Genomic DNA, 63,788 nt, shown 5'->3' with positions numbered 1-63,788 from the left:
GCTCACTTGATTCAAATTTTCATTTCCCTCCATTTTATTTCCTACCATTTCCCAATTCACACTCTTAGACTTTAAAGCCCAATGCTTAAAGTCCAACAATCCCCCACATGAATGGGAATGGCTGTATCAAGAAAGATCATAGATGAAAGCTATGTGATTTTGCAAGTAAGGATTAATTGCATCTGGATAAGTAGGTTTCCCTTTGAACTTTCCGTAGTGAACATATGTCGGATATACTCGGTCAATCGGTAGATTTGATATCTTTGAACCGTCGAACTTTAGTGTATACCTAGACAACCATATGTCACACAATCAACCCTTAACCGTCTTTTGGTTCTCATTGTTGTGTTCGTTTCAGCCATGAACACCGCCTGGTTTCATAAGTGCGTAGAGAATTGGCCTTACAGAATTCTCATTGAAGCGACTTCCACTTTACACTTACATAGGTGATTCCTAAACATGTAATCCTTTAGATTGACTCTATTTGATAAATACCACATCAAACTTAGGTAATCATTAAAGAACGTGTAAGTTCTATCCTTGTTACTGAACATTGTCTTCATCACAAGAAGGGACCATAGATTTTACTTTGACAATGTTGAACCGGTCAATCACAACTTTGTTTGAGCTCCTTGAACCTAGATCTTGGAATATCCAAAATTCTAGGTAGAGTTACCGCCATTGACTTGTCCTTGGCCATAGTCCCATTCCCTTAGATGATTTCTCAACTCCCTCTCTAGTTAAGCCTTTTGTAAGCGGATCCGCCACATTTTCCTTTGATCTTACATAATCAATAGTGATAATTCCACTAGAAAGTAGTTGTCTAATGGTGTTATGTCTTCGTCATATATGACATGACTTTCTGTTATACATAACGTTCCCTGCCCGTCCTATTGCAGCCTCACTATCGCAATGTATGCATATAGGAGCCAAAGGTTTTGGCCAGAACGGAATGTCTTCTAAGAAATTTCGAAGCCATTCAGCTTCTTCGCCGGCCTTATCCAAAGCTATAAACTCTTATTCCATTGTAGAGCGAGCGATGCACGTCTGTTTGGAAGACTTCCAAGATACTGCTCCTCCACCAATAGTAAAAACATATCCACTTGCGAACTTTGTTTCTGTTGAGCCGGTTATCCAATTCACATCACTATATCCTTCGATAACCGTAGGATATTTATTGTAATGTAAAGCGTAGTCTTGGGTATATTCCAAATATCCCAAAACTCGTTTCATTGCCACCCAATGATGTTTGTTGGGATTACTTGTGAATCGACTAAGTTTACTTATTGCACAAGCTATATCAGGATGTGTACAGTTCAAGATATATATTAGGCTTCCCAATACACGAGCATACTCCAATTGAGACGTGCTTTCACCTTTATTCTTTATAAGATGATGGTTTAAGTCAATTGGAGTTCTTGCACTTCTAAATTCCAAGTGTTTGAATTTTTCAAGTACCATTTTCACGTAATGTGATTGAGACAAAGCTAGACCCTGAGGAGTCCTCTGGATTTTAATTCCTAGAATTATATCGGCAACTCCTAAGTCTTTCATATCAAACTTACTAGCAAGCACGCTTAGTAGCTTGAATGTCGGCAATGTTTTTGCTCATTATTAGCATATCATCAACATATAAGCAAACAATTACTATATGATTTGGAACGTTCTTAATGTAAACACACTTATCACATTCATTAATCTTAAAGACATTTGACAACATTGTTTGGTCAAATTTCGCATGCCATTTCTTAGGTGCTTGTTTTAGTGCATAAAGGGACTTAACAAGTCGACACACCTTCTTTTCTTTTTCCGGAATCATAAACCCTTCAGGTTGGTTCATGTAAATTTCTTCCTCTAGATCACCATTTAAGAAGGCTGTTTTTACATCCATTTGATGGATTTGAAGACCATACAGGCGGCTAATGCTATTAGCATCCGAATGGATGTAATTCTTGTTACCGGTGAGTATGTGTCAAAATAGTCAAAACCTTCTCACTGTCTAAATCCTTTGACAACAAGTCTTGCCTTGTATTTGTCAATAGTACCATCGTCTTTCATTTTCTTCTCGAAACTCCATTTAGAACCCAATGTTTTGTTACCTGGAGGAAGATCAACCAATTCCCAGGTATGGTTGCTCAATATGGATTCTATTTCACTATTGACAACTTCTTTCCAATATTGTGCTTCTGAGGAAGAGATTGTTTCCTTGAAGGTACGAGGCTCATTTTCTAGCAGGAAAGTCAGAAAATCTGGACCGAATGAAGTAGATGTCCGTTGACGTTTACTTCTTCTCGGATTTTCCTCATTAGGCATACCATTTATTATTTCCTCCCGAGGTCGTTTTGACTTTTGGTAGGTCAATTCACTTTCCTTTTTATACGGATAAATAGTTTCAAAGAATTCAACATTATCTGATTCTATTATCGTATTAACGTGAATCTCAGGATTTTCTGATTTATGAACCAGAAAACGATATGCCTTGCTATTGGTTACATATCCAATAAATACACAATCAACCGTTTTTGGACCTATCTTAACCTTTTTAGGTTTAGGAACTTGTACCTTAGCTAAACACCCCCACACTTTGAAGTATTTCAAGTTGGGCTTCCTTCCTTTCCATTTTTCATAAGGAATGGACTGTGTTTTACTATGAGGTACACGGTTGATTATTCGGTTAGCTATAAGTATTGCTTCCCCCCACAAGTTCTGTGGTAAACCAGAGCTTATCAACAATGCATTCATCATCTCTTTCAACGTTCGATTCTTTCTCTCCGCAATTCCATTAGATTGTGGAGAGTAAGGGGCAGTTGTTTGGTGAATAATGCCATTTTTCAAACATATTTCTTCAAAAGGAGATTCATATTCGCTACCCCGATCACTTCTTATCATTTTGATCTTTTTGTTTAGTTGTGTTTCAACTTCACTCTTGTATTGCTTGAAAGCATCAATTGCCTCATCTTTACTATTAAGTAAATAAATATAGCAATATCTCGTGCTACCGTCAATAAAAGTAATAAAATACTTTTTCCCACCGCGAGATGGTGTTGACTTCATGTCGCAAATATCTGTATGAATTAAGTCTAAAGGACTTGAATTCCTTTCAACGGACTTATAAAAATGCTTAGCATACTTTGATTCCACACATATTTGACATTTAGAAGTAATGCAATCAAATTTTGGCAATACTTCTAAATTTATCATTTTTCGCAATGTTTTGAAGTTGACGTGACCTAAGCGTGCATGCCATAAAGTGTTTGACTCAAGTAAGTAAGAAGAAGCATTAACTTTATTGATAGGAACTGCTATTACATTTAGCTTAAAAAGGCCCTCATTCAAGTAACCTTTTCCTACATACACATCATTCTTACTTAGTACAACATTATTAGAAACAAAAATATATTTGAATCCATTCTTGACAAGAAGTGAGGTAGACACAAGATTCTTGTGAATTTCTGGAACATGGAGAACTTGGTTTAGAGTCAATTTTTCCCGACGTCATCTTCAACGCAATCTTGCCAACTCCTTCAATTTTGGCTGTAGACGAATTTCCCATGAAAATTGTCTCGTCGGGGTCCTGCGGGGGCATAGGAAGAAAATAACTCCTTGTTAGCACAAACATGGCGGGTGGCTCCAGAATCAATCCATCATTCTTTAGGATTTCCTACCAAGTTGCATTCAGACAACATTGCACACAAGTCCTCCATTTATTCATCATTTTCAATCATGTTAGCTTGATTCTTCTTCTTCTTCTTATCATTCTTTGGTGCACGACAATCCACGGCCTTATGCCCAGATTTTCCACAGTTGTGGCAATTACCCTTGAACATTTTTCTTGCTTGGGTAATTCTTTGGTCCAGAAGCCTTCTTTCTTTTCTTATTTTGTGGCGTCTCCTCAACAATGTTAGCCCTTATTATTGTCGAGTTTCCACGTGACTTCTTTTCAGCATTTTGTTGTCTTCTTCTGTCCTCAAACGAACAATCAAGTCTTCAAGTGCCATCTCCTTCTGCTTATGTTTTAGATAGTTTTTAAAGTCCTTCCACAACGGAGGTAACTTCTCAATGAAAGCGGCGACTTGAAAGGCCTCATTTATGACCATACCTTCAATAATAAATTCATAATTAATAACACAATAAATCTTATTGATAGAATTATTGATTCGGGTCATACCTTCAGCAAGGAGATCATGCACAATGACTTGTAATTCTTGGACTTGAGTTATGACCGACCTAGTATCAAGCATCTTGAAATCCAAAAACCTTGCAGCCACGCAATTCTTAAGTCCGGCATCCTCAATCTTGTACTTCTTCTCAAGCGCATTCCATAATGCTTTTGAAGTTTCCATGACACTATAGAAATTGTACAAGCTATCTTCCAAACAACTCAAAATGTAGTTTTTGCACAAGAAATCAGAATGTTTCCATGCTTCAGTTACCACAAATCGTTCGTCATCCGGAGTGCCTTCAGCCAGGACTGGAGGATCCTCCTTGATGAATCGCTGCAAACTCAACGTAGTCAGATAGAAGAGCATCTTCATTTGCCAATGTTTGAAGTCAATATCGGAAAACTTTTCGGGTTTTTCTGCTGGTGCCATAGCATGAGCAGGAGTTGAACGGCTTGACGAGGCAGCAACACTCGTAACAGTAGCACCCATTCCTGCAACAATTCCATTAGTTTGGTTTTCATTCGACATGTTTCTGTAGAGTTGGAAACAAAACAGAACTTTGTCAAATCAGTGAAGCTTTGATATCTTCAAACATAATACCAAACCAAACACACAACACGTAACAATGGTGAAGTTTTTATATACTTCAAACCCGTACATTTCTTATTCCGGTAAAGTTTTGTTATACTTTAAACCGGACAAAACAATTATTGGAGTACAAAGCACGAAGGCTTTAGTCTCCAAACCAGTATACAAAATATAGATAACAGTTTAATATATATTTCAACACAGAAACGTTAGATTATTTAAAATTCCTTAAGCTTGTGAACGCTATTGTATGAAAACACAAAATTAGAAAAACTGTTAAAAGGAAAAAAAACTGTAAAAACAGAAAACTATAAGAAATATTCCGAGTCCACAATTTGCTTGTGCGTCCTTAAGGAATTTTAACCCCCTCACACGTTGCCAAGGTAATGGATTAAATTCTTCCAGGATGAAATGGAATAAACCTTCCTGCAACAGTGGCAATACAAACTGCAGGATACCAACGAACTCAAAGAACGGAGCAAAATCACACTTACAAATTTTAGAAGAGATTCTGCGAAGTAAAATGCAGGATTTTCAGAAGGAAGGAAGTTCTATATCTGTTTTAGTGTATCGAAAAAGAAGCCATGCCTCAGAATTTATAGGCAATTATCGAAAAAAGGTGTGATGTCTGTTCAGGAAAAATTGTCTGTTCATGAGGGAAAGCAATGTTCAGCAAAGGCTTTTGGATTCTAGTTAATTCCGTTAATGAACTGTGGCATTTATTTAATTATTAAATAATTAATTAAATAAATTTTGTCCAAAAATAATCTTATCGATCGTTTTCCAAATCCAAAGCCGAAGCCGAAGCCGAGCCGAGCGAGCGACGACGACGGCGCGAGGGTTCATTCTCTTCAACTCCTTTTAAGAGCTCTAAGAAGTGATCCTATATTTATACACACAAGTGTAGTTGTCTTTCACCAATGTGGTACAAAGTTCATGAAAAAAGCTCACTTGATTCAAATTTTCATTTCCCTCTATTTTATTTCCCACCATTTCCCAATTCACACTCTTAGATTTTAAAGCCCAATGCTTAAAGTCTTTAAAGCCCAATGCTTAAAGTCCAACAGTAATTTCAATGGAAAGCTAAATGTTAACATGTTAAGACTGTCTTTGCTATGTTAGTTCACTGATTTCACTTCCTTGTTGAGTGTTGGTATTAACTCAATTGATAAAAATTTGCTCTAAAGTTCAAACATATAACTCTAACATTCAAGCATATAACCTATAATTTTTCGACCCCACTTGTGCCACATGTCTTTATATTACTGGTTCTTCTTTAATTACTTGATCCTACATTTCTTTTTGTTGCGGCAACCAAATGTATATAGTGTGAATAAGTCACAACTACTATAACAAAAATTATGACAGCCACCAAATAATAAATAAGACAATAAATCAACAATAAAAGGAATACCAGAATTTACGAGGTTCGGCAAATTTTGCCTACTCCTCGGACACAACCAATATTTTATTCCACTCCAAAAATACAAGTAAAATAATACTAAAGAGAGAAGATACAAATTCCTTAAGAAGATAAAAAGACAAATGAGAGGTGTGTTTAAATCCTAAACATTAAGCCTCCTTTTATAGGGAAAAATCCCAACCAAAAATTGTCACCCACCGATGTGGGACTTTTGACAATTTCAACAAATCTCCACCTTGGCAAAATTCCACATCTTCAATTTTCTCTCAATAACAAATTTTGGTTGTGTCTTCATCTTCATCTTCAATCTTCAGTGTTCAACAATGTTGATCAAATCCAAACAATATTGAAACTTGACCGCAGTCACCACCTTTGTCAGCATATCAGCAGGATTCTCTATTGTATAAATTTTCTTCACCGTGACTCCACCTTCTTCTATGATTTCTCGTACAAAATGATACCGAACATCAATGTGATTCTTCCTTGCATGATAAACTTGATTCTTTGCTAATTGAATAGCACTTTGACTATCACAAAAAATTGTGATACTTTTTTGTTCAACACCAAGCTCCTTTAGCAACCCCTGAAGCCAAATTACCTCCTTCACAGCCTCTATAATAGCCATATACTCTGCCTCTGTTGTAGACAAAGCAACTGTTGATTGCAAAGTAAACTTTCAACTAACTGGTGCCTTTGCAAAAGTAAACACATAACCAGTAGTTGATCTTCGTTTATCCAGATCACCCGCAAAATCTGAGTCACAATATCCAACTAGAGACTGATTGTCTTCCTGCTCAAAAACTAACCCGACATCTATAGTATTATGAATATACCATAGAATTCACTTCACAGCTTGCCAATGCTCCTTTCCTGGATTATGCATATATCTGCTAATAACTCCAACAGCTTGTGAAATGTCAGGTCTCGTACAGATCATTGAATACATCAAGTTACCAACAACATTTGCGTATGGTAAATTTGACACATACTCTCGTTCAGCTTCATCCTTTGGCGACATAGTAGTACTTAGATTAAATTGGGGAGCAAGTGGAGTACTAACTGGCTTAGTCTTTTCATCTATGCCAACACGTTGTAATACTCTTTTTAAATATTCCTTTTAAGATAAACATAGTTTCTTTGAACGTCTATCTCTTATTATCTCCATGCCAAGAATCTTCTTTGCCTCACCCAGATCCTTCATCTCGAACTCCTTCTTCAGTTGAATCTTCAACTTATCAATTTCTTCCGAATTCTTGGAAGCTATCAACATATCATCAATACATAGGAGAATATATACAAAGGGACCATCTTTAAGCTTGTGCAAATACACACAATGATCGTATTTTCTTCTCTTGTACCCTTGCCGCAACATAAACTCGTCAAATCGCTTGTACCATTGTCTAGAGGATTGTTTCAATCCGTACAATGATTTTTCAAGTTTTCATACCATATTTTCTTTTCCAGCAACTTTGAATCCTTCTGGCTGAGTCATGTATATTTCCTCCTCCAAATTTCCATCTGAACTAGTTCCAAATCCAACTGTGCTACCAAAGCCAACATAATTCTAATGGAAGAATGTTTTACAACTGGAGAAAACACTTCATTGTAATCAATTCCCTCCTTTTGAGCATATCCTTTGGCCACCAATCTTGATTTGTACCAAACATCTTCTTGGTTAGGAAATCCTTCTTTCTTTGCAAATACCCATTTGCACCCAATTGCTTTCTTTCCCTTCGGGAGATTGGCCAATCTCCATGTATGACTCTGATGAAGGGACTGTATTTCATCATTCATGGAAATCCTCCACTTATCTTCTTCTGAACTTTGGAGTGCGTCTTTATAAGTGGTAGGAACATCATCAGCTACAATCGTATCTATTAGATGAACAGGTTTCGTTATTTTTCTTTTTGGCCTGCTGGTTGCTATTGATTCAAGTTGTTGTTGAGGTTCCTGAGTTGGAATCTCCTCTACTGGCTCTCCTTCCAGAGGGTAATCTTCATTTGTTTCCTCCTCTGATTCTTGTGTAGGAAAATAAATTTTCCCTCAAACTCCACCTACTTAGAAGCACCTTCATTTTGTTTGGTATCTTCTGTTACTTTATTTACCATAGCAGATTCATCAAAGGTAATATCCCTACTGAATATTACTTTCTTTGTCATAGGACACCATAAGAGATATCCTTTGACTCCAGAAGTAATTCCTATAAAAATAGCCTTTTTTGCCCTTGGATCCAATTTTGACTCTGTCACATGATAATATGCAGTTGAGCCAAACACGTGCAAAGAGTCATAATCTACAACAGGCTTTCCATACCATTTTTCAAATGGTGTCTTGCCATCAACAGCAGCAGATAGTAAGTGATTAATGAGGTGGCATGCATATGTAACTGCCTCAGCCCAAAATTCTTTGCCCAAGCCAGCATTGGATAACTTACACCGTACTTTCTCCAACAAGGTCCGGTTCATACGTTCTGCCACTCCATTCTGTTGTGGTGTATGTTTGATAGTGAAGCGTCGGACAATGGCATCATTTTCACATACCTTATTGAAATGAACATTTTTGTATTCACCTCCATTGTCTGTGCGAATACACTTGATCTTCTTGCCTGTTTGATTCTCCACCATCGTCTTCCATTTGAGAAAAATTCCCAACACTTCATCTTTGCTCTTCATTGTATACACCCACACTCTTCGGGAAAAATCATCAACAAAGGTTACAAAATAGTGCTTCCCACCCAATGAAGGTGTTTTGGAAGGACCCCAAACATCAGAGTGTACATAATCCAAAATGCCTTTAGTATTATGGATCGTTGTACCAAATTTAACCCTTGTCTGTTTCCCTTTAACACAATGCTCACAAAACTCCAAGTTGCAAGCCTTTACTCCTTTTAACAATCCTTGATCTGATAGAGTTTTCAAGGATTTTCCTCCAGCATGTCCCAAGCGCATGTGCCATAGCTTGGTTGCTTCTGCCTCTTTGTCGTCACTGGATGTCACTGTCGCTGTCCCAATAACTGTACTGCCACGATAGCGGTACATATTATTATTCTTCCGATTAGCCTTCATTACCACTAGTGCACCAGAGCATACTCTCATCACTCCATTTTCTGCAATGATTTTGAACCCTTTTGATTCTAGGGCTCCCACAGAGATGAGATTCTTCTTCAAATCCGGTACATATCGAACATCTATCAATGTTCTGATCATTCCATCATGGTTCCTTAATCGTATTGAACCAATGCCATATGAGGTAAGAGGGCTGTTATCCGCTGTGTGGATGACTCCATATTCTCCTTCTTGAAATTCCACGAACCAGTCCCTGTTGGGACACATATGATAGCTACAAGCCGAGTCCATCAACCATATGTCTGATGATGTTGATGACTCTGTTGTAACTAATGAGAAGTCTGAATCATCACAATCAGCTACATTTGAATCCATAATGGCCTTTCCATTATTATATTTGGCCTTATTCTTCAACTTCGGACAGTCTTTCTTCCAGTGCCCTTTTTCTCGACAAAAGGCACATTCATCTTTGCTGGGTCTGGATCTTGACTTGGATCTTCCCTTCTTTGTCCTCGTTTGATTTTGAGGACGACCCCTCACAAATAGTGCTTCTCCTTCTCCGCCCTTCTGTTTTTCTCGCTTTCTTTGTTCATAGCTGTACAAAGCCGAACAAACTTCTCTGAGAGAAACTTCGTCATTTCCATGGAGTAGAGTAGTTTCAAGGTGCTCGTACTCATCAGGAAGTGACGCCAACAACATCAAGGCCAAGTCACCATCATCATAAGTTGTATCCATATTTTGCAAATCTGTGACCAACTTATTGAAACTGGTGATATGTTCATTCATCGTGGTACCAGGAACATAGGTGAAGTGAAACAGTCTCTTCTTCATGTACAATTTATTTTGACTGTTTTTCTTCAAAAATTTATCCTCCAGTGCTTTCCATAATTTACTTGCAGAAGTTTCCTTTGTGTATGGATATTTCTGCTCTCTAGCAAGGTAGGATCGAATGGTACCGCAAGCAACACGGTTGATAATTCTCCAATCTTCTTCTCCAATAACATCTGGTCTCTTTTCTTCAATGGCAAGATCTAGCCCTAGTTGAAAAAGGACATCTAGAACCTCGCCTTGCCACATCCCAAAATGTCCTGACCCGTCAAAAATTTCTACCACAAATTTCGCATTTGACACAATTCTTGTCATAAGCGAAGATGCCAATGATGACGTATTGTTGACACTTGATGTAAATTCTTCTTGTTTATTGTCTCCCATCTTTGACACAAATATTATTTTATAGCTGACGACACAAATCAAGATTATTTCCTTTCTGGTGTGGAAGATTAGACTAAGCTGCAACCATAGAGCATACTTAGACAGAACCTTGACTCAGTTACCAAGATAAATCTTTTCTGATGTGGAAGATCAGACTATGCTGCAACCACAAAGCATACTTAGATAGTACCTTGGCTCTGATACCAATTATTACAGAAATCAAATGTATATAGTGTGAATAAGTCACAACTACTATACCAAAAATTATGACAGCCACCAAATAATAAATAAGACAATAAAGCAACAATAAAAGGAACACCAGAATTTACGAGGTTCGGCCAATTTTGCCTACTCCTCGGACACAACCAATATTTTATTCCACTCCAAAAATACAAGTGAAATAATACTAAAGAGAGAAGACACAAATGTCTTAAGAAGATAAGAAGGCAAATGAGAGGTGTGTTTAAATCCTAAACATTAAGCCTCCTTTTATAGGGAAAAATCCCAACCAAAAATTGTCACCCACCGATGTGGAACTTTTGACAATTTCAACACTTTTAACCTTGATTATGGATAATTAACCATGCCCAACCCGATAAAATCCAACCATCTTTTAACGGGGCATTTGCATCTATACCCATTTTTTGTGTCACTTTTTAATTTGTGTCCGTTTTGCAAAAAAAATTGCAAGCGTACCCTCTTTTTCGCATAACTTCAGCATACGGGGCTGAAGTAGCAAAGACAATCACGCAAAACTTCAGCATTCTAGTAGCCGGGCCTGAAGTTCAGCTCAAGAGCTGAAGTTTTTGTTTTGTAACTGGCGAAGTTTTTGTTTTGTAACTCGCGAACTTCAACTCTAGATCTGAAGTTTTTGTTTTTGTGTTTTTGTTTTGTAACTGGCGAACTTCAGCTCTAGAGCTGAAGTATTTGTTTGTAACTGGCGAACTTCAGCTCTAGAGTCTTAGTTTACACGTCCACTGATTTTAACCAAAGAAAAAAGACTGTTTCTCTCTGTGTGCTTTTGTGTGTGTATGTGAAGTGAAAAAGAAGTTTCAAATGGACCTAATTCAGGGTTCTTTTACTAATGCTGCTCTGATTCTATAAACCCAATTTGTACTGTAAGTCCATTTTTTATAAGAGAACTACCCATAGGTCATTAAGCAGTAGTGGCAGTAGCAGCTGCTTGATTCATTACTCTTAATTAGTCATGGATTTCAGAATGGATTTCAGAAAGAGGTTGAGGGTGGATATAACTTTGAGGAGGAGAAGGAGAAGGAGAAGGAGAAAGGGGGCTGAAGTTGTTTTAAAAGTGGGTACAAGTTAAAAGGTTTTAAAAAAATCGGTATATATTAAATGGGGGCGACCAAATAGGACGCCCCGTGCAATTTTTGCGAATAACCGTAACTGTCCAAAGGCCCAAATGGATTATAAATTTTACTCAACAAATTGTAGAAATATGACACATTTTGGGGTAATCTTTAACCCTTGTTTGCCTCATGGGCAAAACTTCAATGCCAAAAGTTAAAAGTATTGCTCATAGGACAAGCGGCGGGGGGGGGGGGGACACTTATTAAATTTGAAGTTCTACCCATGGTGCATGTGAAGACAAATATTCAAGATTATCACTTTGAGGCCTATTTGTGTACTTCACCCAATTTTACTTCTATTACTTCAGATTACTTCAGAACTAAAGTTTATATGTTATATCAATAAAGTCACAGAATACCATTTAGTTAGTTGGTGTCTTTCGAGACGATTCAACAATTTAGGGCAATTAAAGACAACAAGATCTAAATTTTAAACAAATGTATTGGATAGTTATAACATGCAAAGTAAAGATTATTTTTTAAAGGTAAAGAATAGTCACACTATACAAATTAGGCAATAATAATGCCATGAACAAAATGCATGGAACTAAGACCATTATTACAACTAAATAGTATATCCGTACGACTTAAAAGTTCAAGTTTAAGCTGGGTTTAATGCTATTGTTTAAAGTAAATGTGCCAGCTCTACTTAACAAGGCTAATCAAATATTATAATTAAGTAATCTTTTTGTTCAATCAAAGTGTTCACATTATGATTTGGTATTATGGTTGTTGTGTCTGCTGCCAGATGTAACAATTTAAACTTCACCCTCTCCTCCAAACAAGGAAACCAATCAATAGAGAGAAAACTAAATAAGAAAATAGGGTGAAATTTTGAACAAAATTAATATAGCAAGAGTAAAGAAAACCAGCTGTTTATGACACCCAAAATAGCGGAAATTTCACTTTAAAAAAATGAAAATAGCTAAGAACTTCGTCGCTAAATCGCTCGTATCTAACAAAAAAATTTCATAATCTGTCGCTAATCCGTCGCTAAATAGAATTAGCGATAGATTTTCTGTTTAGCAATAGAATTTGTTCGTCACTAATTCTTATTTTTTAATAATTTTATATATGATCATGTTTGCCCATGTATGAATTGCATACAACTCTTCGTCGATGGGTGGGACTCTACCAAAACGCATGCAACATATGTAATCAATAGGAGCGCCCCTATCCACTCTTCGACTGTGTTGGTAATAATAAACACAACTACTTAATCAATCGGATCCGTCAAAACTATTTCCTCTGAATATAATAAGTCTCCTATTGAGAGATTTATTAGTGCCCTCTTAGAAATTTTATTGGTGGGTGGTTGGTTGGTAAGTCAAAAATTAATAATAATAATAATAATAATAGTAGTAGTAATACTAATAATAATTCAATAATAATAATAATAATAATAAACCAAAATAAATTTTTATGGAAGCTTTTGGTATTAAACTCATAAGATAGTAGGATGTACATTCAAAATGCAATCTTCCATAGATCTTTTGAATAATAAGTTAAGAAGAATTATCCATCATTGAATCAACTTCCTAGATATGCAATCTTCGTAATTAAGATAAAAAATCTTTCAAAGAACACTCAAACCAATTGTTGGACTCCAAGTAACCTAATGAGCTGGAAGTAGATAGCAAAAACCAAGACTTTGTACTTTAATGTTCTTTACTCAAATAACACCCCCCCCCCCCCAGAAAAAAAAAGTTAGAGGAAAAGTTAAAAAACAAATAAAACATGATACCATTAAGTTAATGCAACAATTATTTAAACCATTAATGTTTTGGATCCATAAGTGGTTACAAAGAAAACTTGCATGCCTAAATTGCAAGTTTAAAATATGTAGATAGCATGATAATTGCAGCCTTTTGGTAATAGAATAACATTTATTAGTCATGTTCCCTAATTATTGACAAGTTCATGAACTTACACAACAAACATTAAGGTTTATATATACTTGCAGATTTTGCAGAAAAAAGATCTACTTTGTTTGTTTTCAGTTTTTGTCTGTACTTTTAACAATTCCATGTTTTGAATCTCCTAGACAGTAACAATTGGCTTTGCAAATAATGCAATTCCTCATCCAACATCTGCCCATCATATTGTCTTACATCTGTTAGATTAGGTTTCACTTCTTTTCATGTCAACTTTTAACTGTTCTTTCTGAGCTCAAAAACTACATAGTCAACCATTTTTTGTTGCTAAGGATGGTGTCAGGACAGCTTGCGCATCTAAATTATTTCAGTGGATACTTGTTATATCACCAGCACAAGTATCAGATAATTCTGTCCAACTAATGCTTAGGCAGATGATAAGAAATTAATCACCTGAGATATGCCCATTATATTGTCTTGCAAGTTACATCTATTAGATTAGGTTTCACTTCTTTTCGTGTCAACTTTTAACCAATAAATATTCTTTCCGAGCTCAAAAACTACATAGTCAACACGGTGTCGGGACTCGGGTAGCTTGCGCATCTAAATTATATTATTGGATACTTGTTATATCACCAGCATAGGTATGGGTAACTCTGTCCAAATAATACTTAGGCAGATGGTAAGAAATCATCTGATTTTCAAAGTTTTTATTCGCCTCATTGATCGCTAGGTTACAATATAGTCAACGGCTTTGAGGACTAAAATCAATAATATGTACAATATAGTGCATCTTGATCTAGGTCAACATGTGCTTACATATTTCTTAAATGTTTGGGATTTCATTAATTACTTCCAAGAAGTTGGAAGCACATCATAGTGATTGAGTATTAAAGAAATTAACTAGTTCTAATAAGAAGTTATGCTATGACCTGTTAGTCCGTCAGTATTATCAAAACTGCCTATATTAATTATTTGCTTTGACAAGAGATTGTCAGACAGAAATAGTGTCTTTTTAAAATAAGGTTTTAGGCACATGCAACAAGCAAATTATGAAACAAACAAGGATCCTTTGAAAATCAAAATCAAATATACTCTCTCCTAGCAATGGCTTAAATGCTAACACACAAAGCTCTAGTCACAAGGTAACTGCGTAAACAAGAGACTCTAGTCAAAAAAACTTTTCTTTCATTCAATTCTATAGGCGAGATTGGAGGTTTGGAGACAAACCTCGGAATCTAATGGTTTCAAACTGAGTAGAACCAAGACAAATTACTTGGAGTCACTATTAGAATTCCTGTAAAAAACGATCAAAAAATAGCGACCAAATTTGATCTATGGGAAAAAGCGACCAAAGTTGGTCGCTAAACTAGCAAAAATAATAAAATAAATTGTGGAAACCAAATAGCGACCAAGGTTGGCCGCTAAAGTAGTCAAAATGTTGGCTGGATTGGTCAGACGTTTACTGAGATTAGCGACCAATATTGGTCGCTAAAGTGGGACCCGCTTACAAAATTTTAATAATCATATTATTATTTTGAAAAAACTATAAAATAAAATATATATAATATAAAATTGGCGACCAACGTTGGTCGCTACATAAAGGCAAGAAAGGTAGCGACCAATTTTGGTCGCTTAACTGGGTTCCAATTATTCAATTTTAATAATTATATTATTAATTTAATTATTATATGAAATATAATTAAATCTGATTTAAATTTAGCGACCAACTTTGGTCGCTAAACTAAATTCATGAATAAATAGCGACCATAATTGGTCACTATTATGGTCAACAATGGTCAAAACTAAAAATCACTTTTGTATTTACTATGTCCAACAACAACAACAACAACAACAACAATCCAGTGTAATCCCACAAGTGGGGTCTGGGGAGGGTAATATGTACGCAGACCTTACCTCTACCCGAGGGGCAGAGAGGTTGTTTCCAGGAGACCCTCGGCTCAAAGAGGCAACAAGAGACACTATATTAGTACTATCAATAGACTCATAATAAAACAACATAAAATACCATAAAATCCATAACATAACATAAATACCATAAAAAATAAAGTAACAACAATATAAGAGATATAGGAAATACGAGAAAGATGTAAGGTATTAATACACAGCAGATAAAGCCCATCATCAGTAGTTGATCAATAGCATCCTAAGACTAACTCCTAACTGGCTAGTCTCACTCTAGTGCGCTGTAAAAAAGACATCACAATTTCCCCTAACCTACAACCTTAATGCTCGATCTCCACAATTCCCTGTTTAGGGTCATGTCCTCAGTAACCCTAAGTCGCGCCATATCCTGCCTGATCACCTCTCCCCAATACTTCTTAGGTCTCCCTCTACCTCTCCTCGTACCCACCACCGCCAGTCGTTCACACCTTCTCACCGGTGCATCAGTGTTCCTCCTCTGAATGTGCCCGAACCATCTGAGTCTTGCTTCCCGCATCTTGTCCTCCATGGGGGCCACACCCACCTTCTCTCGAATATCTTCATTTCTAATCTTATCCTTCCTTGTATGCCCGCACATCCACCTCAACATCCTCATCTCTGCAACTTTCATCCTCTGGATGTGTGAGATCTTCACCGGCCAACACTCGGTCTCATACAACATAGCAGGCCTAACCACTGCCCTATAAAATTTACCTTTCAGTAACAGTGGCACTTTCTTGTCACACAGGACTCCCGTCGCTAACCTCCATTTCATCCACCCCACCCCTATACGGTGTGTGACATCCTCGTCGATCTCCCCGGACCCCTGAATAAACGACCCCAGGTACTTGAAACTACCCCTCTTAGGGATGACTTGAGAATCAAGCCTCACTTCCACTCCCGCTTCCGTCGGCTCTGCCCCAAATTTGCACTCAAGGTATTCCGTCTTCGTCCTGCTCAACCTAAAACCTTTGGACTCAAGGGTATGTCTCCAAACCTCTAACCTATCGCTGACGCCACGTCGTGTCTCGTCGATTAGGACTATGTCATCAGCAAATAGCATGCACCATGGCACCTCCCCTTGAATATGATGCGTTATAGCATCCATCACCAGGGCAAATAGGAAAGGGCTGAACGTAGACCCTTGGTGCAACCCCGTAATAACTGGAAAATAATCGAAATCACCTCCTGCTGTCCTAACCCGAGTCTTAGCTCCATCATACATGTACTTAATCGCCCTAATGTAGGCAACCGGGACCCCTTTAGCCTCTAAGCATCTCTATAAGACCTCCCTAGGAACCCTGTCGTACGCTTTCTCTAGATCGATAAACACCATGTGGAGATCCTTATTCTTATCCCTGTATTGTTCCATCATCCTCCTAATAAGGTGGATAGCTTCTGTGGTAGATCGCCCCGGCATGAACCCGAACTGGTTGTCTGAAATAGACACCGTCCTTTGCACTCTCATTTCTACCACTTTCTCCCAAACTTTCATGGTATGACTTAGTAATTTAATACCCCTATAGTTGTTACAGATCTGGATATCGCCTTTGTTCTTATACAACGGGACCATTGTACTCCACCTCCACTCTTCGGGCATCCTATTAGTCTTGGATATAACATTAAGCAACTTAGTAAGCCATTCCAAGCCTGCTCTACCCACACACCTCCAAAGCTCAACCGGAATTTCATCTGGTCCGGTAGCTCTGCCCCTTCTCATCTTACGTATTGCCTCCATGACCTCATCGACCTCAATGTCGCGACAATCACTTAGTTCATGGGGGCTGTCGGCGTTCCTCAATTCACCTAGTACAATATCCTGATCCCCTTCCTCATTTAGAAGTTTATGAAAGTAGGTCTGCCATCTCCTCTTAATCTGGTCATCCCCCAACAAAACTTTGCCGTCCTCATCTTTTATGCACCTCACTTGGTCCAAATCCCAAGCCGTCCTCTCTCTCACCTTAGCGAATTGGCGTAATTTCTTCTCCCCGCCTTTGTTCCCTAGTTCCTCATACAAACGAGCAAAAGCTGCCGTCTTTGCCTCCGTCACTACCATCTTTGCCTCCTTCCTAGCTACCTTATATCTCGCAATGTATTTACTATGTAAATAATATAAATGTAAGTCGTTAATACTTTGGTAATACAAGGGATGAATAGTACTACGAAGCGGGCGTGTGTGTCTATATATACAATATATGTACTTACGCTATACTATGCACTAAGATAAGTGTATGAGGTAATACCGTATCGAATATAGCTTATATATATACATAACATGTACTTACGCTATATTATGCACTAAGTATAAGTGTATGAGGCAATACCGTATCGAATATAGCTTATATATACGTATCGAATACAGCTTATATATATATATATATATGTACTTACGCTATACTATGCACTAAGTATAAGTGTATGAGGTAATACCGTATCGAATACAGCTTATATATATATATAATATATGTACTTACGCTATACTATGCATTAAGTATAAGTGTATTAGGTATTACCGTATCGAATACAGCTTATATATATATAATATATGTACTTACGCTATACTATGCACTAAGTATAAGTGTATGAGGTAATACCGTATCGAATACAGCTTATATATATATAATATATATGTACTTACGCTATACTATGCATTAAGTATAAGTGTATTAGGTATTACCGTATCGAATACAGCTTATATATATATAATATATGTACTTACGCTACTATGCACTAAGTATAAGTGTACGAGGTAATACCGTATCGAATACAGCTTATATATATATAATATATGTACTTACGTTATACTATGCACTAAGTATATATAAGTGTATGAGGTAATACCGTATCTAATACAGCTTTTATATATATATATATATATATATATATATATATATATATATATATATATAATATGTAATTACGCTATACTATGCACTAAGTATAAGTGTATGAGGCAATACCGTATCGAATACAACTTATATATATATATATATATATATATATATATATATATATATATAATATATGTACTTACGCTATACTATACACTAAGTATAAGTGTATGAGGTAATACCGTATCGAATACAGCTTATATATATATATAATATATATGTACTTACGCTATACTATGCACTAAGTATAAGTGTATGAGGTAATACCGTATCGAATACAACTTATATATATATATAATATATATGTACTTATGCTATACTATGCATTAAGTATAAGTGTATTAGGTATTAAGTATAAGTGTATTAGGTATTACCGTATCGAATACAGCTTATATATATATAATATATGTACTTACGCTATACTATGCACTAAGTATAAGTGTACGAGGTAATACCGTATCGAATACAGCTTATATATATATATATATATATAATATATGTACTTACGCTATACTATGCACTAAGTATATATAAGTGTATGAGGTAATACCGTATCTAATACAGCTTATATATATATATATATATATATATATATATATATATATATAATATGTAATTACGCTATACTATGCACTAAGTATAAGTGTATTAGGTAATACAGTATCGAAATACAACTTATATATATATATAATATATGAATACAGCTTATATATATATAATATATATGTACTTACGCTATACTATGCATTAAGTATAAGTGTATTAGGTATTACCGTATCGAATACAGCTTATATATATATAATATATGTACTTACGCTATACTATGCACTAAGTATAAGTGTACGAGGTAATACCGTATCGAATACAGCTTATATATATATATATATATATAATATATGTACTTACGCTATACTATGCACTAAGTATATATAAGTGTATGAGGTAATACCGTATTTAATACAGCTTATATATATAATATGTAATTACGCTATACTATGCACTAAGTATAAGTGTATTAGGTAATACGGTATCAAATACAGCTTATATATATATATATATATATATATATATATATATATATATATATATAATATATGTACTTATGCTATACTATGCACTAAGTATAAGTGTATTAGGTAATACCGTATCGAATACAGCTTATATATATATATATATAATATATATGTACTTACGCTATACTATGCATTAAGTATAAGTGTATTAGGTATTACCGTATCGAATACAGCTTATATATATATAATATATGTACTTACGCTATACTATGCACTAAGTATAAGTGTATGAGGTAATACTGTATCGAATATAGCTTATATATATATATATATATATATATAGGATATGAATTGAAAGCTTTAAACAATTAAATTACTTTAAATTCAATTTAAAATTATATATATTAAATTGAATTAAAATTAATTGAATTTTTTAAATTGAATTAAAATTAATTGAATTAAATAAATATAAATTTTAAATTGAATTATAATTAATTTAATTTTTTTTATATAGCGACCAATGTTGGTCGCTATTCTGGTAAAATGGTCAGAATTTAGCGACCAACTTTGGTCGCTATTTGGTCAAATAGTCAACACATATTTGGTACCAAAAATAGCGACCAAGGTTGGTCGCTTTTTGTAAAAACAGAGTTAAAAACGGGTTTCCCCTCCCATTCTCTTATTTTCTTCAAACAATTCCCCAAACCCTCTCTTCTCTCTCTCACACTCAAACCCCCCCCCCCTTCCGTCTCCCTCTAGCAGTGGCGCCACCGACGCCCGACGGCGGCGGCAGCAGCTCCATCGGTGTCCTCCACTGCCCAGCTTGTAGGTTTCTCTCTCCTTTATTTATTTTTTTCCAAAATAGACTTATTTTAATTTGTTTAATTCCTTCTAGTTTGAACCCTAAAAATTAATTTTTCTTAGCTAAATTAAATCTATGATAATTGTTAGTAGCTAAAATATTTGGTTTTACCTATTAATTTGGGCAAGAAATGGTTTGAAGAGAAGAAACCCTAAACTTTTAGGGTTTATGATTTTTTCTTGTGAATCGAAACTTTTTAGGGTATAAATTGAACTTTTAGTTTAATCTTGATTAGTTTATAGGTAGATATTTAATATAGACACGTGATAGTATATATATTTGGATTTTCTCTTAAAGTTCAAGACAATGTTAATGTTTAACGCCTTAAGCTAATCGTTGCGTGGCTCTTGTTTGAGTACAACGAGTCACCCACATAGAGGATAACTAACATTAGCCGTGTAATAATGCTTGAAATAACAATGAGTTGACCCGTTAGGATAAAACTAGTTTAGTTATAAATAGAAATTTTAGGATATGACTTGAAGCTTTTAGGATATGAGTTGAACTTTTAGGATATGACTTGAGCCTTTTAGGTATGAGTTGAAGCTTTAGGATATAAATTAAACCTTTTAGGTATGAGTTGAAGCTTTTAGGATATAAATTGAACTTTTAGTTTAAGTTTAAACTCGTAGGATATGAATATAACTTTTAGGATATAAATTGAACCTTGAATCTTTGTATTGTCTTGATAGTTTAGTTATAAATAGAAATTTTAGGATATGACTTGAAGCTTTTAGGATATGAGTTGAACTTTTAGGATATGACTTGAGCCTTTTAGGTATGAGTTGAAGCTTTAGGATATAAATTGAAGCATTTATGTATAAGTTGAACCTTTAGGATATGACTTGAACTTTTGTGGATATGAATTGAACCTTTTAGGATACGAGTTGAATTTTTAGGATATGAATTGAACCTTTTAGGTATGAGTTGAAGCTTTTAGGATATGACTTGAACTTTTTACGATATGAGTTGAAACTTTTAGGATATGAGTTGAACTTTTAGGAAATAAATTGAACCTTTAGGATATGACTTGAACTTTTAGTTTATGTTTAAACTCGTAGGATATGAATATAACTTTTAGTTTTTAGGTTTTGTTCTTGTGAATTGAACTTGTAGGATATAAATTGAAACTTTTAGGATATGAGTTGAATTTTTAGGATATAAATAGAAATTTTAGGATATGACTTGAAGTTTTGTGGATATGAATTGAACCTTTAGGATATAAATTGAACTTTTAGTTTATGTTTAAACTCGTAGGATAAGAATTGATGAACTTTTAGTTTTTAGATTTTGTTCTTGTGAATTGAACTTGTACGATATAAATTGAAGCTTTTATGTATGACTTGAACTTTTTACGATATGAGTTGAAACTTTTAGGATATGAGTTGAACTTTTGTGGATATGAATTGAAGGTTTAGGATATGAATTGAACTTTTAGTTTATGTTTTGGAATTTTAGATTGTCGGACGATTATTAGAAGAGGTTGATGACATTACTAGACATGCAATAGAACTTCTACCAAGAATAACTAAGACACAGTACCTGGGAAAGTGTGCCTTTAATTGTTCTTCTCATTAGCGACAATGATGATGAGAAGGCAATGGCATGTGTTTCAAATAGTGATGGTGTAGGTATGAATTTAGTATTTCCTAAGTAGATAAAAGAAGAGCTTATAGAGTAATTTTGTACTTCATTTTCCATGAGGAAAAGAAGTTTAATTGAGAGTGACAAGGTTGATGAAGACCAAATGTATTCCGTTGGTCATCATAGAGTCTTATGATCCCCACTTTATAGGAACTACCATGACCAACGGAAAACATTCAGTCTTCATCACCGTTGTCACTATCAATCAAACTTCTTTTCCTCTTGGAAACTGAAGTAGAGAATTCCTCTATAACCTCTTTTATCTACTTAGGAAATGTTAAATCCTACCTTTACCATCACTATTTTGAAACACATGTCGTTGCCTTCTCATTATCATTGTAGCTATAGAGATCAATAATTGATCAAAGACACACCCTGTCAGGTACTGTATCCAAGTTATTCTCTGTATCCAAGTTCATCTCGAGTAATAGTACCACGAGGATAATCACCAAAGCCACCAGACAACTTTATGATGCCAATGAAGCAAGATGAGCTATTCAATGAAACTCGTATTGTAAAGAAAAAGAAAGAGACTGATTCAGAAAGGAGGGTCGAGCCTCGACTATATACATGTAAGTTTTTTACTTTTGCATTAAGTATTTTGATTTACTTTTATATAAATTTTGAAATACTAATTCAATATATATAATTTTTCATATAGGTTCGCTTCACATGCAACTGACGTGGGGGAATTCATATGCAGTTAACCACCTAATGAATCGGGTGAGGCAATCCAACTTTCGGACTAGGATGCTGAAAGAACACTCCTTGAGTACTTTATATACTTTGAACTAGACAAAAAAACTTAGTTCTATTGTGTTAGTTCTTTTTAGTTCGAATGGGCTTGTAATAAACGTTAACTTAGTTTTGTTAGCTTAATGTCTTAGTTCTATTGATTGTTGATTTTAATTGTTGTTGTTGTTATTGTTGCTGGCATAAAATGCCTGTTTAGGATGTTTGGTAAGCTGGCAGGTAGTGTAGCTGCCAAAACAGGCAGTTTCTGCCAAAAATATACCAAGGAAAGCGACCAACTTTGGTTTCTATTTGGTCGCATTTCACTATAAAAAAATAATTTTCTGGGCAATAGCGACCAATCCTGGTCGCTACCTGCCCAGATTTGTATTAAAAAAAATACAATTTCTGGAAATATAGCGACCAATGTTGGTCGCTTATCTTTAAAAAAAAAATTAAATTCTTGAATTTAGAGACCAACTTTGGTCTCTATTGTCCAGATTTTAAAATATAATATTTGGATTAGAGACCAACGTTGGTCGCTTTCTAATGATTAATGATAAATTAAAAACAACGTATTTCATATGTAGAGACCAACTTTGGTCGCCAAATTTATATTATTAAATTAATATAGCGACCAAAGTTGGTCACTAAAGTCAAAATCAGAATATTTGGCCCTTTTAGCTTAGAGACCAAAGTTGGTCGCTAAAATAGCGACCAACTTTGGTCCCTGAATAAAAGGGACCATCAATATAGCTACCAGGCGTGTTTGGTCGCTTTTTATTCCATAAGCGACCAACTTTGGTCGCTTTTTGTGGTCGCTTTTGTCCGAATTTCTAGTAGTGAGTGCAAATTTAGTGAGACCCATGATGCAGATGTAGAGGTTAAGTTTGATACTCAAGTTATCCCCAAGAGAGCGAGTTTTAAGTATCTAGGGTCTATTATCCAGGGTAACGGGGAGATTGACGAAGATGTCACACATCGCATCAGAGCGGGGTAGATGAAGTGGAGGCTAACTTCCGGTGTCCTATGTGACAGGAATATGCCGTTAAGACTTAAGGGTAAGTTTTATCGAGTGGTGGTTCGACCTGCTATGCTGTATGGGGCTGAGTGTTGGCCAGTCAAGAACTCCCAATGCAAAAGATGAGAGTAGCAGAGATGAAGATGTTGAGATGGATGTGTGGGCGTACCAAGCAAGATAGGATTAAGAATGAAGCTATTCGGGACAGAGTGGGAGTAGCCTCCGTGGAGGACAAGATGTGGGAGTCGTGGCTGAGATGGTTCGAACATGTTAGGAGAAGAAGCATTGATGCCCCTGTCAGGAGGTGTGAGAGGTTGTTGGTCATGGAGAGTTTGAGAAGTGGTCGAGGTAGGCCTAAGAAGTACTGGGGAGAAGTGATTAGACAGGACATAGTGCTGCTTCAACTCACTGAGGACATGACACTTGATAGGAGGGTGTGAAGGTCGAGGATTAAGGTAGAAGGTTAGTAGGTAGTTTATAGTGTTCACTGATAGGCTTAGTAGCATGCATGTCCCTTCATATTCTTAGATTTTATTACGTTATGTGGTTTTGTTTGCCGCCAGGTATTGTATTCCCTGTTGCTATTATTTGATATTATTTATCCTTTATCTGTCCTTTTTTTTCTTTTCCATCTTTCTTACTTCCCTGTTTCCCTCTTCTTCTTTTTTACCTTCCTGAGCCGAGGGTCTATTGGAAACAGCCTCTCTACCTGCATTAGGTAGGGGTAAGGTCTGCATACAGACTAACCTCCCCAGACCCCACATATTGGGATCAAACTGGGTTTGTTGTTGTTGTTGTTAATTCTATTGGCTCTGGCCACAATAAAAGGGCAGCCCGGTGTACTAAGCTCCCGCTATGCGCAGGATCAGGGGAAGAACCAGACCACAAAGTTCTATCGTACGCAACCTTACCCTACATTTCTGCAAGAGACTGTTTCCACTGCTCGAACCCGTGACCTCAATATAAAGTGAGAAAACACCTAGAGTGCTGAACTCAGATTTGTTTCTGGTTCTCAAAATGCTGAGTATGATAAACTACACAACATGATGATGAGGAATTGTGTCACATCTAATCCATGGGTCAATTTTCAAACACAAAAGTTGATCTAAGAATTAACACCATGGATAAAGAATGATTTCCCTTTTTTTTTGTTTCTCATTTCTTTCTTCTCCAATTACAAAGTATTGGAACTCAAAAAAAAAAAAAATTACAACTTGCATGTTGCAATCTACTACTAGGATCAACAAAACTGTTTACAATTGAATAGAAAAAACTATTTCTTTGAAAAGAATGGAAAAGAATCCCTATGTCGTTTTGTCTATTCACAGTGAAAGAACCGACTGATGAAAGAAAAAAACCTAATCCTAGTTCATAAGTATGAGGTTCAGCAACTGAAATTAGGGTCCTTTATATGGATGAGAGGAATATTTGCTACTGAGGCAAGATAAAGTCTTGTTTCCCCGAGGAGAAAGGGAACAGGAAACCTGCATTACCCTGCTCAAGCTCGTTGGCGTTGATTCCCTCGAAGGGAAGTTCATCTTGAGACGTGTAGCACTTCTCGGGGACAAGCTCAATTGTTCTAAAGCATGGGATTGCAGCGGTGAAGGGTAACCCCTCAAGCATTTGATTCGAGGCCCAGCTCCTGTGCTCCATTTGCAAGATAGTTGCTTTCCTAACTGATATGATTTAAGATCTTTGTGTGAATTTATCCTTTGGATAATAGATTCTGCTGTTTCATATCCGTCTGACGGTGATTCCAATGAGAAGGATTTGGAAATAGATTTAGTAGCTTGACTTTCATTCTGTAATTTTTGTAAGAAATCATCATTGCTTGGAATTTGCAGATTAGCCAATTTGTTGCTGAAGCTATGAGAGGGTTTTGAATCGGATAGTTGTGTTGAAGTTTGGAAAATTCTTTGTCCCACATCGTTGGGCTCTTGAGTTTGGGGAGATTTTTCCCTATAAAAGAAGGCCTAATGTTTAGGATTTAAATACACCTTTCATTTGCCTTCTCATCTGTTTAAGGCATTTGTATCTTCTCTCTTTAGTATTATTTCACTTGTATTTTGGAGTGGAATAAAATATTGGTTGTGTCCGAGGAGTAGGCAAAATTAGCCGAACCTCGTAAATTCTGGTGTTCCTTTTATTGTTGCTTTATTGTCTTATTTATTATTTGGTGGCTGTCATAATTTTTGGTATAGTAGTTGTGACTTATTCACACTATATACATTTGGCTTCCGCAACAATTGGTATCAGAGCCAAGGTACTGTCTAAGTATGCTCTGTGGTTGCAGCATAGTCTGATCTTCCACATCAGAAAAGATTTATCTTGGTAACTGAGTCAAGGTTCTGTCTGAGTATGCTCTGTGGTTGCAGCTTAGTCTGATCTTCCACACCAGAAAGGAAATAATCTTGATTTGTGTCGTCAGCTATTAAATAATATTTGTGTCAAAGATGGGAGACAATAAACAAGAAGAATCTACATCAAGTGTCAACAATACGTCATCATTGGCATCTTCGCTTATGACAAGAATTGTGTCAAATGCGAAATTTGCGGTCGAAATATTTGACGGGTCCGGACATTTTGGGATGTGGCAAGGCGAGGTTCTAGATGTCCTTTTTCAACAAGGGCTAGATCTGGCCATTGAAGAAAAGAAACCAGATGTTATTGGAGAAGAAGATTGGAGAATTATCAACCGTGTTGCTTGCGGTACCATTCGATCCTACCTTGCTAGAGAGCAGAAATATCCATACACAAAGGAAACTTCTGCAAGTAAATTATGGAAAGCACTGGAGGATAAATTTTTGAAGAAAAACAGTCAAAATAAATTGTACATGAAGAAGAGACTGTTTCACTTCACCTATGTTCCTGGTACCACGATGAATGAACATATCACCAGTTTCAATAAGTTGGTCACAGATTTGCAAAATATGGATACAACTTATGATGATGGTGACTTGGCCTTGATGTTGTTGGCGTCACTTCCTGATGAGTACGAGCACCTTGAAACTACTCTACTCCATGGAAATGACGAAGTTTCTCTCAGAGAAGTTTGTTCGGCTTTGTACAGCTATGAACAAAGAAAGCGAGAAAAACAGAAGGGCGGAGAAGGAGAAACACTATTTGTGAGGGGTCGTCCTCAAAATCAAACGAGGACAAAGAAGGGAAGATCCAAGTCAAGATCCAGACCCAGCAAAGATGAATGTGCCTTTTGTCGAGAAAAGGGGCACTGGAAGAAAGACTGTCCGAAGTTGAAGAATAAGGCCAAACATAACAATGGAAAGGCCATTATGGATTCAAATGTAGCTGATTGTGATGATTCAGACTTCTCATTAGTTACAACAGAGTCATCAACATCATCAAACATATGGTTGATGGACTCGGCTTGTAGCTATCATATGTGTCCCAACAGGGACTGGTTCGTGGATTTTCAAGAAGGGAAAATATGGAGTCATCCACACAGCGGACAACAACCCTCTTACCTCATATGGAATTAGTTCAATACGATTAAGGAACCATGATAGAATGATCAGAATATTAACAGATGTTCGATATGTACCGGATTTGAAGAAGAATCTCATCTCTGTGGGAGCCCTAGAATCAAAAGGGTTCAAAATCATTGCAGAAAATGGAGTGATGAGAGTATGCTCCGGTGCACTAGTGGTAATGAAGGCTAATCGGAAGAATAATAATATGTACCGCTATCGTGGCAGTACAGTTATTGGGACAGCGACAGTGACATCCAGTGACGACAAAGAGGCAGAAGCAACCAAGCTATGGCACATGCGCTTGGGACATGCTGGAGGAAAATCCTTGAAAACTCTATCAGATCAAGGATTGTTAAAAGGAGTAAAGGCTTGCAACTTGGAGTTTTGTGAGCATTGTGTCAAAGGGAAACAGACAAGGGTTAAATTTGGTACAACGATCCATAATACTAAAGGCATTTTGGATTATGTACACTCTGATGTTTGGGGTCCTTCCAAAACACCTTCATTGGGTGGGAAGCACTATTTTGTAACCTTTGTTGATGATTTTTCCCGAAGAGTGTGGGTGTATACAATGAAGAGCAAAGATGAAGTGTTGGGAATTTTTCTCAAATGGAAGACGATGGTGGAGAATCAAACAGGCAAGAGGATTAAGTGTATTCGCACAGACAATGAAGGTGAATACAAAAATGATCATTTCAATAAGGTCTGTGAAAATGATGGCATCGTTCGACACTTCACTGTCAGACATACACCACAACAGAATGGAGTGGCAGAACGTATGAACCGAACCTTGCTGGAGAAGGTACGATATATGTTGTCCAATGCTGGCTTGGGCAAAGAATTTTGGGCTGAGGCAGTTACATATGCATGCCACCTCATTAATCGCTTACCATCTGCTGCTGTTGATGGCAAGACACCATTTGAAAAATGGTATGGAAAGCCTGTTGTAGATTATGACTCTTTGCACGTGTTTGGCTCAACTGCATATTATCATGTGACAGAGTCAAAATTGGATCCAAGGGCAAAAAAGGCTATTTTTATGGGAATTACTTCTGGAGTCAAAGGATATCTCTTATGGTGTCCTATGACAAAGAAAGTAATATTCAGTAGGGATATTACCTTTGATGAATCTGCTATGGTAAATAAAGTAACAGAAGATACCAAACAAAATGAAGGTGCTTCTAAGTAGGTGGAGTTTGAGGGAAAATTTATTTTCCTACACAAGAATCAGAGGAGGAAACAAATGAAGATTACCCTCTGGAAGTAGAGCCAGTAGAGGAGATTCCAACTCAGGAACCTCAACAACAACTTGAATCAATAGCAACCAGTAGGCCAAAAAGAACAATAACGAAACTTGTTCGTCTCATAGAGACGGTTGCTTGTGCAACCTCAATTGTAGCTGATGATGTTCCTACCACTTATAAAGATGTTGTCCAAAGTTCAGAAGAAGATAAGTGGAGGATTGCCATGAATGATGAAATACAGTCCCTTCATCAGAATCATACATGGAGATTGGCCAATCTCCCGAAGGGAAAGAAAGCAATTGGGTGCAAATGGGTATTTGCAAAGAAGGAAGGATTTCCTAACCAAGTAGATGTTCGCTACAAAGCAAGATTGGTGGCCAAAGGATATGCTCAAAAGGAGGGAATTGATTACAATGAAGTATTTTCTCCAGTTGTAAAACATTCCTCCATTAGAATTATGTTGGCTTTGGTAGCACAATTGGATTTGGAACTAGTTCAGATGGATGTAAAAACTGCGTTTTTACATGGAAACTTGGAGGAGGAAATCTACATGACTCAGCCAGAAGGATTCAAAGTTGCTGGAAAAGAAAATATGGTGTGCAAACTTGAAAAATCATTGTACGGATTGAAACAATCTTCTAGACAATGGTACAAGCGATTTGACGAGTTTATGTTGCGGCAAGGGTACAAGAGAAGCAAATACGATCATTGTGTGTATTTGCACAAGCTTAAAGATGGTTCCTTTGTATATCTTCTCCTATATGTTGATGATATGTTGATAGCTTCCAAGAATTCGGAAGAAATTGATAAGTTGAAGATTCAACTGAAGAAGGAGTTCGAGATGAAGGATTTGGGTGAGGCAAAGAAAATTCTTGGCATGGAGATAATTAGAGATAGACGTTCAAAGAAACTCTGTTTATCTCAAAAGGAATATTTGAAGAGAGTACTTCAACGTTTTGGCATAGATGACAAGACTAAGCCAGTTAGTACTCCACTTGCTTCCCATTTTAAGCTAAGTACTACTATGTCGCCAATGGATGAAGCTGAACGAGAGTATATGTCAAAGGTACCATATGCAAATGTTGTTGGTAGCTTGATGTATGCAATGGTTTGCACAAGGCCTGACATTTCACAAGCTGTTGGAGTTATTAGTAGATATATGCACAATCTAGGGAAGGAGCATTGGCAAGCTGTGAAGTGGATTCTACGGTATATTCATAATACTGTAGATGTCGGGTTAGTTTTTGAGCAGGAAGACAATCAGTCTGTAGTTGGATATTGTGACTTAGATTTTGCGGGTGATCTGGACAAACGAAGATCAACTACTGGTTATGTGTTTACTTTTGCAAAGGCACCAGTTAGTTGGAAGTCTACTTTGCAGTCGACAGTTGCTTTGTCTATAACAGAGGCAGAGTACATGGCTATTACAGAGGCTGTGAAGGAGGCAATTTGGCTTCAATGATTGCTAAAGGAGCTTGGTGTTGAACAAAAAGGTATCACAATTTTTTGTGATAGTCAAAATGCTATTCAATTAGCGAAAAACCAAGTTTATCATGCAAGGACGAAGCATATTGATGTTCGGTATCATTTCGTACGAGAAATCATAGATGAAGGAGGAGTCACGGTGAAGAAAATTCATACTACGGAGAATCCTGCTAATATGCTGACAAAGGTGGTGATTGCGATCAAGTTTCAACATTGTTTGGATTTGATCAACATTGTTGAACACTGAAGATTGAAGATTTAGACACAATCAAAATTTTGAAATTTGTTATTGAGAGAAAACTAAAGATGTGGAATTTTGCCAAGGTGGAGATTTATTGAAGTTTGGCAAACTCTTTGTCCCACATCGGTGGGCTCTTGAGTTTGGGGGGGATTTTTCCTCTATAAAAGAAGGCCTAATGTTTAGGATTTAAACACACCTCTCATTTGCCTTCTCATCTGTTTAAGACATTTGTATCTTCTCTCTTTAGTATTATTTCACTTGTTTTTTGGAGTGGAATAAAATATTGGTTGTGTCCGAGGAGTAGACAAAATTAGCCGAACCTCGTAAATTCTGGTGTTTCTTTTATTGTTGCTTTATTATCTTATTTATTATTTGGTGACTGTCATAATTTTTGGTATAGTAGTTGTGACTTATTCACACTATATACATTTGGCTTCCGCAACAAGTTGTATATCAGCATCATTCTGTTGTACTTTCAAGTCACTTTTCTCTGAAGTCGACTCTTCTAAATCATTCGCTTCCGTCTCCAAAACATCTTTTCGCAAGTCATCCTCAGAAGAGTTTCCTCTGAGGAAAACACCACTCTTCTTGCCAATGGATTCTTCCTCATCTTCGTCGGAATCAAGCTGCGTAATGTGAAACTAATCAGCATGTGACTATTTTAGAAAAGTATGAACTAAGACCTAAAAGGATCAAATTTGTACCTTAACATCATTGAGGTCGACATTGTTCTCCCTCATGAATGAAACAAAGTCCTGGAAGTTTTCTGGGGTAGGTCGGTAATGTCCACTATGAGGCCAGACAGCCTGTAGAATTCAGTTAATGAAGACAAAAGGAGTTAGATCAGAATCAGAATAAGGTATCAATATAAGTCGAACTGGAAGCGTGCAAGTGATATATCAACATACCTTCAATACTCCTTGTTCGGCAACTATTCTCCCAGCCGCTAATGTGGCTCCTCCAGCCAAGAAACTAGAGTGCTGTAATGTGCCTTTCGTTTTCTTGCCAATATATAAAGTTTTAGAGGTGCTGAGGACAAAAATCCACTTAGCGCCTTTTGGTTCATCAGTAGTGTTAAGGAGCTTCCCCGTTTCCTTGTACAAGAGCTTCCCATCTTGCACTTCAACTTCATAAGCCTTTCTTTCCATCTGTTGTGAATGAACAAAAAACCGATGGTAAGTAAATTTTCAAACCCCCATAAGAGCAATTAGCGAGATACTCATTACAACAAACTGATAAATGGAGCTAAGACCTACCGGACCAAGGTATTTAATACACTGCTGCTGAAGTTTCCATCGAGGGCATTTGTCAACAATATTCACTTCTTTTCCTTCTCCAATATCCAACCTGATTCAGAGAAATACAGTTAGCAAATGAGAAAAGTTTAGGTCGTATTATCGTTGCAATTCAATCATTCGTTATCTAGACAATTACCAGTAGAAGAATGGCTCTTTGCTTTGAGAATGCAGCCATTGGACATAATAGAAATGCAAGTTGTGTCCATAACGATGTCGTGGGTCAATCTGTTCCACAGGAAACCTTTTCCACATTAGCAAAATTATAAAAATTGACATATAACACAAATTTAGTATACCGAAGAAATTCTACTTACTGAAAAGTCTGCTAATTTTCTTTTAGTCCTAAAGCTTTTGTACACTTTCTGCAACTTTAAAGCTGCCTCATGTTTGGGGCTGCTAGTACATTTTATAGGAAATTTCGGAGACTCTCAGTTCATGCTTTCTAATTAACCTACGAAACTCGTTAAACTTGTGCTTCTCTTCTGATGAAGTTTTACTGAACTCCATTGCATTTTCCATTGTCCTAAAGCTGACAGTTTTTTCTATCGACATCTTTCCAAAGCCATCCGATTGCAATATTGTTGGTTCTGTATCTTGGCTCTTGAAGCTAACTGATTGTAGGGGCGTCTTTCCCTCATCGTATCCAAAATCAATAGATTTCACAATGACAGATTCAAGGGCAGTTTCCAACTCCTGCCCTTGGACATAATAGAAATGCACGTTTTTATTTTTATAGTTAAACAAGTCAAGCAAGACATATTTGCTCAACAGCTGCAGAACATTTACAAGGCAGATTCAATTGTCTCAAAAACAAAATGGAAACTATAAAAGGAGGATACTGTTTAACCAAAAATAGGAATTTCGGTCAAAACTTTATTTTAGAAGAACTCGAGTTACTGATAATCAAATATAAAACGAATAAAAGAAATTGATTTTCAACAACAACAAGATGAACAGAAGAAAGCAAATTTAATCAGTATATTCCAATAGTCTTTCGTGTCCTTACAAATGATCAGTCTTCTCCTTTTAGAGCTATCTCTAGGTAATACGTTCAGATTCTGTCATAATAGAGTCTTAATTATGACAATTAAAGGCATTTAATGCAACGTTATAATTGGTAATCATAACTGAATCAATACGGATTCCATAACATTTTCCGTAATTAATGTCTATTAATTACCAATGATACATCTATGTACCCTTTTTGCTATCTAGGTTCATTCCTCTGATGCGACCCTCAATTATTAATAGGTTCGAGCACTTATCCTTTCTGCCTTTCTGAGATCTCTGCCCGTGCCTATTGAAGCTCATGCTTGTGCCTGTTCAAGCTTATACCCGTGTCTGTTGAAGCTCGTGTCTCTTCAACTATTCTTTGCCTACTGTCATTCTTTTACCAGTCCACGTGTCATGACGTGTCACCTTTAAGTTAATTTGACATATTGACTTGATTTTTCCCAATACAGATACTAAACATAAACTTTACAATCCGTCGGTAAAAATCTCAAAAACTGAATATATTCAAATAGCCATTCCTCAATGGCATTTTCTAAAACCCAAACACCTCGGAAAACCGAAATGCATAGAATTTTCTAATTTAGTCAGCTCAACCTCTCAAAATTTCCATACCAAATACATAAAGATAATAGTAAGACTTTATTACCAAAATATCCATATAGAAAGATAGTCATTACATGAAAGCTGCAACACTGTATTTATTCTTATTTACCATTTCGACATATTATATACCACAAAACTTGAATGGCTTCTCAGCACTCATCACGTGTAACGAATCAGTTTTTCAACACTTCTATTACTTCAGCAATGACAGGAAATTACAACTCAACTCAAAACTATTACATGAATTAGAGATACTAAGCTGAAATACAAAGGACAGAGATGAAGGGATGAGAAGCTCAGACTACAAATGGGAATGAGAGAATACAGAACACTCGAGAAGGAAGATGAGGAGAAGCAGACATTTTACTCAACAATACGCATGCCCCGTATCTCCCCCTATATCCCAAATATAACGTACTAGTATTCTATTTGGTTGTTCAATCATTGAGCCTTTAACTATTGGCCCAATAGTCCCAACTGGGTCAGCCTCGTTCCGCATTTCTGGCCCATAATCCCTTAATAAGTAAGGTTGGTTCACAACAATACTCCCGTCCTCGAAAAGAACCTTGTCCTCAAAGTTCGCGTCAAGAGAGGTGTTAGTAGCACACCCTGCCAATTGTCTCTACACAAAGGTATCCTGGGGAATATAAGGAGAAGATGTGATCTATGTCAACGTGACATGAGATGGTGGCCACTATAACATTGACAACTTTTGGCACAATACCACCATAAATCATAAGGCAACAAGCTACAATCTTGGCATTTAGAGGGTCACACTTGACTTGAGCTTCCTGAACAATTCTTTCCAAAGTAAGAGTGTTGGTAACCCCAACAAGTAGGTTGGTTATGGAGTTCTTGAACGGTGCTCTTTGTGCACAAAATATTGTAACGACCCGACTGGTCATTTTGAGTATTTGCACTTTGCTCGGTAGTTTACAGGCGTGAGTGGCTCCGTATGATGTATTTTGACTTATGAGAATCGCCGATTTTGGTTTTCAGGTTATTTGGGACTAATTTAGAAGAATGATTCTCAACTAGGGAGCTTCAAATTTGAAAGAGTTGGCCGAATTTGACTTTTTAGTATTTGACCTCGGATAGGAATTTTGATGGTTTTGTTAGCTCCGTCGGGTGATTTTGGACTTAGGAGCGTGTCCGGATTGTGATTTGGAGGTCCATAGTTGAATATGGCTCGAAGTGGTGAAAGTTGGATTTTTTTGGAAAGTTTCACCGAGAGTGGACTTATTCATATCGGGGCCGGATTTCACGTCCGGAAGTTGGAACATGCCCTTAATGTCAAATGTGACTTCTTTGCAAAATTTGAGGTCAATTGGACGTGATTTGATGGGTTTCAACATCGGTTGTGAAAGTTTGAAGTTTCAAGTTCATTGATTTTTGGATTGAGGTGTGATTCGATGTTTAGATGTTGTTATGTGTGTTTTGGATCCTCGAGTAAGTCCGTATTATGTTATGGGACTTATTGGTATGTTTGGACGTTGTCTCGAGGGGCTCGGGTGAGTTTCGAATATGTTTGGGTTGTGTTGCGCTCTTTTTTTATGTTTCGACGTTGTTTCTTCAAGCATAAATGGTACTACACTTATTAAATTAGCTCCAATATATATTTTTATTGAACCATTAGATCCGTATCACAATTATGGACCTATAGAAAAATGAATCGTCGAATTTGGACATCGTATGAGGAGTTTATGGCCATTTTACTAAGAATTGGGTTGCCAGATTTTTCAGATTAATTACGAAATTGTCACTGACTTCGTATTTAAAAATCTACACTTTCTTCAAATATTAAAATCATCATATCTCCTTCACTATAAGGTGAAATGGAGTTATTCAAGAGCCTAACTTGACTAAAATTTTACTAAGAATCCATTGGAGGCATCAAAAGCGAATTTTGATATCATTTAGCACAAGAAACAAGGAAAACAATATTAAAATTAGGATTTTGTTCATTTAACATATTTTGAGTTGGGGATCTCGGAATTGGGCAATCTTTGAGGAGATTGTTTCACCATATGAATTGGGGTAAGTGTTCTCTACTCGGTTTTGGTTATATTTCATGAATCTATCTTCAATTTTACATTTTGGTTGATGAACTTTAAAAAGGAAACTGGGGGTTTTGGCCTAAAGTTTCATAATATGGATTTTTGAATTTTGAACATCGATTTGGAGTCGGAATTGAGTGAAACTAGTATGGTTGAACTCATAATTGAATGAGTTATCGGATTTTGTAAGTTTTGTCGGGTTCCGAGGCGTGAGCTCGGGTGTGATTTTTGGCCGGATTTGAGATTTGATTTAGGATTCGATCTTTATCATTTGGAATTGTTTCCTTGGGCTTTATTTGATGTATTTGAATTGCTTTTGGCTAGTTTGAGCTGTTCGGAGGTCACTACGCGCGTGATGGAATTTTTGGAGCATCGCTTGGCTTGCTCGTTATTGTAATTGGCTTGTTCGAGATAAGTGTCTTGCCTAACTTTGTTGAGGAAATTTTTCCTCCTATTTGACATTGTTTGCTACATGCGGGGGTGATACATATATGAGGTGACAAGAATATTGGTAAGTTAGGATTTTAACATGTTTTATGCCCCTACTTGCCTATGCTTTGATCATATATTGTTACAAAATAGTCCTAAAAGGCTCACAAGTTGTGCTTGATTGCAGGTTTGATCGACAAAGTGACGAAATGTCAAAGATCGGCTCAAAAAGGAGTGAAACCTGCTCAAGTATCAAAGACCAAGAAATCTAAGGAAAAAGGCCCAGTGCGGACCGCGCAAAGTTGAATGCGGCCACACTAGGTGGTTCAGAGAGTTGGTAAACCAGGCTAGAAGGAGCGCGGCCGCGGTACACATCTCGCGGTCCACGGTGAAGGCTCCGCGGCCGCACTACTCTTTTGTGCGGTCCGCGGTCATGAGAGTCAGAGAGATGAAAGTTTGCAAAGCCAATGCCATGCGTTCCGCAGTCGTGATTGCGCGGACCGCGCCAGCTCCCTCCGCGGTCGCAATCTATTCTACGCGGTCCGCGGAGTCCAAGTTCAGAGAAGTAGAAGTGAGCCCAGTACGGCCGCGGTCCATTTAATGCGGCCCGCACTGACCCCGCAGGGGTATTTTTGTCTAGGTTTTCCAGCCTAGTATAAATAGAACATTTTACCATTTTTTAGGTTATCAGATATATCAGACAAGAGCTGCGCTCGTGAGAACGAATTTTGTAGCCATTTTTGGCACTTTTGCTTTACATTTACGATAGATTTTTGTAGTTTAATTTTAGCAATTAATTAATATGCTTAGTTCTTCATCTATTTTTTCAATTTCTTTATCTAGCATGAGTAGCTAAACCCATTAGCTAGGGTTGTGGCTCAACCCTAGTATTGGTAATTGATGGGTGTCGCCATCTAGTGTTAGATTGACTATGGGTGTTTGCTATTTGGGTTGATTTTATGTTTTAATCTAGAATTGGTTGTTGCAAATATTGATTCAAGCTTTGCGGGTTTAACTCTTCTTGAGAAAGAGAGTCTATGACCCCAAAATTGACCCAACAAGGAATTGGGATGGACTCATGAGAAATGATAGTCCCAATTAACAGGTTAAACTTCGAGAGAGTAATTACCCTACTTGAACCCTAGTTGCTTGGTCTAATTTGCCTACCCATTTGGTCTCGAGAGAGTCAATTGAGCAAAATCACTTTCTCTACCGAGAGGTGTGAGAGTGGGTAAATTTGTGCAATGGTTATAGCATAAGCCCTAATTATGTCAATCGAACCTTAGTCACATCTACCCGTCAATTAGCCACCTATGTAGTGTCACGACCCAAGTGTCCTTCTTCCCATTAGATACAACTTAGCAATATTCTCGTAGCATAATTTAGTGTTAATCATTAATTTTATAAAAATATAGTTATAATTTGAAAACTCAAAAAATGTTTGAAGTGACATTAGGAGTACAAACACATCTCTAGGATAGACAGACAATCCAACTCCACTACTAGCTCCTGAGGAAATCGATCCCGACCCTCATATCGGGTAAAAGTTATTATGACCCGTTCTTCCTACCTTAGTGTAGTGTCGAGTTAGCAGCGATCACTTTTTGGTGCCGTTTCCGGGGAGCTTACGGTGTTGGCTATCTGTTTATTTAGTTTTGTGTTTTACTTCTCTTTCCTTCTTGTTTACTAATTTTGTTTGTGTCGATCAATCAGGTACAAATGGCTCTTAATGCAAATGACCCTCTCGACAATGTGATAGCGGGGGAGGAGGTAGAGGATATAGAACAAGATGAGGTCTTACCTCATGTTCCACGGAGAGGCCGAAATGCCAATATAAATGGAAATGAGAACAACAATATTCCAGACCCTCCTCCGGCACCGCCGAGAGTGGATCCCAGAGTTTTACCAAATCAAGGATACGCCAGTGCTATTGTTCCTCCCTGAATCTGGGCGGGGAACTTTCAAATCACAAATGTTATGTTGACCTTGCTCGAGAAAAGAGGGTATTTCACGGGCGCCTCTGATCAAAATGACTACAAGCACTTGAAGGGATTCGTGGATACATGTTGGGGTAGCAAGCAGACAAACGTGTGCGTTGAGATTGAGGCTTTTCCCGTTCTCTCTTTGGGGTAAAGCATTGGATTGGTTAGAAAGGCTCCCCAATCATTCTATTACAACATGGGATGAATTGGCGGACAAATGTATTGCCAAGTTCTTTTCTCCAAGTCATATGACGGCTCTTCGGGATGAAATTCTAGCCTTCAAGCAAGAGCCAATGGAACCTTTGCACGAGATATGGGAAAGATATAGAACAATGGTGAAAGAGTGCCCTAATAACGACATGACCAAGGCTATGATTCAACACACCTTTTATCGGGGCATCGATACCACGAATCAATGCATTGTGAACCAATTGGCCGGAGGGAACTTTATGAAACTTTCTTACCAAGAGGCATGTGATGTACTTGATGAAATGGCCGACACCTCTTCAGCATGGCAAAGCCGAGAAAACGTGCCCCAAGGTGACCCCACAGTCATCCATTTGCATAAGAAATTTCACGATCATGGCCAAGCTATTGCCGAGCTTACAACAACTATGAATCAATTGGCAAAGGCGCAATTGCAATAAGTCCAAAACCCGCGCCAAGTCAATGGAAGGTGTTTCTATGTTTAAAAGGAGGCAAAGTGGAAAACAACCTCAAGGTAATTGTGAACAATATGACAACAACAATGATGGTGGTGGTTATTCAAATGAGTGATATGATGATCAAAGCGAAGAGGTCCAATATGTCAATAACTACCAAGGGAATAGAGGCAACTCTTCGAATCAACAATGGCTTCCTCAAGGAAATTGGGGCAATCAACAACAAGGTGAAGGTAATTGGAATAACAACAATCAACAACAAGGTGGTGGCAATTGGAATAATAACAACCAAAACAACAATTGGGGTAATCAAAGCAACCAAGGGAATTGGAATGGTAATAACAATAATTGGGGCAACAACAACAATCAAGAAGGGTGGAACAATAGCGGGAACCAAGGCAACGGGGGGCAAGGCTTTCAAAGGCCCCCATGTACCAACAACCAAACAATCCACCCCTTTCCTTCTCAAGGTCCTAGTTCTTCCGGGAGTGATATACGGAGAATTGAAAGCATGTTCTAGCAAATGATAAAAAAGAACCAAGATTCTGATGCCCAATTAGCTTCTCATAATACATCTATCCGGAACTTGGAGGTGCAAATCTCTCAAGCGTTAAATACTAGTCCCAAGGGTGCTCTACCAAGTGATATGGTAGTGAACCCAAAGGGTGGTAATAATAGTCATGTAATGGCGGTTACAACAAGAAGTGGGAGAGGCGGTGATGTGAATGCCTCAAAGAAAAAGCAAGTTGTGGATGAAGATGTTGAGTTGCGGGATGATGATGTACCTTTGATTGTTGATGATGTGGTTAATCAAAATGTGAACAATGATGTGCGGATTGATATTGATGATGAAGCCGAGGTAGAGATTCAAGATGCCGTGAACCCGTATAGGGAACATGTGATTGACATGCCCGAGCCGGTTGTACCAAAGGCCAAGGCACCTTTGCCTAGGCCACCTCCACCTTATCCTCAACGGTTAGCAAAGCAAAAGAGTTACAATCAATTCAAAAAGTTCATTGACATGATGAAGAGCCTCACAATCAATGTGCCTTTGGTGGAGGCACTTGAGCAAATGCTGGGGTATGCTAAATTCATGAAAGATTTGGTAACAAAGAAGAGGTAGATGGAGTGTGAAACAATTAAAATGACTCATCAAGTGAGTGTCATAGTGCATTCAATGGCACCCAAGCTTGAGGACCCCGGAGCTTTTACTATCCCTTGTACTATCGGAAGTGCAGATTTTGCCAAGGCACTTTTTGACTTGGGGCATAGCATAAATTTGATGCCGTACTCGGTCTTCAAAACTTTGGTAATTGGACAACCTCGACCTACCTCAATGAGACTTCAAATGGCGGATTGATCGATGAAGCGACCTTTGGGCATAATCGATGATGTACTTGTCCGGGTGGATAAGTTTATATTGCCGACCGACTTTGTCATATTGGATTGTGAGGTGGAGTTTGAAGTGTCGATTAATCTTGGTAGACCTTTCCTAGCTACGAGGAAGGCATTGGTTGATGTTGAAGCGGGTGAGCTGACTTTCCGAGTGGGGGATGAGAAGGTGGTATTCCATGTTTGCAAATCAATAAGACAAACCAATATCACGGAGGTGTGTTCATTTGTGGACATTGTCACAGCTGTGATAGTGGATGACACAAGTTCCATGATCCATGTTGAAGATCCCCTTGAGGTCGTGCTTCTTAATATGGATGTCAATGATGATGCTAGTAGAGTGGAGTGCGTGAATGCATTGCATGGTATGGGTTCATATTCATATGAGCCTAGGAGGCTATCTTTAGATCTTGAAAACCGCAAAACTCCACCAACAAAGCCATCGATTGAGGAGCCATCGGTGTTGGGGTTGAAGCCACATCCTCCATACCTCAGGTATGAATTCTGGGGTTCAAATTTTACTTTACCTGTTATTCTTTCTTCTTGCCTTACTAACATATAGGTTGAGGCCACCTTGGCGGTTCTTCAAAAGTGGAAAAGGGCAATCGGATGGACTCTAGCTGATATTCGGGGAATAAACCCCGCATTTTGCATGCACAAAATCATCTTGGAGGAGGATGCAAAGCCTTCCTTGGAGCATCAAAGAAGACTAAATGAGGCGATGCAAGAGGTGGTGAAGAAAGAGGTTATCAAGTGGCTAGATGCTGGGGTGGTTTATCCTATTTCTGACAGTTCGTGGACTTCTCCGGTGCAATGTGTGCCGAAGAAGGGTGGTATGACCGTGGTGACCAATGATAACAATGAGCTCATTCCCACTAGAACGGTCACCGGGTGGAGAGTTTGTATAGATTACCAGAAGCTGAACAAGGTGACTAGAAAAGATCATTTCTCATTGCCATTCCTTGACCAAATGCTTGATCGTCTTGCGGGCCGGGCTTTCTATTGCTTTCTGGATGGTTACTCGGGGTACAATCAAATTCTAATTGCCCCGGAGGACCAAGAGAAGACCACCTTTACATGTCCTTATGGCACATTCGCTTTCTCTAGAATTCCATTTGGATTGTGTAATGCTCCGGTGACCTTCCAATGTTGCATGATGGCTATTTTCACCGACATGGTGGAGTATATCTTGGAGGTTTTCATGGATGATTTCACCGTGGTTGGGGATTATTTTGAGGAGTGCTTAGTAAACTTGGATAGAGTGTTGTCCCAATGTGAAGACACCAACCTTGTTCTCAATTGGGAAAAGTGCCATTTTATGGTAGAAGAAGGTATAGTGTTGGGTCACAAGATCTTGAAACAAGGAATTGAAGTTGATAAGGCCAAGATCGAGGTTATTTTGAGGCTCCCTCCCCCTACTTCTATCAAAGGGGTGAGGAGTTTCCTTGGGCACACGGGTTTATACCGAAGGTTCATAAAGGATTTTTCTAAAGTGGTACATCCGTTGTGCAAGTTGCTAGAGAAAGATGCAAAGTTCTTGTTCGATGAGAGTTGTATGCAAGCATTCGAGCTTCTTAAGCTCAAGTTGACTTCTACCCTCATCATTACCGCACCAAATTGGAGCTTGCCTTTTGAGCTCATGTGCGATGCTAGTGACGTTGCAGTTGGGGCTGTTTTGGGCCAAAGAATCAACAAGATATTTCATCTGATGTACTACGCAAGCAAGACCATGAATGAGGCTCAAAGAAACTATACAGTCACCGAGAAAGAATTGTTGGCTATTATGTTTGCTATGGAAACATTTCGACCTTACCTTATGGGGGCCAAAGTTATAGTGCACACCGATCACACTGCCCTTAGGTATTTGATGACCAAGAAAGACTCCAAGGCGAGATTGATGAGATGGGTGTTACTTCTTCAAGAGTTTGATCTAAAAATTGTTGACCGGAAGGGTAGTGAGAATCAAGTGGCAAACCACTTGTCCCGTTTGGAGGAGGAGGGGAGGCCTTGTGACGGCCTTAAGATCAATAATTCATTTTCCGACGAACAACTCCTTGCGGTGTCAATGAAGGATATGCCATGGTTTGCCGATGTTGCCAATTACCTTATGACCGAAATAATCCTGTGTGAGCTCTTTTCTAACCAAAGGAAGAAGCTCAAGCGGGATAGTTTGGATTTTTATTGGGATGAGCCATGCTTGTTCAAGATTTGCATGGATGGTGTGATCCGTAGATATGTCCCGAAGGATGAACAATTGAGTATCCTAGAGGCTTGTCATTCTTCACCCTACGGTGGCCATCATGGCGGGGCGAGAACGGCTTCTAAAGTGCTTAGTTGCAGATTTTATTGGCCTACCCTGTTTAAAGATGCGGGTGATGTGGTCAAGAGATGTGATGAATGCAAAAGAGCCGACGGAATTTCTAAAAGGGATGAGATGCCCCTTAATACAATTCTCGAAGTGGATATTTTTGATGTTTGGGGCATCGATTTCATGGGTCCTTTTGTGAGCTCTTGTGGGAACACTTACATTCTCGTGGTGGTGGACTATGTCTCAAAATGGGTTGAAGCCGTGGCTTTGCCCAATAATGAAGCCCGGAGTGTTGTGGCATTTTTGAAAAAAAGTATCTTCACAAGGTTTGGCACTCCTCGTGCTATCATTAGCGATGGGGGGTCTCACTTTTGCAACAAGCCTTTCGGCACGTTGCTTTCTAAGTACGGTGTCAATCATAAGGTTTCGACCCCCTATCATCCTCAAGCTAGTGGCTAAGTGGAAGTCTCCAACAGAGAAATTAAGAGTATCTTGTCTAAAACTATCAATGCTAATAGGACCGATTGGTCGAAAAAGCTGGATGACGCTCTTTGGGCTTATCAGACGGCTTACAAAACTCCGATTGGTATGTCTCCGTATCGGTTGGCGTTTGGGAAAGCTTGCCATCTTCCGGTGGAATTAGAGCACAAGGCCATGTGGGCTTTGAGGAAGTTGAACTTAGAATGGGATGTTACGGCAAATCTTCGGGCTGAACAACTTAACGAGCTCGATGAGTTTAGATTCCATGCCTACTCCAGCTCGTCCTTGTACAAGGACAAAATGAAGTACCTTCACGACAAATATGCTCAGGGCAAGGAGTTCAAGGTTGGAGATATGGTTCTCTTGTTCAATTCCCGGTTATGTCTGTTTCTGGGTAAGCTCAAGTCAAAGTGGAGTGGGCCTTTTGAAGTTGTGTTCGTGACCCCATTTGGTGTTCTTGATCTAAGGAACAAGAATGGTGAAATATTCAGAGTCAATGGACATCGGGTCAAGCATTATCTTGGGAAATTTGATGATAGACACGTGGTGGCACTTCTCCATCTACAGTGATGTGCTGGTAACATGAGTTGTACCGCGACATTAAATCAGGCGCTGTGTGGTAGGCAACCCATGTCTTTTTATTTTTGTTGTTTTCTGTGTTTTCTTGGTAGTGTAGGTTTGATTTTTGAGCTAACTGATTGTGAGATGTTGCAGGGATTGAGTTGATGCAGTGTAAAATAGTTTGAAAAAAAAAGTTGAACAGTCTCTGAAGGTTGCCAGTGCGGCCACATTGCACTTTGTGCGGTTTGCACTGGTGATGGTGAAATGTGGTGCTCTCTAAAGTTTGCCACCGCGACCGCATGCCATTTAGTGCGGTCCGCGGTGGACCTCCGCGGCCGTGGTCTGTTTTGTGTGGTCCGCGGAGGTTGCCTACTCAAGCTTCATTTGAACAAACCCAGTGCGGTCCGCGGTCAGTTTTGCGCGGCCGCACTGGTAGGTAAGGCTGGGTCCCAATGTTTTTCTATAAATAAACCCCCACAGGTCACTATTTACCCTTTTCGAAGTTTTTACACTCAGAGACATAAAAGTACTGTTCATAACCTCTTGTGACTGTGATTCTTGCTTAAGATTGACTAATTACATTTCATCTTCTCATCTGGTAATGTTTCACTCAGTCCTTGTGCATTTACTTGATTAATTTTATTTTATTTTATTACCATTATCTCATAACTTCTTTTTCTTCTCGTTAGTTTCTTTTTCTTTATTTAGTTGTTAGATTAGAGTAGTTTTAAATGCTGGGTTTGTGTGCTGGATATGCATAATGGTTGGGCAAGTGAGTAGGGAGAAAGTAGGTGAACTAACTTGAACAATTGTGCAAAAAAAATGAAACCCTAAATTAGTGCCTGTGCAAAATACTCTCTGTGACCCGCGGTCCGCGGTGCCCTGACGCGGTCCGCATTACCATTTTGTGCGGACCGCGGTGCCCAAGTGACTGAAATTGAACCTATGCCCAGCGCGGCCACAATGCACTTTATGCGGTTCGCACTGGCCCACCGCGGCCGCGGTGCTTCTTTGTGCGGGCCCCGGTGGTTGGATTTAGAGAGGTGGTGTTACACACCTCACCTTAGTATGGATCGCGATTGCTTTTATGCGATCCGCGGTGCCCCCAATGCGGCCGCACTACTTTTTTGTGCGGATCACGATGGGGAGATTCAGAGAGATGTTTTTCTAGGTCCTTGTCTCAATGCAGACCGCGATCGCCTTTGCGCGGTCCGTGGTGCCCCTAGTGCAGCCGCACTCCTGTTTGTGCGGGCCGCGGTGCTCTGTTCTGCAACTGTTTCTGCAACATGTAATCTGATGTCTGCAATTCAATTTCAACACTTGTTTCACTACCTGTGCTGATACTAACCATGTTAGATGTGTATGCTTGTAAATAATGGTCAAACAACGAAGTAGAGGTTCCAAACAGCCCGGGCGAGGTAGTTCCTCCCAGGGAGGGAAGAAAAGGATGGTAAAACTCACTCCCCAGTCTAGATAAAACATAAAAGAAATGAGGAAAACATTCAAAGCGGCTGATAGAGCCATTGACACCTCGGGGAGTGAGTACGAGCCCTCCCGGGAGATCTCTTCAGATTCAGTCCCTCTATACATCCCGTTTCCGGAGAATGCCATACATAGAGACACTCCTCCATCTTCCCCCGATGCTCGAGCTTCAATCAACATTTCTTCTGGGTCGTCTGAGGGCTCAGCGGCAGGTAGTGGGGATGAATACTCTACCTCTCCCACATCGTCACTATCTGGAGAGGGTGCTAAGGGTGATGAGGGAGATGGGGAGTTACCTGGGGGTGGTGTGCCTCAGGTTGGGAGTGCTGACCGGACTAGGAATCCCATTGTGTGGGAAGATAGATTCGCCAGCCAAGTGGCATTCCACAAGTTTAGGGAATGGTGGCCGTCACGAAAGTTGATTCTTGAGAGGAGCTTCATTGACATAGACCTTCTACCCCTACACCCCAATGTACATAGACAGTTTCAGGCTCGAGTGGGTTGGGAGTTCTTTAAAGATAATTATGTGAAGGTGAATGAGCACATGGTCAAGGAGTTTTATAGCAATGTGGCCCACATCTTGAAGGGCACTAAGGTGACCAAAGTGCGAAACAAAAATGTGGTATTTATCGGGAAGGCACTAAATGAATACCTGGGGTTCAATGATGAAGATAAGTCCCTTTACAATGAAAAGTTGGCAATGGGCGAGGAGGTTCGTCCGTGGTTAGCTTCATACCTGGCAATCCCGGGTACGGTTCCAGAGTGGTTGCAAGCAGGGGCCAAAATACTTCGGAGAACTTTTAACTTTGAGGCTAGAGGGTGGTTGACTTTTGTGTGTAGTCGGCTCGACCCCACTACCCATGATCAGACTATTCCACTTGCCCGAGCTATTCTTGTTGATTCTATTATGGCGGGATATCCTATCAACGTGGGCAATGTGATGTCCCGCGTCATTTTTGCAGTGGGGGTTGAGCATGACCGAAACTACCTTTTTCCCAGCACCCTCACTATGTATTTCCGGGACCTGGAGGTGGAGAAGAGACCTTTTGATGTCAAGGTCAAACCTGTAGCTCTGTTTTCATGGTACGGTTTGAAGGGGTCAGACAACCCCAAGGATAAAAATTACAAGCCGCCTGCTTCTGCCCCAACCGGCCAATCTAAAGAGCCGGTTGCGATAGAGCCCTCCACTGAGCCTACTTCCACAGTTGCTGACATGCCTCCCGGACCTTCCACTACTGCTGGTCCCTCTACTTTAGCTGGCCCGGGGATTCTATCCTCCCGGGCCCATCCTATCACCGCCCACCAGCTGAGCCAGACACTTCATAGCTTGAACAACTGGATGGCAACTGCTTTATCCAAGTTGTCCACCTTGACTTCTACCATTGCGGCTCAGTCGGCACCACAGCCAGTGCAGGTGCCCCAGTCTATCGAGGATTCACTTAAGGAGATTCTTGCCAACTAGCAAAAGATCCTCGATTCTCAGGTTGCCTTGGCTAAGGCAGTGGATTCACATGGCAGGGCCTTGAAGGAGCTTGCTAGGAAGCACAAGAAACTGCGCAAAACACGGGCTTCCAAGGAGTGTATGAAGGCACTGAGGGAGGATGTTGACAAACTGAAGGCAGACCAGCTGCCTTTAGACTTGCTATTTGAGTATCCAGCCCCAGCAGTAGAACCAGTAGCAGAGCCATAGTAGGAGCAGACTCAGAGGCTTCCTAGGAAGAAGAGAAAGCTCCTTAGTGCAGACGAGGCGGTCATCCGATTGGCAGACCCACAAGAGGTCTCCTCCAGTCAGCCACAGGTTGATCCAGATATTCAGCCCATACAGGTTCAGGCCCCAGTCCTAGAAGCTGAGCAGTAGGAGACCGGGAACCAGTCTGAGGTTCCCGTACATACAGAGGACCTGGGGACCACTCATGTTCTCATGCATACAGACGAGGCTTAAGGAGATCCTATATCCTTTCATCTTGATTTTTGATGCTTATTTGTTTAGTTGGCATTGGGGACAATACCAGCTTTCATTTGTGGGGGTGCGCCCTACTTTTTATCCGGATGATTGTATATATTAGTTGACTTAGTTTATGTTTCTGTTGATTTTTTTTATTTGGTCTGTATATAACTTTACATTTGGTTATTTTTATCGCACTTTTTATCTTCTCTTTGATCTGTATATAAAGTTACATTTTTGTATATATATTCATCCCCCGTTGTATATTCTAATCCCCTATTGTAAATATTCATTCTATTTTCTATTTTCGTACAAATCTTTCATTTTTAGCTTAGTAGATAGGCTCGCAGCCTTTTTGTTTCGGTTTTGGTGCTTTTAATAAATCCTTGATTTTCTTAATGCCACGGTTCTTTCCAAGGGTGGAGTATTATGCGAACCGGGTGGCTCTTCCCGATGATGGATGACGTGACAACCTTCTTAAGGGTTTGAGTCCGTTTTTATTTTTATTTTGTTTTTAGTAGTTTATAGTTAAGGGTACCTCAAGCAAAGCTTCACTTGGGCCTAACACATTTACCTTTATCCCATGGTCAAAGACAAGTGGTTGTGTTTAGGATGGTGAAAGTAGTGACCTTGAGACTCTTGTTTTGACCAAACAAACATCATGTGGTCTTTTGGGAGTATTATGTGCTCAATCGTGTCTAAGGTTGTTGTGGGCCCCCGACTGTATGTCTTTAGCAATCCTTGAGTGTGTGTGGTGAGAAATCGAATTGTGAGTCCAAGTCCCAAGCCAATGGTTTAGAACTTGCCCTGAATGTTTGTTGAGGCAAAATTTTGAGTAGAATTCGACTTAAGAAGTGATTATAGGCTCTTCTTGATCCAAATAATAGTCGAACAATTCCATATCCTACCAATGATATATTCCCTAGCTAACCTTTTTGAGCATTAAACCTTTTTTTTCAAGAACCAATGCTACAAGCCTATACCCGTTCTAAATTATACCCTCTCTTGGCACCCAAATCGTCCCTTGAGTAATGGCAAAAGTTTAAGTTTGGGGGGGGAGACAAGAAAGGAAACAATGTGGTAAAAGGTACAAAAGCAAAAAGGAAAGGAAGGCGATGAAAAAGAAAGAAAAGAAAAAGACAAAAAGAAAGCCCAATGTGCAAAGAATAAAACGGGATTCAAGAAAAACAAAAGTGAAAAAGGTGTGAAAAAAGTAGAAAAAGGAGAAATATTTTGAATTGCATAAGAAAGAGTGACAATGTGTCTCTCTAACCCCTTGAAAAGAAGTGAAATACTCAAAGAGTCAAAAAGAATTGTGCCAAAATGAATCAAAAGAAGTACTTAAGGGAAGATGGAACCCATATAGACCAACAACTTTTCCTACCCTGAACCAAAAGCCTTCACATTGACTCCACAAAAGCCCTATATGATCTTGAGTTGGATGACGCTCGCATTAGTGGATACTTACATGAGGGTCAAGCATATGGTACTTAGAGCCGGACTTGTGACCTTTCCTTGATAGAGACGAGTGAATTCCCATTAACCTTGGTTTGCGTGCTTATACTTTAAAAGGTGAGGTTTGCTTAGGAAAAGTTGATGATGTGTGAGTTTAGGTTCCACAGTGACCAAAGTAATTGAGAGAGTTCTTTGATGTAATGAGTCAATTCTTGATGCTCTTGTGTCACACTTCATCCATAGTTTTTCAAAGTTTAAATTTTGTTAATGATCCATTCATATTGAGGGCAATTGTTAGTCCCAATTGATGCTTGTTGAGGTTACTTTAGGACAGCTGGAATTACTTGGATTTTCCTTTAAGGGGTAGGTCTTATTTTGTTTGCTTAAGGACAAACAAAGATTTAAGTTTGGGGGAGTTGATAAGTTAGGATTTTAACATGTTTTATGCCCCTACTTGCCTATGATTTGATTATATATTGTTACAAAATAGTCCTAAAAAGGCTGACAAGTTGTGCTTGATTGCAGGTTTGATCGACAAAGTGACGAAATGTCAAAGATCGGCTCAAAAAGGAGTGAAACCTGCTCAAGTAGCAAAGACCAAGGAATATAAGGAAAAAGGTCCAGTGCGGACCGCACAAAGTTGAATGCGGCCGCACTAGGTGGTTCAGAGAGTTGGTAAACCAGGCTAGAAGAAGCGCGGCCGCGGTACACATCTCGTGGTCCACGGTCACTACAAAAAAAACTAGATTTAGCTACGAACGTCGTCGCTAATCTGTCGCTAAAATGCTCGTTGCTAGAAGAATCTTTTGATAATCCGTCGCTAATCCGTCGCTAAATGAGATTAGCGACGGATTTTTTTGTTTATCTACAGATTTTGTCCGTCGTTAAACCCTGGTTTTTTTAGTAGTGGGTGGAGGCTCTGCGGCCGCACTACTCTTTTGTGCAGTCCGCGGTCATAAGAGTCAGAGAGATGAAAGTTTGCAAAGCCAATGCCATGCGGTCCGCGGTCGTTATTGCACGGACCGCGCCAGCTCCCTCTGCGGCTGCGGTTCATTCTACGAGGTCCACAGAGTCCAAGTTCAGAGAAGCAGAAGTGAGCCCAGTGCAGCTGCGGTCCATTTAATGCGGCCCACACTGACCTCGTAGGGGTATTTTTGTCCAGTTTTTCCAGCCTAGTATAAATAGAACATTTTACCATTTTTTAGGTTATCAGATATATCAGACAAGAGCTGCGCTCGTGAGAAAGAATTTTTTAGCCATTTTTGGCACTTTTGCTTTACATTTACGATAGCTTCTTGTAGTTTAATTTTAGCAATTAATTAATATGTGTCACACCTCCCTTTTTTCTACCTACACCCCGGAAGAGGGGCGTAAAGGAGTTTTTCCAATTAAAGGACAATCGGAACGGGATTTGATTATTAATTATTCAGAGTCTTCACTTGAGAGATTAATGGTGTCCCAAGTCACCGATTGAATCCCGAACCGAGGAAAAATATGATTCTGTTACAATCCGCGAACCAGAAATCCGGGTAAGGAATTCTGTTAACCGGGGAGAAGGGGTTAGGCATTCCCGGATTCCGTGGTTCTAGCACGGTCGCTTAACTGTTATATTTGATTTTATCTGATTTTAATACATGTTAACTTATGTGCTTTTTATTTGTAAACCGCTTTTATTGTTATTTATTTTAGCAGAATTGCGACGTTGTGAAAGCGTGTTTCGAGCCACGTCGCAATCAATGCACCCGTAGTTATCAACACGTTTCGACTTCGCCGAGACTTAGATTTGGGTCGCATCAATGCACACCCGAGTTTAGGAATTAGGTACCACAGCTACGTCACGGGAACCGTACCCGTAGCTATGATGAATTATTTAAAATGCACCTAAAGCAAATACGGATGTTTAAAGGTGTTTTCTATACTGAGTTAATCTTAATGTGAGGGCCATGTCTTGACCGATATTCAAAGAAGTAAGGTTCAACCAAATGTCTATGAAATTGACTCTTAATCAAATATAATGCCGAATTCATTTTAAAAGGAAGGCAGTTTGGACCTTCTTTAATCACTGGGCCAAGTACTAAGTAGCCTAAATAATTACTTGACTTCTCAAATGGTCCAGAGTAAATTGATTCCTACTATAAACCTTATGGCCCAAATATTTCTTTTACATTAATGTACAAAATCACCAACCAAATCAAGATAAACTAATCAGCGAACCACCCCTCTTATTAATCCATTAATAACTTTTACTAATCCAATATTATGCTAATAATGAAAAGACCAAGGATCAAATACCTGTATGAAATTAATGAACCAACTTCTCACAGTAATCCACAAAAGAAAAGACAAACAACCATACAATTTTAAAATACCCATTTGATATACCAGTTCCGAAATAATGAACATGAGCGTATCAGCAGGAGAAATCAAACAAACAATATCAACATTCATGACACAAGATCTGACGGTCAGAGGGAAAGTAAAGTTTGAAGTGTGACCTTTCAGGTGAAGACGTCTGAATCGAACGGAGTTCAGCAACCCCAAAGAAAACAAACGGATCCAACGGAAGCGAGCATGCACTGTAACAGGACTCGATCTCCACAGGAAGGTTAAACCAAATGTAATTACAAACTTGAAACTCAGTCGATAAACCCAAACGAACTCTCCACAATTGACCAGCCGAGCATAAAAATTGACAATTCAGAGAATCTGAAATTTAAGCTTCATTCAACTAAAATTTTCAGCAATTTACACAGTCATAATGGAGTGCCAAATGACGAAATTTTAACTTGAACCGGACCCGCAATCTCGAATCAGAACCACGACTCAGACTTCGGAACTCGCCGGAAACGCGACAAAGTTCAACGACGGACTTCGCATCGCAACCTCAGATTCACAAACGGACAGCTTGAACAAACCTAACGAGGCTACTGTTCCATTGACTCCCGATATCCCACTGTTGTTGTATGTGTGTATGGTTATGTGCGTCGACGGGGGAAGGGGCTGCTATGGTGGTGGTCTCAGTTCGTTGGGGAGAGGGGTGAGGATGAAGGTGGAAATGGGATGATGGCTGGTTCTCGACGTCCGTCGAAGAAGACGATGACGTGAAGGGGTGTTGCTGTGGGCTGTGTGCGTTGAAGCTGAGAAACAACAATGATGGAGGGTTTTCTTGGTCAGGGAGGTGTTTTTGGTTGGTGTTGCGGCTGGAACTGGGGTTGTGGAAGATATTGAAGGCAGAGGAGGGTTGTGTGAAGAAGACGACGCCTTGTAGGTGGGGTGCGACGGGGAAGATGATTTGCGGGGGGTGGGGTTGTTTGTTTTCACGCAGATCTTCTGCGTTTAGCTTCTTCCTCCTTTCTTTTGTTCATGCGCAGCCTTCCTGCGTGCCTTTCCCAGCTCCCCCCTTTCCCCCAGCTCGTTCCCCTCTTGTTTAGTCTTTTAGCTTGTTTTATAGTGTAGAGTTTAGGGTTTTTGGGTAGGGTTTTTAGGCTAAGGGGTATGGGCCTAGGAGTTATGGGCTTGGCAATTATGGGCTAGGTCCAAAATTAGGCCTAAAGCTGGGTTGCTCGAGCCCAAGCTCTATTCTTTTGTCGCGAATGAGATTAAAAATACGCGCTCATTTATTAATTAGTCCTACTATTAAAATAATTTATTAAAACAAAACTAACCATTAAAACAAATCTATTTTTTGCATTTTCAAACATTATATTAAAAATAAAAATACGATACTATTTTTATATTTTTCTTTTGGATTAAAAATGACTACAAATATTAACGAACTTATTATTATATTATTATATATATATATATATATATATATATATATATATATATATATATATATTTTGTTGTAATTTTTGTTTTCTTATACTAAAATAAAGTAAAAGAGTTAAAATTACTTAAAATATCTATATTATGCCTAAATTAAATATTTTACGCTAATATATAAAAGATCTTGGGGAGGGTCAAAAATCACATGTCTACAGCTGCCCCTCTTTGACTGGAAACGTACAGGGTTTTCAGACAAAGACTGACTAGACAGGTTTTTGACCCGACCCTTATTTGGAGAGACTAAAGCTAAGAGAGAAGGGAGTGTGACCGAGCCCCGGTATCTGAGTTGCCTACATATCCTTGGCTATAAAGGAATCAGGCCACGTGTAGTTCAGAGATGAGTGAGATGACGAGGTATGCCGAGGTGGAGATCCGGTCGAGGTGCCGTTCCGTCGAGGTTCCGGTCTGCGGTCCCTGTTATTACATCAAAAATCAAAAGATGAAAAAGACTAGCTAAGCCTATCGACTACGAGCTACAAGATTCCTATCTATAAGTCTTCTGAAGCTTGATCTTGAGTCTTGAATGGTTCTTCATACAAACTTTAGATTTGAACCTTGACACTTGTTAGCTGCATGTGCTAGCTCATTCTTCTATAGCTTCTCGGTCAGGACCGGACATGTAGTGCTTGTGACATCGGCCATGTCTTGAGCAGCTCACATCCTTCATCAACTTCTAAATTGCATTCTGAATTGAATTCCCCTTTTTTTAGGTGGGCGCCTGACTGCTGAACTTGAAATTGAATGTATTCCTCTGTTATCCAGGCGGGCTCCTGACTCTATTATACAGGCGGGCTCCTGATTTCCGAAACTTGAATTGTATGTCTCTATTCTCCAGGCGGACTCCTGACTTCTGAAATTTGAAATGTATTCCTCTATTATCCAGGCGGGCTCCTGATTTCCGAAACTCTGTTCTTCAGGCGGGCTCCTGATTGCTGAAACTTGAATTGTATGTCTCTATTCTCCAGGCGGACTCCTGACTTCCGAAACTTGAAATTGAATGTATCACCTCTATTATTCAGGCGGGCTCCTGACTACTGAACTTGAACTGTATGTATTCCTCTGTTATCCAGGCGGGCTCCTGACTTCATAAAAATAAACGAACCAAGAAAACTTTCTGCCCCAGTTTGGAAGCTCGGTACATGTTACTTGATATTAATAAGAATTTGATTAAAACTTGACTTGAAATACCTCTATTATACAGGCGGGCTCCTGACTTCCGAAACTTGAATTGTATGCCTCTGTTCTTCAGGCGGGCTCCTGACTTCCGAAACTTGAATTGTATGCCTCTGTTCTTCAGGCGGGCTCCTGACTTCAAAAAGACAAAAAAAATCGATTGAAAACTAAAATTTGAATTGTATCACCTCTGTTCTTCAGGCGGGCTCCTGATTGCTGAATTTTGAAATTGAATGTATTCCTCTATTATTCAGGCGGGCTCCTGACTTCACACAAATAGACAAAACAAAGAAAACTTTCTGCCCCAGTTTGGAAAACTGGTTGTTTGTTACCACATACTAATAAGAACTAAAATTTTAATTGTGATAAGACTGAGACGCAACTTTTAAAAATTTAAAGACCGTAATGTATCTTAAAATTTAAACTTTATCTTAGGTGAAAAATTCATCAGACTAAGATTCTCATCTTAGGTGAAAGATTCGACGGACTAAGATTTATCTTTATCTTAGGTGAAAAATTCATCAGACTAAGATTTTCATCTTAGGAGAAAGATTCAACAGACTAAGATTTTTGTCTTTATCTTAGGTGAAAAATTCATCAGACTAAGATTTTCATCTTAGGAGAAAGATTCAACAGACTAAGATTGTGACTCTAGGAGATAATTCATCAGACTAGGTCCATTTTTGTGTGATCTCAGGAGGAAGATTCATCAGACTGAGATTTTGACTCTAGGAGATAATTCATCAGACTAGGTCCATTTTGTGTGATCCCGACATTCTTAATTTTCCAAATTCCAACTTCCTTTCTTTTCAAATTCTGCCTTCCTTTCTTGTTCCCAAATTATGCCTTCCTCTCTTTTTTCGACTTCTGCCTTCCCCTTCTTTAAATTATGCCTTCCTTTCTTTCTCCTCAAATTCTGCCTTCATCTTTTCCCAAATTATGCCTTCCTTTCGTTTTTCCAACTTCTGCCTTTATCTTAGGTGAAAGATTTATCGGACTAAGATTTTTATCTTAGGTGAAAAATTCAACAGACTAAGATTTCTTTATCTTAGGTGAAAGATTCAACAGACTAAGATTTCTTTATCTTAGGTGAAAAATTCATCAGACTAAGATTTCTTTTAGCCATTTTTCTTCAAAATTTGTTTTATCTACCCACTAACTTGAATTATCTTCTTTCAGAATTGCTTCCCTAAAAACTGGTGTTGTCCTCCTTCAAAAAACCACTTCCCTAAAAACTAGTGTTTCATTCCTCCAAAAATTACTTTTCTTAGAACTGGTGTTTCTTTCCTGAAAACTACTTCCCTCTCTTTTTCTTTCTTTTTTTTTTTAAAAAAAAACACTTGTATTGACCTTCATGTTCTTCAGATAGGTACCCCAAAAAAAATTTCAACACGACAGAAAATTTTCTGCCCCAGTTTGATAATCCTTCTGTAGCATATCTTTCTGCCATCAATATCATTTCCATGCCCCTATTTCAAATCAAAGAAAATTCTGTCAGTTTAAAAGTGCGGTGGTTGGTTGTGGTACTGCTGCTGGGATGGCTTTCCTTTTCTCCTTTCCATGCTTTGCGTTGTCCGACCATCTTTGAAACTTGGCTGATAACTTCCGCCCTTCTTGACGACTATCTCTCAATTATTACTTCTAGTCTTCTTATCTGACCCCATATGTTTTCTGTGACAACTGATTCTTCATGAAGGTCTTGCATGTTTACTGATTAACCGCTTTCCCCGTCATCTGTGTCACTGAAATACCCTTTTTTCCCGTTCAATCCCAATACCCTCTATCTGTTGCATTATTCCTGAACCGACATCTACCAAACTTTGTGTTTCATAAAGATCCCAAACTATGTGGATTATTACCAGCTCAGTGCTTTTGTTATTTTTCCTGACTTGTGACCCCATTTTGTGCAATTGGAAAGCTGGTGGCCAATTTTGAAGTCATTCCTCACTTGTTACGACCAAAAGACTCAGAAAGGGGAAATGAACAAAACAAAAGGAACAGAGTAAAGGACAAATGAAAGAGATAATTCCTAACAAGAAAACTACATAGTAGAAACCTATCGGATGTGGGTACCGACTCTAATGACCTTGACATGCACCTGCGACCTATTCTGTTAAGCAAATCTTATGTTCATCTCTTGTTGTTCCTTTTCGCCGTGAAACTGGGCTTCATTGCTCCGCTTATCCAATTTGATTCGCATTCCTTATTCGGCCTGTAGTGCCCAAAGGGTTTTCACCATCAAACCTCTCTCATTTCGTTCTTTCTCTCAACTTACTGTCGCCTCAAGGTGCCCGTGAAGGTTTTCACCAATAAGACTCTCTCATTTTTATTTCTCTCAGCTTTCATCACCTTGCGATACCCATGAGGATTTTTATCAATAAGATTCTCTCATTTTCATTTTCCTTGTTTGGACCGGAGTGTTGCCCCTGACATGAATTACCTTACCTGCTTGACTTGGCATTTCTCAAAGACTGATCAGAAGGTCTTTCTTTGGGCCGTAATGTAGGCTTTTGGATGGGTTAGAAAGAAAGGGTATAAAAGGCTCAAAACAATTTCAAAATGGGTTAAATTACAACTTTCGAAATCCAACTTCTCACAACAACCACAATTTCTGCCCCAGTTTCTTGCTTGGGGACTTTTGGATTTTTGTTTTGGTATGACTGAACCTCAGAGAGGCTGCCTACGTACCCTTTCGGGATCAAGTCAAACGTAGTTCACATCATAGAAACTACGTTGTTGCGATTTTCTTTCTCTCTTTTTCTTTTTTTCTTTTTTTTTTCTTTTTCCTTTTTTTCTTCATTTTCTTTTTCTTTCCTCTCTTTCTTTCTTTTCTTTTCTTTTCTTTTCTTTTCTTCCCCTTTTCTTTTTTTTTCTTTTCCTTTCTTCCTTTCTTTCTTTCTTTCTCCTTTTCCTTTCTTCCTTTTCTTTTTTTTTTCTTTTTCCTTCTTTTTCCATTAGCGTATCTCCGGCACTTGCATTTCTTTAATTGTGTCGTTGATTCCGAAAGAGGGGTATGAAAGAAGATAAATAAGGCTCAAAGAGGTTGACAAAAGGGTACCGTGTTTAGATAGCAGAACAAAACGCCTTCGTCATTTCAAACTTCAAAATATGCCAAATACAAACAAGTGCAATCAGAATAAAGAAACCATACACATCATCTCTTGACCGCATCAGAATTGACGGCCATTTCCACACATTTTCCTTCTACATCTGTCAGATATAATGTGCCATTCGACAACACTCTTACTCTTATTACCACGACCGACCCCCTGTCAATTTGGCCAACTTGCTTTTACGGGGAATTTTATGTTTTACTTGCCCCAGTTTCACATGGTTCGGGTGTCAAACAATCTCAAAATGTCCCAATATGTTCTCATTTCCTCAAGTGTCCTTATCATTTTCAAAACGGTCTCATTGTTTCACAACTTTTGAAGATCAGACTGAGACTTATGCGTGCATGTCATGTCACTAGAACCGGCATAAGGCAAAACAAAAAGTTAGAAAAGAACTAAACAAAGAAAATGATTGGGAGTAACAACAGATCGGAATTTGCATTAGACAAACGATGAAACCGTTCGAATAACAAGACAAAACAGAACAAACTGGATTGCAACCCTAGAATGAATTGAAACAAACCTAGACAACCCTAGACAAACCACTACGACTAAACAAACTAGACAAAAATGAAAGGATAGGAGGGTTTGAACACAAGACAATATCCGGATTACAACCCTGCAAATAATCCGGACAACAGAAACGACAGCCAAATAGACCACCAAAGCTCCTCCCCGGCTGACTTAGGAATGGAGCGTCTTTCCAATTACAAGCACGACATCTTAGCCACTAAGCTTCGCATCCATATTGCCATGACCACCATCTGCCTCAGTATCTTCAACTTCAGTCAACAAGTTCCCAAGAGCATTCTCATACCCCATGTCATCGGGCATCATCCCCGCCAAGTGTGCCTCCTTATGTAAGGGATGCAGCGTGATATTCTAGGTGCTACTGTCTTGAAGCAAATTTTCCTGGATCATCCTTTCTATTTCTCTTTTCAAATCCCGACAATTTTCCACATTGTGCTCCAGAGCATTGGAGTGGTATTCACACCTTTTAGATGAGTCAAAGCTTCTCGCACGTCGGTCCACCTGATTTGGAGGAATGGGTGCAATCATGTCATGTTGTTTTAACTTCTCAAATAAGCTTGCATAGGACTCTCCTATTGGTGTAAAACTATCTTTCAAATTTTGTTCCCTTCTATACCCCTGGCTTGGATGTGGGTTACAAGGTAATTGAAAATTTTGCGGAGGCTGGTGGAGATTTTGTGATACTCGTACTCGCTTTCTTGGGTGATTTGGTGGCGGGTATGGGGGGTTCGGAGGTGGATAGTAATGCTTAGGGGGGTCATGGAAAACCTGATGAGGCTGCACATACCTTCGAGATGTTCTCCTATGACCTCTTCTCGACCCTGATATCACCATGATTTATTCATCCCTCTCATTCGTGTTACCAGATTCAATTTGGACAGCTTGAGCTGCAGCTTTGAGAGCTGTTTGGCTTATAATTCTGCCTGTCTTAAGACCATTCTCCACCATTTCTCCCATTTTGATTGCTTCCGGGAAAGATTTACCCACTGCAGATGTCATGTATTGAAAATAATCTGGCTCTTGAGCCTGTAGAAAGACAGTGATTAACTCGTGGTCATCCATGGGTGGCTTAGCTCTAGCTGCCTGCTCTCTCCATTTGATGGCATATTCCCTGAAACTTTCAGTTGGTTTCTTTTTCAGGTTAGAAAGGGAAATGCAGTCTGGGGCGATGTCGATGTTGTATTGAAATTGTTTGACAAAGGCCCGTGCCATGTCATCCCAAACGTACCAGCAAGATGTGTCTTGATCCAAAAACCATTCAGATGCTACACCCGTGAGGCTTTCCCCAAAATAAGCTATAAGCAATTCTTCATTTCTTCCTACACCTCTCAATTGGTTGCAATACCTTTTCAGGTGGGCTATGGGGTCTCCATGTCCATTGTACTTTTCAAATTTGGGGATCTTGAAGCCAGACGGCAAGTGGACATCGGGAAACATGCATAGATCTCTGAAGGCAATGCTCTTTTGACCTGCCATTGCTTGCGTGTTTTTCAACCGTTGTTCTAATCTTTCCACTCTTTGGGTTATTTCTTCCTGTACCCTCTTTCGGGCAGGCTTCTCGATGTTTGCAGGAAGAACAAACGAGTACGAGTGGTACTCGGGAGAGTGGTACTGTTCTTGCTGTGCAGCAAATCGTGACTCGTGACAAGGCTGTCCCACGCCATTGGCCCAGGTTATTTGTTGTTTCAGTGTTCTATTTTCCTCAACCACAGTAGACCCTTGTTGAACCGTCTGACCCTGAGTCTCTTGAGCACTCGTAACAGCTTCGATATCAGTTATCATTTTTCCTCAGATCTTGTGTTTCCATCTTTCCACAAACCAACCACCTCAACTTCTTCACAATTCAAAACAAAACATGTTAGAATGGATTGAGTCGGTCCCCATTATTAACAACATCTTTTCCATTTTTTCAAATCCTCTTTTCTATTTTTCACTTTTCATTTTTTTTGGTTGCGGTCGAATCTTATGGGGATTGCCTACGTATCATGACCCCGCATGAATCAGACCGTGCGTAGTTCTTGCAAATAAAGGTAAACGACAATAAAATATTTTTTTGGAATTTTCCATTTTTATAATAACGACAAAACTAACCAACTTAATGATGAAATACAGACTCGAAAATCAAAAGACCCATATACTCTAATCAATAAGAAATACAAACCCCAAAATGACAGATTCCTTCCCCTATATGCCAATTTTGACCCAAAATCTGAACGGTATTCATTTGACTACTAACTCTTTTTCTTATTTTTTCCAAATTAAAATAAATGACCCGGTATTACAAACACGGCCTCCCTGCGCCTCGGGGGCGAAGATTTTAAGGCTGTGAGGGTCAAAAATCAAAATACGACCAAAGGTGGCTGTTTATGCAAAGTCAGCCTTCCGGCGCCCCGTTTGGGAACATTTGGCTATTTTTGACAAAAACGGCATCACCTGGTTTATTTATGACAAAAAATTAAAATTTTGATATTTTTGGTTATTTTTGCAAAGGGGAGGTTGGACCCGATGAGGGTTGCCTACGTATCTCACGCCCTGTGAGAATCAAACCATGCGTAGTTCGGGCAAACTAACCAAACTATTTTAAAACATGACTCTTTTTCATTTTTATTTTTGGCATTTCATAAGCGAATAAAAACTATTTTTAGAAACAAGACTCTTTTTTTCTTTTTTCTTTTCAACAAATAATAAAACAACCTATTTTCCAAACTAAAAATAACAGACTCTTTTTCCTTTTCATTTTCCACAGACAATAAAACAACCTATTTTTCCAAACTAAAAATAAAAGACTCTTTTTTCCTTTCCTTTTTCAAAAAACAATGAAACGACTTATGTTTTTCAAACTAAAACAAAGACTCTTTTTATCCTTTTCTTTTTCAACAACCAACTTTCCAAAACTAAAAGACTTTTTTTTTCTATTTCTCTTTGCTTTTTTTAGTAAAACAAAATAAAACATTTTCCCTCTTTTTTTTTCTCAAAATTTCGGCATAGTTTCGCCAGTAATTGGTCATTGATTTTTTATTTCTAAAATAATCAATTAAACCCCTAACTGATATTTTTTTTTCTCTTTTCTCTTTTTTTCCTCAATTTTCCAACATTCCCGAGATTCAAAAACCGGTCAACATGCAGGTTCGAAACAAATATATGTACAGAGCAAGTAAGATGCATCAGGATGGTCTTTTCATTTCAGGTTGCTAGTCCTAGACGGACCCAACCCCTGTGTTGAGTCCCCTAAGTCAAATGCAACATGATGCAAATAACTGTTCCTACTAGGGATCCGGCATGAAGTCATGTTATTCTATGTTCAAATCCTGAGTCGGTGTTCTAGACTGTGTACCCGAGCGGACAACTCAAGTCGAGGAGGGGGCAACTTACCGGGAACCAAAAGGCCATCCGGCTTCGTAACTTGTCCGGCCTCTTTCTTATTTCAAGGTATGACACTAACAGAATAGGGAGTCTCAACCAGTAAGCACATCCCCGGAGGTGAAGAGAGAAGGGTGTCGGCACAGTTTATATATAGTTCAGATAATATCAAAGCGGTATGATTTAGCACATTCATCACAAAGCATGTAGGAAAATCAGATAAAATCAAATACAACAATTCATCTAAGCTCGAATTCTGAACCCTGAACCAGAGATTCTGGGTTCAGTCCCCAGCAGAGTCGCCAGAGCTATCACACCTCCCTTTTTTTTACCTACACCCCCGGAAGAGGGGCGTAAAGGAGTTTTTCCAATTAAAGGACAATCAGAACGGGATTTGATTATTAATTATTCAGAGTCACCACTTGAGAGATTAATGGTGTCCCAAGTCACCGATTGAATCCCGAACCGAGGAAAAATATGACTGTTACAGTCCGCGAACCAGAAATCCGGGTAAAGAATTCTGTTAACCCGGGAGAAGGGGTTAGGCATTCCCGGGTTCCGTGGTTCTAGCACGGTCGCTTAACTGTTATATTTGATTTTATCTGATTTTAATACATGTTAACTTATGTGCTTTTTATTTGTAAACCGCTTTTATTGTTATTTATTTTAGCAGAATTGCGACGTTGTGAAAGCGTGTTTCGAGCCACGTCGCAATCAATGCACCCGTAGTTATCAACACGTTTCGACTTCGCCGAGACTTAGATTTGGGTCGCATCAATGCACACCCGAGTTTAGGAATTAGGTACCACAGCTACCTCACGGGAACCGTACCCGTAGCTATGATGAATTATTTAAAATGCACCTAAAGCAAATACGGATGTTTAAAGGTGTTTTCTATACTGAGTTAATCTTAATGTGAGGGCCATGTCTTGACCGATATTCAAAGAAGTAAGGTTCAACCAAATGTCTATGAAATTGACTCTTAATCAAATATAATGCCGAATTCATTTTAAAAGGAAGGCAGTTTGGACCTTCTTTAATCACTGGGCCAAGTACTAAGTAGCCTAAATAATTGCTTGACTTCTCAAATGGTCCAGAGTAAATTGATTCCTACTATAAACCTTATGGCCCAAATATTTCTTTTACATTAATGTACAAAATCACCAACCAAATCAAGATAAACTAATCAGCGAACCACCCCTCTTATTAATCCATTAATAACTTTTACTAATCCAATATTATGCTAATAATGAAAAGACCAAGGATCAAATACCTGTATGAAATTAATGAACCAACTTCTCACAGTAATCCACAAAAGAAAAGACAAACAACCATACAATTTTAAAATACCCATTTGATATACCAGTTCCGAAATAATGAGCATGAGCGTATCAGCAGGAGAAATCAAACAAACAATATCAACATTCATGACACAAGATCTGACGGTCAGAGGAAAAGTAAAGTTTGAAGTGTGACCTTTCAGGTGAAGACGTCCGAATCGAACGGAGTTCAGCAACCCCAAAGAAAACAAACGGATCCAACGGATTCAGCGAGCATGCACTGTAACAGGACTCGATCTCCACAGGAAGGTTAAACCAAATGTAATTACAAACTTGAAACTCAGTCGATAAACCCAAACGAACTCTCCACAATCGACCAGCCGAGCATAAAAATTGACAATTCAGAGAATCTGAAATTTAAGCTTCATTCAACTAAAATTTTCAGCAATTTACATAGTCATAATGGAGTGCCAAATGACGAAATTTTAACTTGAACCGGACTCGCAACCTCGAATCAGAACCACGACTCAGACTTCGGAACTCGCCGGAAACACGACAAAGTTCAACGACGGACTTCGCATCGCAACCTCAGATTCACAAACGAACAGCTTGAACAAACCTAACGAGGCTACTATTCCATTGACTCCCGATATCCCACTGTTGTTGTATGTGTGTATGGTTATGTGCGTCGACGGAGGAAGGGGCTGCTATGGTGGTGGTCTCAGTTCGTTGGGGAGAGGTGTGAGGATGAAGGTGGAAATGGGATGATGGCTGGTTCTCGACGTCCGTCGAAGAAGACGACGACGTGAAGGGGTGTTGCTGTGGGCTGTGTGCATTGAAGATGAGAAACAACAACGATGGAGGGTTTTCTTGGTCAGAGAGGTGTTTTTGGTTGGTGTTGCGGCTGGAACTGGGGTTGTGGAAGATATTGAAGGCGGAGGAGGGTTGTGTGAAGAAGACGACACCTGGGAGGTGGGGTGCGACGGGGAAGATGATGTGCGGGGGGTGGGGTTGTTTGTTTTCACGCAGATCTTCTGCGTTTAGCTGCTTCCTCCTTTCTTTTGTTCATGCGCAGCCTTCCTGTGTGCCTTTCCCAGCTCCCCTCTTTCCCCCAGCTCGTTCCCCTCTTGTTTAGTCTTTTAGCTTGTTTTATAGTGTAGAGTTTAGGGTTTTTGGGTAGGGTTTTTAGGCTAAGGGGTATGGGCCTAGGAGTTATGGGCTTGGCAATTGTGGGCTAGGTCCAAAATTAGGCCTAAAGCTGGGTTGCTCGAGCCCAAGCTCTATTCTTTTGTCGCGAATGAGATTAAAAATACGCGCCCATTTATTAATTAGTCCTACTATTAAAATAATTATTAAAACAAAACTAACCATTAAAACAAATCTAATTTTTGCATTTTCAAACATTATATTAAAAATAAAAATATGATACTATTTTTATATTTTTCTTTTGGATTAAAAATGACTACAAATATTATACGATACTATTTTTATATATTCTTTTTTAGATTAAAAATGACTACAAAATATTAATGAACTTATTTTTTGTAATTTTTGTTTTCTTGTACTAAAATAAAGTAAAAGAGTCAAAATTACTTAAAATATCTATATTATGCCTAAATTAAATATTTTACGCTAATATATAAAAGATCTTGGGGAGGGTCAAAAATCACATGTCTACAATATGCTTAGTTCTTCATCTATTTCTTCAATTTCTTTATCTAGCATGAGTAGCTAAACCCATTAGTTAGGGTTGTGCCTCAACCCTAGTGTGGGTAATTGATGGGTGTTGCCATCTAGTGTTAGATTGACTATGGGTATTTGTTATTTGGATTGATTTTATGTTTTAATCTAGAATTGGTGGTTTCAACACTGATTCAAGCTTTGTGGGTTTAACTCTTCTTGAGAAAGAGAGTCTATGACTCCAAAATTGACCCAACAAGGAATTGGGATGGACTCATGAGAAATGATAGTCCCAATTAACAGGTTAAACCTTGAGAGAGTAATTACCCTACTTGAACCCTAGTTGCTTGGTCTAATTTGCCTACCCATTTGGTCTCGAGAGAGTCAATTGGGCAAAATCACTTTCTCTACCGAGAGGTGTGAGAGTGGGTAAAATTGTGCAATGGTTATAGCATAAGCCCCAATTATGTCAATCGAACCTTAGTAACATCTACTCGTCAATTAGCCACCTAGGTAGTGTCACGACCCTAGTGTCCTTCTTCCCATTAGATACAACTTAGAAATATTCTCGTAGCATAATTTAGTGTTAATCATTAGTTTTATAAAAATATAGTTATAATTTGAAAACCCAAAAAATGTTTGAAGTGACATTAGGAGTACAAACACATCTCTAGGATAGACAGACAATCCAACTCCACTACTAGCTCCCTGAGGAAATCGGTCCTGGACCTCATATCGGGTAAAAGCTATTGCGACTCGCTCTTCCTACCTTAGTGTAGCGTCAAGTTGGCAGCGATCACGTATATGTATGTGCCAGGATTAAGACCATCTCCAACCCAACACCAATATTAACACCAAACACATTTTTATTGTAAGATTTGATGTCTTTTTACTCCGA

General features: G+C 38.8%; 3 protein-coding genes and 1 pseudogene across 3 annotated transcripts; 1 reads left to right on the top strand and 3 right to left on the bottom strand.

The window, feature by feature from the left end:
* Positions 1-3,911: 3,911 nt before the first annotated feature.
* Positions 3,912-4,691, bottom strand: LOC138881943 (uncharacterized). The gene is made up of 2 exons (XM_070162248.1): positions 4,169-4,691; positions 3,912-4,099 (listed from the first exon to the last, which is right to left on the bottom strand). Exons 1-2 carry the CDS (start codon positions 4,689-4,691, stop codon positions 3,912-3,914), a joined length of 711 nt encoding a protein of 236 aa, XP_070018349.1.
* A 2,324-nt stretch (positions 4,692-7,015) lies between these two features.
* Positions 7,016-17,692, bottom strand: LOC138881941 (uncharacterized). The gene is made up of 4 exons (XM_070162247.1): positions 17,597-17,692; positions 8,322-8,714; positions 7,622-7,738; positions 7,016-7,288 (listed from the first exon to the last, which is right to left on the bottom strand). Exons 1-4 carry the CDS (start codon positions 17,690-17,692, stop codon positions 7,016-7,018), a joined length of 879 nt encoding a protein of 292 aa, XP_070018348.1.
* A 6,229-nt stretch (positions 17,693-23,921) lies between these two features.
* Positions 23,922-24,239, top strand: LOC138881940 (uncharacterized). The gene has a single exon (XM_070162246.1). It carries the CDS (start codon positions 23,922-23,924, stop codon positions 24,237-24,239), a length of 318 nt encoding a protein of 105 aa, XP_070018347.1.
* A 6,437-nt stretch (positions 24,240-30,676) lies between these two features.
* Positions 30,677-33,671, bottom strand: LOC104249451 (IQ domain-containing protein IQM2-like; annotated as a pseudogene).
* Positions 33,672-63,788: the final 30,117 nt, after the last annotated feature.

Source organism: Nicotiana sylvestris, chromosome 11 (assembly GCF_000393655.2).
Source record: "Nicotiana sylvestris chromosome 11, ASM39365v2, whole genome shotgun sequence".
Classification (NCBI taxonomy): Eukaryota; Viridiplantae; Streptophyta; class Magnoliopsida; order Solanales; family Solanaceae; genus Nicotiana; species Nicotiana sylvestris.
The sequence above is the reverse complement of the archived record's forward strand: the minus strand, read 5'-3'. Positions and strand labels throughout refer to the sequence as shown.

What these genes read in the sequence shown, in the direction of transcription:
- LOC138881940 (XM_070162246.1), top strand. Translation starts at nt 23,922, where the DNA reads ATGAGAGTAGCAGAGATGAAGATGTTGAGATGGATGTGTGGGCGTACC.
- LOC138881943 (XM_070162248.1), bottom strand. Translation starts at nt 4,691, where the DNA reads ATGTCGAATGAAAACCAAACTAATGGAATTGTTGCAGGAATGGGTGCT. An exon ending in GCATGATCTCCTTGCTGAAG is followed by an intron (nt 4,100 to 4,168) that starts GTATGACCCGAA and finishes TTATTATTGAAG; the next exon opens with GTATGGTCATAAATGAGGCC.
- LOC138881941 (XM_070162247.1), bottom strand. Translation starts at nt 17,692, where the DNA reads ATGGTAGTGACGGAGGCAAAGACGGCAGCTTTTGCTCGTTTGTATGAG. An exon ending in AATTACGCCAATTCGCTAAG is followed by an intron (nt 8,715 to 17,596) that starts GTGAGAGAGAGG and finishes CATTTCAATAAG; the next exon opens with GTATGTGAAAATGATGCCAT. An exon ending in GGTGTCCTATGACAAAGAAA is followed by an intron (nt 7,739 to 8,321) that starts GTAATATTCAGT and finishes TTCTTCCATTAG; the next exon opens with AATTATGTTGGCTTTGGTAG.